Raw genomic sequence first — 72089 nt, 5'->3', positions numbered from 1 at the left:
TTGCACTTTCTCTTCATGGGAGGCTGACAGTGTCCATATGCATGGCTTCAACTTCTGTACTCTTTCTCTGGGTAACGGTTCTTTGTGGCAACCTGGGTCATGTTATGGTCTTCACTTACATGAACTATGGGCTGTTCTTTTAAGGCTTTCATTCATTTTTTTTGTAATATTTTCTTCCCTGAATACTATAACAAGCTGTGTAGCTCTGGCCCAGTGATGACTGCTCACCTCTTCATCACCTGTTTCTCTGCACTGGAGCGCAATCATCTGCAACTTTGATGTGCACATGTGTTATGAGGTGCACATATGTGGTAATTAGTCCTCGAAACCAGCTACTCCTTTATTGAATTTTACTTGGAGGAAGACGGAACCAACCTCTTGCTCAGCTTGCCCCCTTCCCCAGTCTACAAGCCCTGCTAAATGCTGTTAGTTGAAGGATTAGCTGGAGCTCTATATTCTAATCCATGTGGTGCTTGCCATTTTTGTGTCATATTTCTGGCAAGGCCTTTCTGTTTTATGATCTTCATTAGCCCAGAAAGTTACAAGAGCCTCTTATTAATCCTTTCTGCATATCTCTTATTTTCAGAGAACTGCATGTACCAACTGTGATACATAACACACCTTTGCAATGGAAATTCCCCCTGTCACCACATTCAACATTCATTTCCTCACTGTTTCTCACTTTTCAGGTTGTTGGCATAACATGGATGATAAGGAGGCCTGTTCTGGTCAAAGTGTATCTATACAAGGAGAGTCACAGGTCAGGGCTTTTAAGACAGCTCCAGCAACCCAGAAAACCCTTCTGTGTAAGCGGTGTTTCTCCGTGTTACAACATATTTTGCACCTGACTGAGTCAGATATAGCATATTTTAAGCAGAAAGCATTCTGTAGTGACGCACGTGTTGGAGATGTCTGTTTCAGTGCAAACCCTCACCAGCAACAGAGGAATGAATGTGGACAGGGGCCCTGGAAATAAGCTATGGGTAGGGCCTCCTTTGTGAACAGATGCAGCTTCTACTTATCTTCAGTGCCTTCAACCAGCAGGAAGGTTGGAGAAGACTTTAAATACAACTCAGAGTTTCCCCAGCACCAGGCCACTTCCAATCCTGAGGAACTATACTGTGGCAGTGGGATTTCCCAGGAATTTCTTGATGGAAAAAGTCTTCATCAGGGGGGTGAATGTGAAAACGCTGGCAGCAACGACCTGAAAGTTGTTAAAATTCAGGGTGTCTGTTATGGAGAACTTACTTATGAGTGTAACAAATGTAAGAAAGTTTTTAGACAAATCTTTAACCTCATTCAACATAAGAGAGTTCACACTGGAGAAAAGCTATATGAGGGTAGAGAATGTGGGATGTCCTTTAGTCAAAGGAGTCACCTCACTGGACAACTCAGAGTTCACACTGGAGAGCAGCCATATGAGTATACTGAATGTGGGAATTCTTTTAGCCAAAAATCTAACCTTATTAAACACCTGAGAGTTCACAGTTGCGACAAGCCATATGAGTGCTATGATTGTGAGAAGTTCTTCAGTGATAAGTCTTACCTTGAAAAACACCACAGAGTTCATAGTGGAGAAAAGCCATATGAATGTAGAGAATGTGGGATGTCTTTTCAGCAAAGGACTCAACTCACTGTACATCTGAGAGTTCGCACTGGAGAGAACCCATATGAGTGTACTGAATGTGGGAAAACTTTTAGCCAAAAATCTAACCTTATTAAACACCTGAAAGTTCACACTGGAGAGATGTGTTAAATGTGCAGGGACTCTTTTTATTTTTCTCACTTAGAATAACAACACTGAAGGCAACTCTTTGGGGCCTATTTTCCTAAATTTAAACCCCTTTTAATGGAACATACACTCTTTTAGATTCCTCATAAGTTTCGGGTACAAGTGAGGCTTGAAGGCGCTGTATTGCACTTGCTAACATGCCCAGATCTAACACCCGATTGATGTCACAGTGAGCACGTGTGGCTGAAGAGATTTCACCTCTACCACCTGGCTCACCTGAAGAGTGTGCATCAGTCACAAACCCTGTGTGCTCAGGAGAAATGCATTCTGTGTTCTCACTTGTACCTGGGAAAATTCAGATTACTCTGAGCTCTTGACAGGATCTTCATTCCTTTCTCTCTGACTAGAGAATGCATCTGACCCAAGGTTTGTCCAGACTACATATCCTAAGCTAAGGAGTGCTACCACATTCAGGGACATTGTGGGTCTCACATTATGCTTTTATGAATTGTTTTACTTTGTAATTCAACAACCTGAAAATTGCTTAATGTCCTCTGATTCTGGTTAATGATATTTAGTAAAGATACTTTTTCTTTCGTAGCTTTAATTTTTTAAAGAAATTTCACTCTGGATGATTTTTTAAAAAATATATTTTTATTGATTTTATACAGAGAGGAAGGGAGAGAGATAGTTAGAAACATCGATGGGAGAGAAACATCGATCAGCTGCCTCCTGCACATCTCCCACTGGGGATGTGCCCGCCCCAGGTACATGCCCTTGACTGGAATCGAACCTGGGACCCTTCAGTCCACAGGCCGACGATCTATCCACTGAGCCAAACCGGTTTTGGCGACTCTGGATGATTTGATATGAATGTTGTGATCAATCATCACAGATATGGTGTGGTCCCAAACTTTCTGTTCTTTGGAAAGCATATAATAATGTCAGAAAAATCACTCTGTCCAATATTGGCTTATATTATATCTTTGACCAAGGCAATGAAAGAAAGTTTGCATAACTTTATGGTTCTAATTTGCAGCCTGGTGCCTCTAATGTTGGTGAGGTCAGTGGTCCCTCAGAAGAGGAGTCCTTTTTTGTGCTTCTATCATTGTTCTAACATTATCCTCTGAGGAATTTTAGGTTCTAATTCACCAACCTACAAACTGCTTGCTGTCCTCTGTTATGGTTTATAATCTCTTAGTAAAGGAGTTTTTTGCTTTTTTACCTTTAATTTTGTGGGTTATATTCACTGCATGGGATGATTTGAAAGGATATTTGTGATCTGTCACATGCATAGGGGAACAGATATGGTGGGGTCCCAAACATTCTGAGTTTTGGAAGGCACATAATAATGGCAAGAAATCACTCTTTGTCCAATATTGGCATATTTTGTATTGCTAACCAAGTCCTTTAACGAAAATCTGCATGAGTATTTGATTCTAATTTTTTAGCCTGGTGCCTGTATTATTGGTGAGGTCAAAGATCACCCAGAAGAAAAGTTCTTTGTTGTGCTCTGTGAACAATATGAATTATATTCTCTGTTCACAGTATGTCTTAAATACTGCAAAAGAGCCCCGTGCCATGATGTGTGAAATTTCTTAGGCTGGTTTCATTTGTTGTAGCACTGTGAAGTGCAAGTAATACTGGGACAAACACTGTTTTCATAGTGAGTTGAAGAGACAGCAGAATATTGGATGAAAATTGCCTCTTCTGAACATTATCCACAAATGACCCAGTTTTGAAGCTTGTTTGTTCTTTGTGTAGCTGAAGTGATTGGTTGTGAAAAGAATCTCATGGTTTTGGGGATTCCCTTGAGTCCCTTGATGGCAGCGGTTCTCAACCTGTGGTTCGCGACCCCTTTGGGGGTCGAACGACCCTTTCATAGGGGTTGCCTAAATACATCCTGCAGATCAGATATTTACATTATGATTCATAACAGTAGCAAAATTACAGTTATGAAGTAGCAACAAAAATAATTTTATGGTTGGGGGTCACCGCAACATGAGCAACTGTATTAAAGGGTTGCGGCATTAGGAAGGTTGAGACCACTACTCTATGGTGTGCACCTCAAGGTTATCACAACAAGAACTCAAGGCTAGAGGAAGGATCATCGTATGATTAGTCCCACAATTCAGCATTCCTGATCATTCTGATGGCAGTAGTCTTCACTTCTTGACAATATTTGCTGCCACTGAGGCAACAATGATTCTCTCAGGAAATGAGGAGAGAGATGGTGATGTCTGTATAGAGTTTCCATTTAATTTTCTAACAACAGAGGGATATCTGTGTTTTTATTTGGAACCACATTTTAAGGCTTTACTTAGGTATATGTATAACTGACATGCAACAAAAAGCACTTTTCTAATGTGCACTATTTGGTGAGGTTGAACGTATGGATAAAGCTCAGAAACCATCACATGTAAAATATGCTTCTCTGTTACCTGTACCCATGGTGGGGCAAAAGTATGCTTATGGTTGTGAGTATGCAAAACACAGAATTTATTTTCTTATTTTAAATAACTATTTATATAAAAGGCTAATATGCAAAGTGTCCCTTTGGGAGTTTGAACGGGAGACCAGGAGTTTGATCGCTTGCTATGATGGGCACTGACCTCCAGGGGGCGGCGCAGAATGAAGGAAGGCCCTGGCCAGCAGCCAGCAGCTAGGAAAGGAAGGCCCCGATCAGCCCTGATTGCCAGCCAGGCCTAGGGATCCTACCTGGTCAGGAATTTTGTGCACTGGGCCTCTAGTTTTATATATTTTAATTTTTATTTTTATTGATTTTTAGAGAGAAGATGCAGAGGGAGAGAAACATCAATCTTCTGCCTCCTGCATGCCCACTACTGTAGACCCAGGCACACATGTGACCTGATCTGGAATTAAACCAATGACCTTTCAGTGAACGTGATCATGCCCAAAAAAATAAGAAACAGTAGCCATGGAGACTTTATACTTTTATTATTATTTATTAACTGTTGTATTATTTTCAATACTAACAACTATAAACCTACTTTTGCACGCCCTGTATTCACCTCTTGCCCTTTTATAATCTTTCGGATTCTCCAGTTCTCCATATAGCCATTGATGTATCTCCTTTTACAATAGATAAGTTCATATTTTCCATAATTTTAAAGGCACTATAAGGTGTATAATTTTTTTAACAAACACTGACTTCCTTTATGCTACGCAGATATTTTTAGATTCAACAGTAATGTTTATGTAAATAGTTAACTTTAATTTTTATTGCTAATAATGTATTCTGTGGATAACCACTTTATTCATGGATCTGTATATGGTTTCAGTTATTTCCACGTTTGGGGTTTTATAAAAGTTCTTCCTACAGGTGTATGTTTTATTTGTTTAACTGTTGCAGTGTCGGTGAACGTGTTACATTTTAAGATATGCAGATCTGTGATCTAAAATGGTCATTCCCTTTGCCTTCCTACCCACCCACACTAATGAAAATTCCAGGTTTTACATTACCCTGGCAGCACATATGACGGTTATTTTATTAAAATAGTAGGCCAGTAAATGAGTATACTATTAACTTGTTTTTGTTTTGATAACATTTCCCTAAGTATTTTTGATGGTGTGCATTTCTTCTTGCTTTAATTTACACCGTCTTTATCTCCTTTGCTAAAATGTCTGCTCAGGAACTTTTGCCTACTTTTTAATTTAATTTATTATTCTTACCAATAGGAGGACAGTGCAGCATCTAAGACATGTGTTTGAGTTTCTCTCCTTCCTCAATTACTCAAGTGACTTCTTTGCCATATGGAACCATTGGTTTTCAATTTTAGAAAGAAAATTGTTTTTCTCAACTTTTATCCTATGGATAATTTATAAGCACTTGTAACCTACACTAATAAGTTTAATCGGCATTGTTAACATTCTCCACCAGTATAATTTAAGTCCAAGCATTTAGTAATACTTTAAGAGAAGTCTAGGTTTGTAGTATTTGTCAATTTCCCTGGTTAAATACTTTCATCATCACCAGGTTCAAACTGCCAGAACAACAGCATTGGACATGGACATGATAAGATATTACAGTAGTACATCGTTATATTTTATTTTCAACATACTGATAAAGTAGCAGTGAATGAGCTCAAGAAAATCCTATGTAATAAAAGGGTAAACTGCAAATTGACCGAACCATGGAACAACTGGTTGTTATGATGCACACTGACCACCAGGGGACAGAAGCTCAATGCTGCCAACTGGTGGTCAGTGCACTCCCACAGGGAGAACGCTACTCAGCCAGAAGCCAGGCTGAAGGCTGGCAAGTGCAATGATGGTAGCAGGAGCCCCTCCTGCCTCCACAGCAACGCTAAGGATGGCCAAATGTGAAAGAGTGCAGGCCAATATGAAGGACACCCCACCCACCCGGGTGCACAAATGTCCTGCACCTGGCCTCTAGTTTATAATAAAACATCTGAATTATTGGCAAGTGGCAAGTGTTGAACATTTTTAAAAGTTTGATATAATTGTAATTAATTTAAAGCATACATTTTAACAACATATATATTAAAAATGTTTTTATTGATTCAGAGAAGGGAGAGAGAGAGAAACATCAAGGAAGAGAGAGAACCATTGATCAGCTGACTCCTGCATGCCCCACACTGTTTATCAAGCCTTCAATCATGGCTTGTGCCCTGAACAGAATCTAACCATGACTTCTTGGTTAATAGGTTGTACTTATCCACTAAGTAATATTGGCTGGACTAAAACACACTTTTTAACAAGCACTTTTATGTTTCCATATATGCCTGCCTACCTGAAACTAAATCCTCCTCCCCTTTTCAGTGCTTCCTAATTGGTACATGAAATTACTGCTGCAATGACATAATCTACCTTTGTAATAGCTTATTTCTTTTTAAAATATATAGATATATATATATATATTATTGATTTTTTGCAGAGAGGAGAGAGAGGGATAGAGAGTTAGAAACATCGATCAGCTGTCTCCTACACATACCCTACTGGGGATGTGCCCACAACCAAGCTACATGCCCTTGACTGGAATCGAACCTGGGTCCCTTCAGTCTGCAGGCCAATGCTCTATCCACTGAGCCAAACTGGTCAGGGCATAATAGCTTATTTCAAATATCTGCCTATATATATAAAAACCAAGCGACCAGAACTACTGGAATGACCAGAATGACCAGTTGCTGACATGCACTGTGGCCGACCAACTGACCCTATGGGGGCGAGGCCAACCGGCCAACCTCCTGAGGCTCCCCCTCAGCTGTCCTTCGCCCTGATCAGCACTCTGTTCCACACCCACCTGACCGGCCCATCCCCAATCAGGGACAGGGCCAGTGGCCAATCTCCCACATCCCCTCTCCTGGAAGCTTGACCCCACCTGTGCATGATTTCCTGCACCGGGCCTCTAGTCTACACTAATAAAAGAGAAACATGCAAATTGGTGTCACTCTGCTACCCTTCCCATTGGCTAATCAGGGTGATATGCAAATTAACTGCCAGCCAAAATTGCGGCCGGCAGCCAGGCAGCTTGACGCTAACAGGAGGCTTGCTTGCTTCAGTGACGGAGGACTTCAACATTCCCCGCCTGCGGCTGCCAGCCTCTGAGGTTGCAGTTGAAACATTGTTACAAATATAGAAGCTAAACAAAACCCCAGAAACCTGCTTTCAGCCAGCTGGGATCTCAGAGCAGGAGTTGAAACAGTGTTTCGATTATAGAACCCAAACAATCCAGATACCTCCTTTCAGAAGCTGAGGCCTAAGACCTGGAGCCAAGACTAAGAGCTAAAGCTGGCCCAGAATTTAAATAAAAGAAAAAAAGACACGTTGGGAGCTTCAGTCACCTGCCAGCCTGAAAACAGCCCTCAGCCCTTCACCCAGACTGGCCAGGCACTCCAGTGGGGACCCCCACCCTGAAGGGTGTGTGACCAGCTGCAAACAGCCATCATCCCCTCATCCAGGCTGGCCAAGCACCCCAGTGGAAACCCCCACCCTGAAGGGTGTGTGACCAGCTGCAAACAGCCATCATCCCCTCATCCAGGCTGGCCAAGCACCCCAGTGGAAACCCCCACCCTGAAGGGTGTGTGACCAGCTGCAAACAGCCATCATCCCCTCACCCAGGCTGGCCAGGCACCCAAGCAGGACCCCCCACCCTGATCCAGGACATCCTTCAGGGCAAACCAGCCGGCCCCCACCTGTGCACCAGCCCTCTATCCTATATAGTAAAAGGGTAATATGCCTCCCAGTACCAGGATCAGCAGAACCGCGAGGCCTCCCAGCACTGGGATCAGCATGACGGGGGCAGTGCCCAAACCCCCTGATTACACTGCGGCTCTGTGTGTGACAGGGGGCGGGGTCACAACGTCACTATCGGCCCTGCTCTGTTTGTGACAGGGGAAGGCGCCCCAACCCCTTGATCAGCCCTGTCTGTGCCTCATAGGGAGAGATCCCCAACCCCCTGATTGCACTGCAGCTCTGTGTGTGACAGGGTGCAGTGCCCCAACCCCCTGACCGGCCCTGCTCTGTGTGTGACAGGGTGCGGAACCCCAACCCACTGATCGGCCCTGCTCTGTGTGTGACAGGGTGCGGTGCCCCAACCCTCTGATGGGCCCTTCTCTGTGTGTGACAGGGTGCAGCACCCCAACCCTCCCCCCCCCCACGGGCCCTGCTCTGTGTGTGACCGGGTAGAGCCATAACCTCCCCATCGACCCTGCCCTGACTGTGACAGGGTGCGGTGCCCCAACCCCCTGATCAGCCCTGCTCTGTGTGTGACAGGAAGCAGTGCCCCAACTCCCCTATGGGCCCTACACTGTGAGTGACAGGGGGGAGCTCCTCAACCCCCTGATCGGCCCTGCTGTGTGCGTGACAGGGGGTGGCACCGAAAGCTCCCCATCGACCCTGCCTTGACTGTGACAGGGAGCGGTGCCCCAAACCCCCAGTCAGCCCTACCCTGTGCGTGACTGAGGGTGGCATCGCAACCTCCCAATCCGCCTTGCTCTGAGCCCGAAAAGGGTCTGCACCTAGGGATTGGTCCTGCACTCTGCCACCCGGGAACAGGCCTAAGCCAGCAGGTCGTCATCTCCCGAGGGGTCCCAGACTTCGAGAGGGCACAGGATGGGCTGAGGGACACTCCCTCCCCCTGAGTGCACAAATTTTTGTGCACCAGGCCCCTAGTATATATATAAAAGTCTAATATGTAAAATGCCCCCTTGGGAGTTTGACCCTAAGACCAGGAGTTTGATTGCTCACTATGACATGTACTGACCACCAAGGGGAAGCACAGAATAAATGAAGTCCCTGGGAGACAGGCCTAAGACCTGATCAGTGCTGATCATCAGCCAGACCCTACCCATGAATGAATTTCTTGCACCAGACCTCTAGTATTCATATAAAGAAAACAGTTATGAAATTTTAAGAATCCTACCCCAGCCTTCTATCATCATCTGCCATCATGGTAGTTTTAATATCTATCTATTCTCAGATACATTAGTGACTTATTTTATTTAAAACCCCTGGTAAATTTGGCCATGGCCAGAGAGCTCAATTGATTAAATGATCATCTCAATAATGCCAAGGTTGCAGGTTCCATTCCCCCCTCAGGTCCCATGCAAGAATCAAATGATGAGTGTATAAAATTAATGAAACAACAAATGGAAGTTTCCCCATTATTCTCTCTCTCTCTCTAATCAATATATATGTGACGGTTTTTTTGTTTGTTTTTTTTTTGTTTGTTTGTTTGTTTGTTTTTACCAGATGAGTCAACACATGTGAACACCATCACAGACCAGGGACCCTGTGGTGAAGCAGCCAGCAGGGTTCTCATGCGGGCAGAACACACAGTGAAGGAGAGAATAGTAGGGGAGGGTCCCCTGCTGTCAGTGAGGAGGGTGAGGAATGGGCTGAGTTGCACAATCACCCACAGGGAATCATGATACCTGTGCTCCCTGAGACTAAAACCTAAGGGCCTGGAAAAAGCTCTGGGCCTGGACATGCCCCTTGTGGTCTCTGCCCCATTCAGCCAGGAGTTGAGACTGAGGTGTTTTGTATTTGAGTGGTTGAGGAGCCCAGAATTCTCCCAGGTATTCAGGAGCAACCCCTGATACTTGAAGCCCTGAAATCAGTTCACCTACCTTCAACTGGCCCACACACACCCATGGGCCCCACAGGCATTGTTTGAATCTCTGTACTTTTACATTTCTGTGTAATTATCCAGCCAGTCCTGGAGATACCATGGATTCTCCAGATAACGGTGCTATGTTTTTTTTCAATGGCAAGAACATTCTGCAATATAAGCATTTCCAGAAGTTGAGACTTGGTCTCAACATAACACATTGGGTGGAAGGCTGTAATGCAGGTGGTGTCCTCATCCTTAAGTTTGGCCAGTGCAGAGAAGACCGCTACTGCTGAAGTAAGGTGATAGACCCTGGACTCTGAGGGACAATATACTATGGGATGTGAGGTTGAAAGGGCAGAGAGGTTGTTTATTGGGACAGGATTGATGATAGGATTTCCTGCCAGCATATGGAGGAATGTCCATTGTGTGTATCCTGTGGCACTGTCTGGGTGGCCCCAATTGTTTGTTCTCTGTGTGTGTGTGTGTGTGTGTGTGTGTGTGTGTTCCCCTTCAAGGTATTGCCCATGTCTGCTGTGTGGGTCTGTGTGAGCCTGTAGCCTGGACAAAAGCCTGGCACCTGAGTGCCCAGCAGAGGCTGGGGGTGTTCTGTACCTGTGTGTTTCTGTGCTTGTGTTATCTGTAGGTTTCTCTCTGAGTCGGTCCAGGCAATTGGAAAGTGAATAGGAAATCTCCAGAGAGGCGATGTAGAGGACAATATATTCTTCTCCTCCACCCCCCAGGTGAGCCCCTTCTTCACCTTCTCTTACAGGCATCTAGTGTCCCTTGGGAGGTCCCATCTCAGGCTCCAGGGATGGATTAAGCACAGGGTCAGTTCATAAAACCCCAGGCTGTAGCAAGGTGGGGAATTTGGGAAGACTCTGATGACTGACAGGGAATATAGAGTGTGGAATGGAAATGTTTGTGAAGGATTACGTGCATTGGTGGAAGATCTAGATGATCCAGGATCCTTGTGAAGGAATGTGAGGATGGATGTATGTGGGGGAATGTAGGGAAGCACGGGACTTGGTTGGAAATCTGTAAAGAGGATTCTCCAAAAGGCCGGGGGCCTCTTAGGGGGACTTGTTGAAGGTGGCAGCCCCTGCCTTGACTTTTCCAAATAAGTCTGAGCCCCTGGGTATTTTGCTGGAATCTTTCTGTTTAGTCCTTTAGACCCGACCTTGTAGGAGCATGTGTTTTCTCAATGATACATTCCCTGCTGATTGTATCTAGAGGTTAATTTTAGTTCAAACGGTTGTTACAATAAAAGCCTACGGAGGCAGATGAACAGGGCTTCTTGGTGCCTATAGCCAAGCAGTTCTTTAGCCTCGCTTTCACAGAAACGAGTGTCTGAGTAATTTATTTATCTGTCGCTTAGGGTCTGCTGGTCAGCCCTGACAAGTGGTGCTCCAAGGAGGACCAAGGAACACAACAAACACAACAGAACCCTCAAAAACGAAAGTAACTGTGCAGTAAGTCATTGGAGCCCCCTTGGGATTTCTAAGTTCGAGGGAATTCTTTCTCAGCTAAGGTTTCATAATGGGACAAAAGCTGTCCACAGAACAGCAGCAATATATCACAATGTTGAAACAGTTATTAAAAGCAAGTGGTCCCTCTGTTACAGAAGAACAACTAACAGGCTTATTAAAAACTAGAGGCCCAGTGCATGAAATTCGTTCTGGGGGGAGGGTGTCCCTCAGCCCAGCCTGAACCCTCTTGCAATCTGGGACCGCCTTTTAACTGCTTGCCTGCATGCATGCATGCCTGATCTCTCCTAACCACTCTGCCTGCCTGCCTCATCACCCCTAACCACTCACCTGCCTATCTCATCACTCCTAACTACTATGCTTGCCTGCCTGATTGCCCCTAACCACTCTGTTTGCCTGCCTCATCACCCCTAACTCCTTGTCTGCTTGCTTGATCGCCCCTAACTGCCTCTGCCTCAGTCCCCACTGCTGCAGCTTCATCAGGAAGGATGTTTGGAATGACGTCCAAAAGGTTGTTTGGTTGTCCAGTCTAATTAGCATATTACCTTTTTATTATTATAGATTGTTATAATTTATAGTCCTTGGTTCCCCGATGCTGGAACACTAGACCTTAATCACTGGGAACAAGTGGGCAGGAATTTAAAGAGAAATCAAGCCCATAAAAAATGAGTGCCCTTATCATCATTAACTACGTGGGCTCTTTATTGGAGCTGCACTGTGCCCATTTCATATTGAAGATCAAAAGCCTACAGAGCTACAGGAGAATTTACTACTCCCCCCGCTTCCTTGAAGCAGAACCTGTAGAGCTTGTAATACTAAAGCCCTACCGCTGGAGGAAATATTTCCCGATCCTCCACCTCTGGTGTGGGAATGCTCATCAACTAGATCCGTGGTTGGCAAACTGCGGCTCCCGAGCCACATGTGGCTCTTTGGCCCCTTGAGTGTGGCTCTTCCTAAACCTTAGGAGTACCCTAATTAAGTTAATAACAATGTACCTACCTATATAGTTTAAGTTTAAAAAATTTGGCTCTCAAAAGAAATTTCAATCGTTGTTCTGTTGATATTTAGCTCTGTTGACTAATGAGTTTGCCAACCACTGAACTAGATCCTTAGTTATGGGGTCCTGTGTCAGGCAAGCCATGTTAGAAGGAGAGCTTTTGGCTTGCCCAATTATGAAAAATCAACAAGGTAATAGAGTTTATGAGCTGCTCTCTTTTAACACCTTAAAAGAAATAAGGAAAAGTGTTAGAGAAAATGGGGACAACAGTCCATTTACAAAAGAACTCCTTAATGCTGTTTCTGAAAATTATCACAGGACACCTTGAGACTGGCAGATTTGGGCTAAAACAACTCTGGATGCCAGTCAATATCTATTATGGAGAGCAGAATATGATGAGATCTGGGAGCAGCAGGCTAACTAAAATAACTTAGCAGGTGCTGGTCACATTATGGCCCCAATGCTCCAGGGATGGGGACCATATGTTAATGTACAACAGCAAGTAGACCTGCACTCTCAAGTGTTCGCCCAAACCTCTGTGCACAACGGGCTTGGGAGCGCATTCCAGAAGGCGGATCCCAGTGAGGCTCTTTTGTTAATGTACACCAGGGATCCCAGGGATCTTATGTTGATTTTGTAAATCGCCTTAATCCATTTGCCCGCAGATCAGTCATAGCCAGGTTGCAGATATTCTCTTGCTACAACTGGCATATGAGAATGCCAACGTTGATTGTCAAAAGGGTATACAGCCCATCAGGGGAAAGGCCACCACGGGTGGGGGAATGTATCAGAGCTTGTGGCTAGTAGGAACAGAAACCCACCTGAGTCAGATGCTGGCCATAGCCTTTCAAGCTGGGAATAAGGGCAAGAAAGATTCCAAATGTTACCAATGTAGAAAAAAAGTGGGGGCATTTTAAAAAGGATTGGAGGACTAAAATGCCAGCCTCCTGGGCTGAGATATCTTGGACCCATCTGTCTGTGCCTGCTGCCATAAGGGGCAACATTGGGCCAATCAATGTAAATCTAAATTTGACAAATATGGCAATTCATTACCACCACTGCAGGGAAGCTCCCAGTGGGGCCAGTCCCGGGCCTCACAAAAAAACAGGACACAACTGACCGGCCTTTGTGAGGCAGACAGAAAATCCACTGTCTGCTCCCTCTGAGCAGCTACTGCTGCGAGCCCAGGGTTGGACTTACCAAAACAGAACTAATTCTCAAGGAAGGTGATGAGCCTAAAAGGGTCCCTATGAGAATTTGGGGTCCACTGCCACCAGGCACAGTAAGCATCATTTTGGGATTTTATAGCCTTAACTTAAAAGGGGTCACAGTAGTACCTAGTGATTGATAGTGATTACCAGGGATAAATCCAGTTGCATATTTTCTCTGTGCAAATCAAGATCGCACAGTTGTGGTTACTGCCATGCTGGGTCCCAAATGCTTTAGGAAAGGAGAGAAACCAAGGAGGGTTTGGCAGTACTGAAGAGCAAGGGGTTTATTTGAATCACCTAGTAACCAGGGAAAGGCCACTCCTCACTATAGAAACCCAAGAGGAAAAAATTCACCAGATTGATGGATACTGGGACAGACGGCTCTATCCTTAGGCATCTTGATTAGCCCTCCTCATGCCCCACAGTAAAACAAGATCAAAGGATAGTGGCAATAGGGGAAGTTTTCCAGACATTACAAAGTTCACAGCCTGTTATGCTGTAAAGGGCCAGTTGGGCAAATTGGCTACATATAACCCCTAATCTTACAAATTCCAGTGAATTTGTGGAGACGAGATCTCCTTTTGAAGTAGGGGCTAACATTAAAGACACCTTTTTAGAAATGACCACCTTTGTTATATCTCCCCTACCCTTTACTTGGTTAAGCTAAACCCCTATCTGGGTAGAACAGTGGCCCATAAAGGGAGAAAATTACAACAGGCACATCTACTCATGAAAGAACAGTTAGAATTTAGGCACAAAGAACCTTCTAATAGCCCCTTGAATTCTCCTATTTTTGTAATTCCCCAAAATTATAAAAAGTGGAGACTTTTACATGATTTAAGAGCCATTAATTCTAATATTCAACCGATGGGGGCTCTCCAGCCTGGACATCCTTCCTCAGCCATGAACCCACAAGAATGGCCCATTATTATAATAGATTTAAAAGATTGTTCCTATACCATTCCTTTGGCTACCGAGATTGGGAGAAATTTGCATTCACTCTCCCCTCAATTAACAATGAGGAACCTGCTCAGAGATACCACTGGAAAGTCCTCCCACAGGGAATGCCAAATAGCCCAACTATGCGTCAGTATCATGTATATCAGGTGCTTACACCAACTGGGCAACAGTTCCCTTCTGGAAAAATTATCCATTGTGTGGAGGACATTGTACTTGCAGCCCCTGATAGGAACCTGTTATATTGTTTGTACTCTTCAGTACAAAAGGAAACGGCCTTAAGAGGCCTTTTAATAGCCCCTGAAAAGGTACAGATGTGACAAAACCATGGAAATATCTGGGGTATATCTTAACTGAAAGAACCATCAGACCCCAAAATGTTATCTTTGATAATAGGGAAATAAAAACCCTAAATGATTTTCAAAAACTTCTGGGTGATATAAATTGGATAGGACTGGTTTTAAGCATTCCCACAGCAAATTTACAAAACCTGTTTAACATATTAAAAGGGAATCCAGCTTTGAATTCCCCAAGACAGCTCTCTGCTAAAGGGATAGGAGAACTCCGCCTGGTTGAGAATGCTCTCAATACACGATATTTAAATAGAATTTCACCCCAGCATTCTCTTCAATTATTTTCTATTTCCCACAAGACATTCCCCTACAGGAGTTATAGGGAACTAATTCCTGAAATGAGGTTCACTGAATGGTTGTTTTGCTCCCATTCTCCCTCCAAAATATTATCGCCTTATCTAGCTTTAATTTGCTCTTTAATCCTAGATGGGAGGCAGCAATGTGCTAGACTCACAGGACATGATCCTTAAGTCATTCCCTCCCACTAACCAAGACTCAATTTGAGAAAGCAGTTTCCACTTCCATAGATTTACAAATTGTCCTAGCTGACTTCTTAGGGCAGGTAGAGCATTCTCTCTGTGCTAAGACATTTTTTTGTCACACACTAAGTTACTTTATTACACTAAAAATGTACATGCCCTAGCTGGCTTGGCTCAGTGGAAAGAGCGTCAGCCTGCGGACCAATGGGTCCCAGGTTCGATTCTGGCCAAAGGCACATGCCTGGGTTGCGGGCTAGATCCCCAGTAGGGGGTGTGCAGGAGGCAGCCGATCAATGATTCTCTCTCATCATTGATGTTTCTCTCTCTCTCCTCCTCCTCCCTTCCTCTATGAAATCAATAATGAAATATATTTTAAAAATAAATAAATAAAAATTATCATAAATTGTTAACAAAAAAAAAAAGAATTTACATATCCCTATCCCAGGGACACTCACCGTGTTCACTGATGGCTCAGGAAAAACAGGAAAAGCGGCCATTCACTGGCCACCTGATGGTGCCATTAAACAAGGGGTCTTCACATCAACTCAGCGAGCTGAAATTGGGGCACTGGTTTTAGGACTAGAAACATTTCCCTCCCAACCCCTGAACATTGTTAGTGATTCTGCTTACTCTGTTTATATTTTACAAAATTTAGAAACCTCACTTATTAAGCCTACATTAAAGCCATCCCTCTTAGCGCAGTTCCTTTGCCTCCAGGCCTTACTAGATGGTCCATCACATCCTCTTTTTATATCTCATATCAGGTCTCACAGTTGCCTTCCTGGACCATTAGTATAGGCCAATGAACAAGTAGACAATGTAGTAATGACAGCTACCTTAATGGAAGCCCAATCAACCCCATGAATGATTCTATCAAAATTGGAGACAATTACACAAGGAATTTCAGGAACCCAAGAGGATAGCTAAACAAATTATTTTAAAATGTCCTGATAGTCAAATGACAGGCATCTCACCACCCTCCATGGGAATTAATCCTGGGGGCCTACAGGTCAATGACCTTTGGCAAACAGATGTCACTCACATTGCCTCTTTTGGGAAACTCCAGTATGTACATGTAACTATAGACACTTCTGGTAGAATCAGTGCTCATGCTTTTCCCGGCGAATCCACACACTATGATATTAACCATCTGTTACATTTGCCATTTTAGGAATACCAACCGAAATAAAAACTGACAGTGGGCCTGCTTATAGCAGCCATGCCTTTGCCACTTTTTTCAGGAATCTGTCCATCCAGCATTCCACAGGAATCCCTTATAATCCATAGGGCAGGCCATTGTCGAGCTTGCCCATTCCACCTTAAAGAGCATGCTAGTAAAACAAAAAAGGGGGAATATAGGACTCAAGGAACCAGCTATGATGCTATCCAATGCACTCTTTACCCTTAATTTTTTGAATTTGAATAATTGCTTTCTATCCCCCATAAAGTGTCACTTTACTTCTTTAGGACCAGCTCAGAAACCATAGGTCTTGTGGTGAGATGTGGACACTAATAACTGTAAAGGAACCAATGAATTATTCACATGGGGGAGAGGATATGCATGTGTTTCTACCCCCCCACAGGGCCGCTGTGGATTCCAACTCATCGGATTAAACCCTATCATGGCATGGCACGGGACCAATCCTCTCCCAGAAATGAAGAATCTGGGCCTGGGGATTCCACAGCCCCAAATGACACACCTTCAGATGACCCAGACGGCCCCCGGAATAACCTGGGAAATGATAAAGAAGCTGATGGCAGAGGCTGAGCAACTGCTGGAAGATACTCATGCTCCACGCACCGCAGATAACCTTTTCCTTGCTATGACTTCCTTGATTCACCTCAACTCCTGTGCGGTATGGTTTGGCATTCTTGATTGGTTTTGGACACCAGCATCTGCCACCTTATATTGGACCCAAGCTATAGACCCACCTTTATTTAGACCCCTCACTTGGGGGGACCCCCCTTCTCCTGTGTCTAACAACCTAACATCCCTCTTAGGGGGAGTAGACTTGCCACCAATAGGCAGTCTTAAACATGGGACACCTTGGACACCAGTCCCTCAAAATACCTCTTTCCATTCGAGTTTACCACCCTTATGTGTTACCTCCTCCAATTCCTCTCTGTACTGTATGAGGGCTCATAATCAGATTTGGTTACATGTCACTCCTAAACCTGATCAGATTAAAGCCCAGCTAACCTTTCTCTTAGCAGGCAGTCTGGCCTGTGGTAATCTGACTAATGCTACTGGGCCTCCCATACCTCCGTAAAAGTAAAATAAATGGTGGGACCCCTCTGCTGAGGCATTCCATTGGGAAGTTTGTCAAGGAAATCATGCCCACCTAATGGTCCTAGGGGACTAACAGGCTATAGATGAGGGCCCAGTTGGTCACTTGCAAGCCAACCGTATTGACATTCTGGATCACCGTGTGTCTAATACTAGTTACATCAGTTCAGCAGGCATGCCTGAGGTTTGGACTGAGGGAGGGATGAGTTACCCATGACCTCAAGTACTAGGCTTGCCAGGTCAGGAAACTTTATGGAAATTAGGCCATGTTTTCAGCCCTTTGAAATTGTGACACGGTGACTGCCAGAACTCCTCTGGCCACTATAGTATAACTTTTACTAATAATCTTACTGACAATAGCTTGAGTTGTACCACTCACCCCTATGTCTTTGTTATGGGCTCCAATAGACTAATAAACCATCGCTCATCTTTTCTGGTACAGGTTGGAGAAGGAGCTTATTTTGCATCCTGTATTACCACCCAGAATATTACTTCATTGACCATCAGCACTATTATGATACTTAGGAAACAAGCAGAAATCATACTACTTGTTAATCTCACTAGGAAATGGCAAGGCTCAGCAGCTACCAAAGTCTTAGAAAGAGCATTGAGTCAATTATGGCCAAAAAGGTTTTTGGGAATGCTCATTGCAGCCATTATCTCAGCTGTTGTTATTCTTATGACCACCAGCATCACCATGGTGGCCCTTTCTGAGTCTGTGCAGACTACCACATTTGTAGACAATATGGCATATAATGTAACTAGGGAATTCACTATACAACAGCACATAGATAAAAAAAACTAGCTAGACTACAGGCAACAGAGGCAGCCATTGAATACCTGGGGGAAAGGCAGGGCGCTATAGCATACAGGCAAGTGCTTGATTGTGATTGGGAGCACAAGCACATATGTGTTTCCCCTTTAAACTGGAACAGTTGTTACCATCAGTGGATTGATGTTAAAAAGCATCTGTGGGGAGTTTTTCATGAGAACCTTACTGAAGAAATAAACATGTTAAAAGGCAAATTAGAGGGTCCTTACTTGCTATCAACAAACATGAAACACAGATTATTGCTTGAAACATGGTAAAGGAACATTTGGAGTGGAACCACATGGTTTCCTAGAATCAGTTGCCACCTGATCGGACTAACTATTGCTCTCATTGTAATTCTCTTTGTTTTTCTTATAGTCTACAAAATCAGAAGTCAGGCAGTGAACGCACTTTGCGGACCCTGACTGTAGCGGTTAAGCGGAATGAAGTTAACTAGAAGAGGACATTCTGCCAGGAAAAGGCGGGGGCCTGCAAGCAGGCCAAGTCAGAACAAAGTCTTGCAAGCAAGACGTATAGTTCAGTGACAGAACTTTCCTTGAGGTGATAAGTAGTCCATAAGGGCATGAAAAGCGAGGGAGGGTGCACTGCTGCAGGTGGAAAGAGCCTTTGTATAACATAGGAAATTAATACTTAAATGTATAACTTAGCTCTGATGATCTCATAAGCATGCCTGTTAATCATTGTCACTTGCTGTACTCCATTGTTATTTGCTGTACTCCCTGAATAAAAGCCATGAGGGCTTTGGGGGCTTTTGCTACATGCCTGAGCGAGCAGTAGCCCTCTGCTTCTCTAAACTTCATCCTGCACGCCAAGCGCATCTCAGCATCACCGTTCACAAAGAACATCAATATCTGGTGCCTAGAACAGAGACCCAAAGGTGAATGATTGAGGATCAGGCAGGACCGAAAGGGAGATGCCAGCGCAGAATACGAGGAACTTTCGGCAATAGAAGCAGAGTAACGGGGAATAACCCGTCATTGCAGAGTCAAAATATCGCTGTCTTGCGATCATTATTGAAGAGCTCAGGGGTAAAAAATTGTTTAAGCAGTCCAGCACACTGTTATTGGTTTCACCCAGAAGGAAAACAGCAGTTAAATCTTAAGTTGTGGAAACAAGTTGGAAAGTCATTAAGGCAGGCTCATCAACAGGGAAATGCTATAGAGGCTGATGTATGGGCTATTTTTAATTTAGTAACATTAGCTTTACAGCCTTTTCAGTCGTATTCTGAAGATTATGAAAAAATTCCCTTGAGGTCAAGAAGTGCTGCACCAGGAGCTGGGTTCTGCGCCTCTCTCTCCTGAGAAATTACAACCCCCTGAGCCACCGGTTGTGGTCAATGAACCGAGGGAGTCAATAAAGGGACAGAAAACTAGCTGTCAGAATGAATTAGGAGGTTATGAAAGAATAGCCTCAGCCAGCGATTCAGAGCTGGATGATTCATCTTCCACTGAGATGGATGATGACTTTTGCTCTCGCGCTAAGTTAAGGAAAAGAAGGGTGGCGAGAAGGGAAACGGAGATGAAGGAGCTGTTGTGGAGTCTAAAAGAGTTATTACTTACAATAGTAAGGAAAAGAAAGAGAATAAAAGCCCTCAGGAGTTGGCTGCACCACTGCCGAAAAGTGAAAGTAAAGCAGCACTAGCCATTAATCCAGCATTAGCAGCTGAGCCTCCACCCCCCTCCTGAGGACACAAAGAGCAGCTAATGCTCAATACCCTCAAGGGTTATATATATTGTTAATTATAATATTATTATATATAATTATATGTGTTATTAATGTTATATATTAATTAATATAGAATTAATTTATACAGGTTATAAATTAATTCCTTATGATTGGAATGCTATAGCTAAGGCAGTATTAGCCCCAGGGCAATATCTGCAATTTAAATCCTGGTGCTGGGAAGAAGACAGGAGAGTGGCGATGATTAACGCCCAACAAAATCCACCTGGATCTAACTTTGACCAGTTAATAGGAACTGGGACACATAGTAGCTTACTGCAACAGGTGCTGTTAGAGAATACAGTTATTGCACAGATTAAAGCTTGTTTCTTAAAGGCCTGGTCAAAAATGGAGGAGGCCGGCACCCCAGCCCAATCATTTTCTAAGGTTATACAAATGATAATATAATAATAATAATAATAATAATCTTATTAAAATCTTATATAAATAATTAATGATAATGACAGTGCTAATTTTCTAGCTGATGCATTAAAAACTGCAATTCCCATCCTGTTAAATGTTATGGATGTGGGAAAGTGGGACATATGAAAAAGGGATTGTCTGAAGACAAGGGTCCCACAAGGGAAAGCTAAACATGCTCCCGGAGTTATTGATGCAGATTATGAAGGAGGAATCTTAGTTAAAATGTCTGCTTCTAGTATTATAAATATAAAGGCTGGAGAAAAAATGGCACAGTTATTATTACTTCCCTATAAACAAATAGAGCATACAGCACCAGTTAAGCAAACTGGGGGATTTGGCAGCACGGGAAGAAAGGTCTTTTGGCATACAGTCTTAGGAGACCAAAGACCTCAACTTACAGTAATATTCCCGGAGGGAATAAAAATTACCGGCCTGGTAGATTCTGGAGCTGATGTAACTATAGTTTCTACTTTGCACTGGCCTCAATCTTGGCCAGTACACAAGATAAATGCAACCTTTACAGATTTAGGGACCCTCACTGAAATTTTACAAAGCGCTAATAAACTTGAATGTCAGGGGCTTGAAGGATAAAAGGGCAAAATACAGCCATATGTTGCCTCCATTGCACTATCTTTGTGGAGAAGAGATCTTTTACAACAATGGGGGGCTACAATTACTATACCTTCTTTACAGAAATGCCATAGACAAATGAGTTATCAAGCTGGTGATAGCACCAGTGTTCTGGACCAAAATTTATAAAGGGGGCCACTCCAAAGCGCTTCGCCCTGCCTTTAAAACGGAAAACAACTAAACCAGTATGGGTAGAGCAGTAGCCCCTAACAAGAGAGAAGTTAGAAGCACTCCAAATTATTATGAAAGAACAGATACAACTAGGGCATATAGAAACTAGCTCTAGTCCATGGAATTTCCCTATCTTTGTTATAAAGAAAAAAATCGGGTAAAATGTTAACTGATTTAAGACGGATTAATGAGATTATTGAGCCTATGGGACCTTTACAACCTGGAATTCCAAATAGAGCATTAATTCCTAAAAATTGGCATCTAGTGATTATTGATTTGAAAGACTATTTTTATACAATTCCTTTACAACCTCGGGATTGTGACAAATTTGCTTTCACGGTCCCTTCATTAAATGACAGCCAATCTATTCAGAGATATCAATAGTGAGTCCTCCCCCAGGGTATGTTAAATAGTCCTACTATGTGTCAAGCTTATATTCATCAACCTTTACAAATATTAAAGCAGATGTTTGCTACAGGCATTTGTGATCATTATATGGGTGATATCTTATTAGCACATAAAGAAAAACTTGAGGTCGATAATATGTTACAGGATGCCAGAAAATTGTTTAAGGAGTATGGACTCCAAATAGCAGAAGAAAAAATTCAGCAAACAGAGCTCTGGTTATATCTAGGACAGAAAATTTCAGCAAGCATTATTCAACCTCAAAAGGTTCAGATTAGACAGGATTGTCTCAACACCTTAAACGATTTTCAGAAACTGTTAGGGGATATAAATTGGCTTTGGCCATCTATTGTAATCCCTACCTATCAATTAACTAATCTATTCCAAACATTAGAAGGATCTTCAGATCTCAATAGTCCTAGGCAATTGACTCCTGGGGCAGAAATCGAATTACAATTAATTAAACAACAAATTCAATCAGGACAGTTAGATCATATACAATCATTACAGAATCTTAAGGTTTTAATTATTCATACTACACATTCTCCAACGGGAATTCTTATGCAGGATACTAACATAACTGAATGGGTATTTTTACCTAATAAATCGAGTAAAACATTATCTACATATTTACAGAAAATTTGCATTTTAATAAAAAACGCAAGAATCCGTTTGCGACAATTATGTGGACAAGATCCAGATGAAATAATAATACCCTTTAGTAAACAACAACAAGAAATTCATTGGCAATTATCAGATGATTGGCAGAGAGCCTTTAGTAATTTTATGGGAAAAATTCATAATATTTATCCTAAAGACAAAAGAATTCAGATTTTGAAAAGGACTCAATGGATTTTGCCAAAAATAATTTCTCCTGCCCCCCCTATCTAGAGCAGAAACTTATTTTACTTATGCAAACAAACAAGGACTGGCTGGATACAGTAATTTTAAAGAAAATAAAGTAGTGCAATCTCCTTACCAAAAAGTACAAAAGGCAGAATTGTTTGCAGTTGTCATGTTGCTACAAGATAAAGACTTTATGTCTCTTTACATTATCACTGACTCTTAATATATGGAGTTTACTGTACAACACATTGAAATGGCTACTATCTTTAATAATTGGTCCGATTTGCATGAACTATTTCTACAGCTTGAAATGCTCTTGCGCCTCTGGCATGATCCTATCTATATAACACACATTCACGCTCATCCTTTACTAGACCTTTATCTGCTGGGAATGTTAACATTGATCAATTGTTTAGTACAGTAACCTCTGCTCAAAGAGAGCATAATATGCATCATTCCAATGCAAGAGCATTGAAGGAAAAGCATCATATTACTTGGAGACAAGCTAAAAATATGTTAAAAACTTTCCCTCACTGTCAGCCATTCCAAACTGCACACTTACCCATGGGGGTTAATCCCAGAGGAAAAACTGTTAATGCCCTTTGGCAAATGAATGTCACTCAGGTGCCAGAATTTGGCAAGCTTAAATTTGTTCACCATTCTATTGATACTTATTCTCATTTCTCGTAGGCATCAGCGATGTCCTCTGAGAAAGCTGATGCTGTTATAACACATTTCTTAGAAGCCTTTGCTGTAATGGGCAAGCCCCGAGCCATTAAAACTGACAACGGCTTAGCATATTTATCAGGTAAGTGTCAACATTTTTTTCAAAAATTCTATATTAAACATATTACAGGAATTCCTGGAAACAGTACAAGTCAAGCAATTATTGAACGGCAGAACCGAACCCTTAAGGAAATGCTGCAAAAACAAAAAGGGGGAGGAGAGCTGGTAACAGGTCAGACTGCCCGATGAAGATTATTAAGAGCTCTATTTACTTTAAATTTTTAAAATTTGAATAGAGATACAGTGCCAGCTGCTGACGTGCATTGGGGATATAAAAAGGAGGTCCCAGTAGAACGACCTATTATGTATCAAGATGTCACTGCTAATCAATGGTGCCGGATCTACCATAGAGGAAACGGATATAAGATGGAAGTGGTGGACCTAGAGGCTTCTTCATGTAATTGATGGGGCCGTATGCATGGCCAGATTGCGACATCATGGCTTTAATTTTATCTTCTTCAGAAGCATTGGCTTCAGCCAGATTGGCAGTCTTTGTGAGCTGGGCCAGGAAAAGAGATGCAGAAGAGTCATCAGTGACCATTGAAGTGCCCATCACTGGTTCAGTTCGACCTATAGCGTCTGCCTTGCTTGTAGATTTCACAGCTCCAATAGGAATTCTTCTAACAATGACAGATACGTTCTTAGGAATCAGAACATTGTCATCGGTGTATTCTTCCTCGGTCTGCGCGTTGGTGATCTGCAGGTCACACTTGGCAGCTTTCAGCTTCTCTCTCCCCATAATTTGCTTCTTTAGGTCGCCGAGGGAGATGTGCCGCCCATCAAAGGTGGCGATGGCAAAGTTGAGTTTGGAAGCGAATTTATAATGCACACAGGCCATGGTGCCAAAGGACTCCTAAGGAAGGTCGGGTGTGGAGACGTGGACACGCTCAAGATATGTCTAGTTGTCAACTTAAGAGCAGAATATGTCCGTACACAGAACACCCGAAAGACACCGAAGGACCGCAGGCCTCGGGTTCAACACCCCGTTGCCACAGCAGGGGCATGAGAACCACAGTCCAGACCCAGGGGCTCCGCCAAGCGGCACTGCGTCACCACGAAGCCGGAAGCGAGCCTTCACCAGGCTCTGGGCATGGCCTCACCACCCAAGCCCCTCGCGGGGGGGGGGGGGGGGGAGCGTCTGGGGCCCTTGGTGGTCTGTCACCGCAGCCGAGGCTCCCAGACGCTGCCTCACCCGAGTGCTCTGCGCTTCTCTTACCTTCCGCCCTTCGCCTCTAGTCTCAGAAGGGCGAGAACAGGCCAGGAAACTGCGAAGACCAGTTCTTCCTTTCTGTTCCACCCCTTGTGGCTCTCGAGATGGCTGGGTCCAGCGGCAGCAGTTCCAGGTGTTCCCAAAGGTGTGGCTGGAGTCGCCTAAGAAGAAAGGACATGGAGACAGCATTCCGTGGATCAGCAGCCTAGCCAGGTGCTAGCCAGGTGCTTCGGTGGCTTCTCAGTCCTGGGACCGGGTCTTGGCGAGATCTCTCCCCTGAAAGCTCCCTTGGAGAACGAGGACCACAACCGTGACCACAAGCCTAGGGACTGAGAAAAGCTCTGCAAAGAAGACGCTGCTTTCTTTTATAGCCCTAGAGCGTTGTGGGAGGAGCCAAATCAGCCACCCACTTGACCAATCAGCACTCCAGGACGAATGCGTCACCTGGTTGGACGCCAAGTTTAGGGGAGGAGGCTTGCATTGGTGCTTCTGGACCAGCAGAGGGAGGGACAGCTCTTTGGCCCCGGGTGGACACCCTCTGCTCCAGGGCGGGGGAGACTGCTTCTCTGTGGAGGTGAGACAGTGGTCTGACTGCTGCTGTGAGGGTCCTTCTTTTATGCCCCATGGGTGGGCCTCTTCCATGTCTCATATCAGTGTGCTCCGGTGGCCTTCTGCGCTTATCAAGATACACGAGCAGAGGTTACAAGGTACTTATCAGGAGTTAACATGCAGGGAGTTGTTGGTCAGTAGTTACAAGTTATTTGTCATGAGTTAACATGCTGATTGTTACAAGTTACTTATTGGGGTCTCAGACACACACACACACACACACACACACACAAATTTAGTTCCTCTTCGAAGAAAAGTTTAAAATTCACTCTACTAAAAAAATGATATTTGATTATACTATCTTATACTAAATAAACTTATTACTATAACATGCTGTCATAATAGTTCCTAGATGGGACTTTCAATTAGTGCATAGCCCGATGAGACAACATTCAGAAAATACCCAGGAAACATGGAAGATAGAGAAGTTAAACGACATGATCAGTGAGAAATGTGCCAAATGCAAGAACTGAGACACCCCTCGGGGCAAATACAGTGGGGCTTATACTTACAAGTGAACCAAATAACGAGTCTTTTGAGATAGGATCCGTCTCTCAGCTGGCTATTTTCTTTGAGTTGTGAGATAAAATTGGGGATATGAGCCAGCTTCAGATACCCCACCACTGGTTGGCGTAGCCAAGGTCACAGTGAATGCCACAACATCAGCCCAGCATCACGTGTCTCACCCATTCACTTTAATAATTTGACATAAGAGGAATTTGAGTTGCGAGCTCTGTCCCGGAACTACTTAAACTCCTGAGTCAAGGCCCCACTGTATCCAGCTTCCCCATGAGTGCAGGAAGAGATGTGGGGAGGGTGTGCTGTTGGAGAATGAAGGGCCTAAATGACGAAGTAACCACATGCAATGCAGTTAACGGGACTTGGCTTGAGTCTTCAGAAAACCAACAACAAAAGGCATCTTTGAAACAAAGAAATTTGAATGTACAGTGACTATTAGGTGATATTCAGGAATAACGTTTTTTCCATGTGTGATAATGGCTGAGGAAGTACTTCTTTTTTTCCAGATACTCATCAGAGGATACGTGAGAGGAAAACAACGTGTTTGGATGTATGGCGTTGTCCCGGCCCAGTCCTCCCGCACCGCACCGCCCTGCACAGCACTGCAGACACCTCGAAGATGCAGGCTCTCCCGCTGGCCCGGCCCTCAAAAGCGCTGCGCACACACCCCTGAAGAGGCATGGGCGGTACTCGCTGCTGCCCGCCTGCTCTGCCCAACCAGCGCCACCACCTGGAGACTCTCAGCCCCGCCTCCCGCTCATTACCCAAGGTGCACCGTGCTCATTTGCATGTCCCACGGGAACAGGTGAACCCGGCAGCTCAGTCTCATCAGCCTAGCTATCACCGCGACCAACACGCGAGCCTCGGGAGGGGATCCTGTGGCATCAAATTCCCCTCACCGTTCCGAGGCCACCGCCAAAAGACGCGACCCAGTCACCATAAATGCGAAAGCAGTGAGATCGCCTGGCCTTAAGTACTTGGCGGGCGGAAGGCAACAGCGTGATCGCTTAGGCAGCACACATGGAAAAGTTGAGACGCGACATACAGAAGGTTAGCATGGGACATATCCGTGTAAGGCACTCTGTGAAATGAAAGCAATGCTCAGGTCTTTGCAGAGGGGAATTTGTGTTGGCCTTGGAGGTCATGGGAGGCAGAGGCTGAAGTTGATGTGAATAAAATGTGTATGGTTTTGTACATTACCGTGCCCCTTGCTTGTGCTTCCCCGGCAAGTCCAGGCACTGGGCTCTGGCTGCAGGAGGTTGGCTTGCATTAGCAATTCTCGACCAGCAGAGGGCGGGATGGGTTCTTCACCACGCCTGGGCCCAGCCATCTGGGGGACTTCCCCCCACCACCTCACCACCCCCCGCCTCACCCGGTCAGTGAAAAAAACGATCGGAGTAGTGGTATTTCACCTGCGGCCCTAAAGGCCCACATGCCCACTACACGCCCCTGGCGGAGACTCAGGAAATGGGCGCCGTGGGCCTCCCACTTATTCTACACCTCTCATGTCTCTTCACCGTGCCAGACCGCAGTCAAGCTCAACAGGGTCTTCTTTCCCGCTGATTCCTCCAAGCCCAATACCTTGGCTGTGGTTTGGCTGGATAGGAGGTAGGGACAGTGGGAATCTCGTTCATCCATTGATGCGCCTCACTAATTAGATGACGAGCAATTTGGCTACCTTAAGAGAATCATAGTTGCTGCCACCCTTGACCCGCGCTTCATTGAATTTCTTCACTTTGACATTCAGAGCACTGGGCAGAAATCACGTCGTGTCAACACCCGCTGCATGCCTTGGGATGCTTTCTTGGAATTAAACAGTCAGATTCCCCTGGTCCGCACCAGTTTGAAGCTGGCTGCTAGGTGCCAGCCAGGGCAAGGTGCCACGTGGAACCGCGCCCCGGGGCGGTCCTGGCGTGGGTAGACCTGTGCGTGCGGGCTCGCAGCCAGGAGCAGCAATGCAGGCCAGCCCCAATGCAACCACTGGCTCGACCGGCTGCCCGACTGGCTCCCTGAGTGTGGCCGCGATGCCCGCCACATCTGTGGCAATCCATGGGAAGGGCCAGGCTCGTGCCTGGAGTCGCTGTCGCCGCAGCTCCCTCCCCCCAACCTCCACCAGCGAATCCATTCCCCAGGAACCAGTGGGAGACCTCCCCCCTTACTGGGCACCACCGCCTGGGGTGCCGTGCAGCCAAGTCCTCGCTGCCCCACTCCCTGCCCCCGGCCCCGCCCCGAAACCCCCAGCCCACCCACGGAGGATATGGGTATGGCCCTGCTCCAGATTGACACCCTTTACCCGGATTTTCAAGGGCCAGCGGGAGCTCACCGGACGTCGGAATCCCAAAGCTCAAAAATGGTAGGAGCCCCTCTCTCGGGGCGAACCCATTCCTTGGCGCCTTTCGCTTCACAAAGAAAAAGAGAACTCCCCTTGGGGCTCCCACCGGCTTCTTCGGGATCAGTTGCTTTACAGCACTGGACGCCTCGCGGCGCCAGTCTCCGCCACTCGGGATTCAGGGATCTGAAGCCAACTCCCTTTCGATCTGCTGAGGGCAAGGGATGTCATTGCTGGTCCCTTCAGAACGGCGCTCGCCCATCTCTCAGGACCGACTGACCCATGTTCAACTGCTGTTCACATGGAACCCTTCTCCACTTCGGCTTTCCAAGTTCTCCTTTGAGTTTTTGCTACTACCACCAAGATCTGCACCTGCGACTACTCCACCCGGGCCCATGCTCTAGGCATCAAGGCTCACCGCAGTGGCCCTCCTACTAGGACTTGTCATCACGTAATGTGCGCGGGTGTGTGCTGGGCCGGGCAGAGGGGCGCCCGCGCCCTTGGATCCAGTCCCCCTTTGTCTGCGACCGACCTTCAGCTATGGCCGGCTGAGTATGGGCCCGTTGCACCAGCGCCATCTATTTTCAGGGCCAGTTGATTGGGCAGGTGAGTTGTTACACACTCCTTAGCGGATTCCCACTTCTGTGGCCACCATCCTACTGTCTCTATCAACCAACACCTTTTCTGGGGTCTGATGAGCATCAGCATCTGGCACCTGAACCAGGTGTTCGGTTCATCACACAGCGCCAGTTCTGCTTACCAAAAGTGGCCCGCTAGGCACTTGCATTCCACGCCCAGCTCCACACCAGCAAGCCGGGCTTCTGACCCATTGAAAGTTTGAGAATAGGTTGAGATTGTTTCGGCCCCAAGACCTCTAATCATTCGCTTGACCGGGTGGATGAAACTGCATCTTTTGTGTGTCTGCCTGAGCGCCAGCTATACTGAGGGAAATTGCGGAGGGAACCAGCTACTGGATGGTTCCATTAGTCTTTTGCCCCTGTACCCAGGTCGGACGACCGATTTGTAATATTTATTCAGTTTTGTTAAGTGATAAACTATATCAATATTCTGAAATTCATATCTATCTATCTATCTATCTATCTGTCTATCTATCACCTACCTACCTACCTACCTATGATCTATCTATGGATCCACCTATCTATGGAACAACAGCAGGTACCGAAAGGGGCACCAGCACTCCCATCATCTCCTACGTCACACAGCCATAGTACTGAGCAATCTCCAGTGCTGTTTCCCTCTCAGTGAAATGCTGACTACTTTTCCCCAATTTGGCAGCATTCTCACGCTCCAGTTGAGCTTTCCTCTTCATGGTCTCTCGTTCTGGCCTCTGCTCATTTGGGACAGGTGTTGACATTACTGGCCCCAGAACCTCAGGTGTCCTCCATAGAATTGGTTTGCGGGTGAAATGCTGGAGTGGAGAGTGGTTGTGAGGCCTGGGCGGTGCGCAGGGCTGGCTCACAGGAGAGTGAACAGGCTCCCGCTTCCAGGAAACACAAGATGATGTTCTGTAGGACCCAGGCCTAGAAGCAGGAGGCCGAGGGACACTAGGCGGGGCAGGGTTGTTGAAACCTGGTCCGGCTGAGTTGGTCGACATTGGCAGAGCTGAGCTGCCAGGACCTGTCAAAGATACAGGAGTTTTCAGGGCTCGGGGATCTGAACCCGACTCGCTTTAGATCTGTTGAGGGCAACGGAGGCCATTGCCCGTCCCTTCAGAATGGCGCTCGCACATCTCTCAGGACCGACTGACTCATGTTCAACTGCTGTTCACATGGAACCCTTTTACACTTCGGCCTTCAAAGTTTTCGTTTGAACAAGTGCTACTACCACCAAGATCTGCACCTGCCACGGCTCCACCCGGGCCTGTGCCCTAGGCTTCAAGGCTCACCGCAGCGGCCCTCCTAGTCGTCGTGGTGTAGCTTGGCGGGGGTGTGGGCCGGGCGCCGCCGAAGTGCCGCCCGGTTTGCTCCGGTTCCCCTGTCTCTGACCGACCACCAGCGAGGGCTGGGTATGGGCTCGACGCTCCAGCGCCATTCATTTTCAGGGCTAGTTGATTCGGCAGGTGAGTTGTTGCACACAACTTAGCAGATATCCACTTCCGTGGCCACCGTCCTGCTGTCTCTATCAACCAACACCCTTTTGGGGTCTGATGAGCGTCGGCATCGGGCGCCATAACCTGGCGCTCCGTTTATCCGGAAGCGCCAGTTCTGCCTAACAAAAATGACCCACCATGTACTCCTATTCCACACCCGGGCTTCTTTCCCATTTAAAGTTTGAGAATAGGTTGAGATCGTTTTGGCCTCAGGACCTCTAATCATTCGCTTTACCGCATAAAACTGTGTTTGTGAGAACGCCAGCTATTCTGAGGGAAACTTCGGAGGGAGCCACCTACTAGATGGTTCGATTAGTCTTTCAACCCTATACCCAGGTCGGATGACCGATTTGCACATCAGGACCGCTACGGACCTCCACCGGTGTTTCCTGTGGCTTCTCCCTGCCCAGGCATAGTTCACCATCTTTCGGGTCCTAACACGTGCGCTCTTGCTCCACCTCCCCGGAGCGGCGGGCGAGACGGGCCGGTGGTGCGCCCTCGGCGGACTGGAGAGGCCTCGGGATCCCACCTCGGCCCTGGCAGTCCTTCACCTTCATTGAGCCACGGTACCTTTCCTGTGAGCCCCGGACTCGCGCACGTGTTAGACTCCTTGGTCCGTGTTTCAAGACCGGTCAGATGGGTGGCCGACTTTGCCGCCCACCCCATGCACTCGCTTCGGTCCGCGGTTTGGCGCCTTTCAAACCCCCCCCCCTCCCGACTGCGTGACTTCTCCCGGGGTGCACTGGTGACAGTCCTCCCAGGCCCTCCATGCCCCATTCCCGCCCCCCACCCCCGACCCTCGGATGGGCAAGAGGAAAGGAGAGAGACTTGGGAGCGGTTTTGCTCCTTCCAGCGAGTGCGGGTTGAAGATTGTTTGGCACTGGCAGGCAGAGGCGGAGCCACGGACAGACTTTTATGCTGGAATCCACCAATCACACCACCGCAATGGGCAAGCGGCTCTAGCGTGGCTTCTGATTGGCTCAGACCTCACTGCAGCCCAAGGCTTCTGTGGCCAGAGAGCTGACCCCACAGTGGGAGGGGTGAGAGAGACTTTTTTAAATACAATATAGGTGGATTGTGTTGGCTGTTACACGTGGAGGCATGGAGGAGTGCACTTGCCTCTGCAGCTTGGGCTCTTCTCAGCGATGTCGGTGTCCTCAGGAGTGCCAGGGCCCACCTGAGAAGGCAGCGCCCAAAAGCAAGCCGGCCCCAGCAGAAAATCGCGTCGAGGCGGACGCCTCAGCGTTGTGCTGTTCGGGGAGTGGAGGAATCACGAGCCCCATGCCGCCTCCGCACTGCTCGCTGCAGGACCTGCCTGTGGAGATGCTGGTGGACATCTTTGCCTCACTCCCGGGCACCGACCTGGCCAGCCTGGCCCAGGCCTGCACCAAATTCCGGCACATCCTGCACACCGACAGCATCTGGAGACTGCACTGTCGCGAGGAGCTTGGCATTCCGGAAAACTTGCAGAAACCGGAGATGATCGGTGGTATGTCTTATAGAGAAGTCTACACCAAGATGTTCCCATACAGAATCCTTTTGGGTTTGTGGCAGCTAGATTATGGCTATAGAAGACTGCTGAATGTAGTGGTGGATGATGGCTTATGCATTACTGGTTGGATGTACGGGCCTCTCTTAAACACCCATGTGGCTGGCCCAATGCAATTCGAGCCTTCATTTAGAATTCACCTGACGCAGAGGAAATCAGCCACAGTGGAGTACATGGACGACTTCTACAGCTTTTCCCATAGCCGACACATGCAGATTCAGAAGGACAGGTTCAGCAACCGGTGGATCCAGAGAGACCCCCGACAGGATTCACCAACGCGGCTTAGGGGAGGACGGGGGCTGGAGATGTCCCAGGAAGACAGACGGCTGTATGACCGCCTGACCTACCGCCATTTCTACCTGCCCCCCCCCCCCCCTCCAGCCACCCGGACGACCTCCTCAGGCCAGGCCTCTTCCTAGGCAAATCTGATGGCTTCGGTCTAATGATTGCCATGCTCAGCTTCCATGGGAAGTATGCCAGGGTCACGAAGATCACGGGATACTTAATCTGGACGTTAGAGATCCACCTCATGCGCCGCATCCATCTGCCAGATGGCGAGACCTTCCGCAACTTCAACGAGCTCTCCCGCGTGGTCCAGGAGATTGAGGAGCAGGTGATTCGCGAGCAGCAGCAGCAAGAAAACAGAACTGAGGAAAGCGAGGGCCATGGCTGGCAGAGCCCTGCGCAGCCCAGCATTGGGGAGTCCTGGGCTGCACCTTCGGAGGAGCAGCCTGTTCCGTTTGTTCTGCCTGTGGGCGTGGGCTCAAGAGACCAGATCTATCCCCCGCCTCCAACCTGCAGGATGTGTTACTATGGCATGCACATTGTTACCTTACATGGCTCCGCCTACCCCAGGCGCTGCCCTGGAGTCTTCATCCTGTTCGATGAGAACCACTTCGGGTTCATCTGGCTGGAGATGAAATACTTCATCCTGTTAGGCAGAGTCCAGAACACCTTCCAGAATGTGGAAGCACTGTCCCCGCAGGCCTTCCTGGAGATGCTCTCAAGCATTCCCGGACCCCCTGGGAGGAGCAGCTTGCATGCACTTTGAAGATTGGACCTTCTGACCTGGTGACCCACCTTTGTTCGTTTTTTGTTTTTTTTTAATCCGCACCCGAGGATATTTTCCCTTTAATGTTTAGAGAGAGTGGGGCAGAGAGGGGAAAACAGACATAATCCATGTGAGAGAAACACCTCAGTTGTTTGCCTCCTGCCCAAGCCCAAACCAGGGCCAGGCTGGGTAGGGGCCAGAAATTGAGGTAGAAATAAACCTTAGACCAGTGGTCTCAACCGTCCTAATGCTGCGACCCTTTAATACAGCTCCTCATGTTGTGGTGACCCCCAATTTCCTTGTTACAAATTGAACATGAACATGATTTGGGATAGATAGATTGATAGATAGATAGAAATATAAAGATACCGGGATAGCCCTGGACTGTCTGGTGGTGGCCATGCTGCAGAGGCCCCAGCACAGAGTGGTGTTACAGATGTCTATGGACCTGTCCCTGTTCATCAGTCTATGTTGTTCTCTATATTCCACAAATGAGTAAGATCACGTGGTATTCTTTTTTCTCTGACTGGCTAATTTCACTTTGCATAATGCTCTCCAGTTCCACCCATGCTGTTGTAAATGGCAAGAATCCCTTCTCTTTTTTTTAACCGCAGCGTAGTATTTCATTGTGTAGAAGATAAGAAGGCTCTGCTTAGTCTCTTAGATAAGCATGAAAAGCGAGGCTTAGGAGCAATTCTTCTAGAAGACATAGAGGAAGAACTGCCCAATTCCCAGAAAGCTGTGAAGGCTTTACGGGACCAGGTATTCTTTGTAAATCATCCGGAAAAGAAGAAAATTCTTTTCTTCAATGATAAAAGCTGTCAATTTTCTGTGGACAAAGAGTTTCAGAAACTGTGGAGGAGTGTCACTGTGGATTCAATGAGTGAGGAGAAAATTGGAGATGGCAGCGGAGATATTCAGAAGAATATCTGAAGCGACAGGGTATTTCTTCCATGCAGGAATCCAGACCAAAGAAAGTGGCCCCTATCCAGAGAAGGAAAAGGCCTGCCTGCTTCACAAAAAGCGACGATTTAAGACTCATAACGAACACATGGCTGGAGTGCTGAAGGATGACTCTGACATTGCTCCTAGTAAATAGTGAACAGTTTTGTAGTGTGACGAGGTCCCCACACACCAACAGAGGAGGCAAACCAGCTTGAGGAACTGGATTCAGGTCAGCTTCCTCCCCCCACATTCTTGGACTTGGGGGCCTGGAATGACACCTTCCACGTCATTCCAGATTGAAAAAAAAATACTCCTTAAAAAAATAAAAATAGGAGGAGAAGCAAGATGGCGGCGATATAGGCAGACGCGTCCTATGTCTTGTCCCGGAGCAAACGGAGTAAGCAGCTGAAACTAATAACACCCACCCAGAATTGGCAAATTTACTCAGCTGGTGAGACGGTTTGAAGCCGGGAAGGGCAGACCTCCCCTGGAAAGGTTAAAAACCAGGGATCTGGGCAGGAAAGTTTGCCGGACCTGAGCCCAGAGGGTCGGAGGGAGACCGCATGGCAGACAGCCGCGTCTCTTGGGACAGACACAGACCCTGACCGGGGTAAGGAGTTCCGCGGGTTTGCTGGCACCAGGAGATTTGAGATTTGGATTTTGTGATTGCGGAGAACTGAGACTAAAGGGGGCATCCTGAGGAACTGACCGGACCATGCAGTGCCCATAAGAGAGGAGCGTTTCCCAGATCATGCAGTGCTGGTAAGAGAGGAGCATTTCCCAGACCGCAGTTCCAAGCAACAGCAGCCCCCTGATCACCGCAGGCTCCTGATCACCACAGCCTCCTGATCACCACACCCTCTGTCTGTGGAACAGCAGCTGTACGGGAAGCCTCCCCCCACCAGCCAGAAGAGCCAACACAGCTGTGAACAACACCCACCAGAGGAGCTGCTGCCAACTGGAAAGCAGCTGCTACTGCAACCATCTGAGCAGCAACCACAACCCAAGGAGCCCCTGCCACCCAGGGAGCAGCCACTGAACATCTCAACATCTACATATGTCAGCGAGATCAAACATGGGTAGGCAAAGAAACCCCCAAAGGAAAGAAAAGGAGGACTCACCAGAAAAGCAGCTGAGACAGAGATATGCAACATGACGTAAAAAGAATTCAGAATAAGGTTCCTAGAGTACATGCACCAGATGTTCAAGAAGCAAGAAGAAACAGATGAAAAACTCAACTACTTATGCAAGAAGCTAAAAGAAACAGATGAAAAAATCAACAACTTAAGTAAGTCCCAAGAAGACATGAAGAGCGACATAGCTTCAATAAAAAACTCCATTGAAAGTATCAACAGTAGACTGGGAGAAGCGGAGGACCGAATTAGTGAATTAGAAGACAAGGAAGCAAAACACACTCAAACTGTACGGCAAATGGAGAAAAAAATTAAAAGACAGGAGGAGAGCCTAAGGGAGCTTTGGGACAACATGAAACGAAACAACATACAAATAATAGGGGTGCCAGAACAACAGAAAGATGAACATGGACTAGAAAACCTATTCGAAGAAATAATATCAGAAAACTTCCCTGAGGAGGGGAAGAAAAAAGTCACACAAGCCCAGAGTCCCAAACAAGGTGAACCCGAAAAGACCCACACAAAGACACATCATAATTACCATGGCAAATGTTCAGGATAAAGAGAGAATCTTACAGGCTGCAAGAGAGAGACGGAAAGTAACATACAAGGGATCTCCCATTAGATTATCAAATGATTTCTCAACAGAAACACATCAGGCCAGAAAAGAATGGATGGAAATCTACAAAGTGATGCAAAGCAAAGGACTGAATCCAAGAATACTCTATCCAGCAAGGCTATCATTCAAAATTGAAGGGGAAATAAGAAGCTTCACAGACAAAAAAGGGCTAAGGGAGTTTATCACCACCAAGCCAGCCATGCAAGAAATGCTAAAGGGACTGGTGTAAAAAGAAGAAATATCAAGCTCAGAAAGAAAACAGCCACACACACACACAAAAAAAAGAAATGGCTACAAACAAGTACCTTTCAATAATAACTTTAAATGTAAATGGACTAAATGCTCCAACCAAAAGACATCGAGTGGCTGAATGGATAAAAAAACATGACCCATACATCTGCTGTCTACAAGAGACCCACCTCATTAGAAGGGACTCACACAGACTGAAAGTGAAGGGATGGAAAAATATCTTTCACGCAAATGGAAAGGAAAAGAAAGCTGGGGTAGCAATACTTATATCTGACAAAATACATCTCAAAGTGAAGGCCATAACCAGAGATAAGGAAGGCCACTTCATAATATTAAAGGGATCAATACAACAAGAAGATATAACCCTGGTAAACATATATGCACCCAATGCAGGAGCACCCACATACATAAGAAAACTTCTGGAAGATATCAGGAGAGAGATCGACAACAATACAATCATAGTAGGGGACTTTAATACACCACTGACATCACTGGATAAATCCGCTAGACAAAAACTCAGCAAAGAAACAGCAATCCTAAATGACTCACTAGATCAGATGGACTTAATTGACATCTTCAGAACACTTCACCCCACAGCTGCGGAATATACATTCCTCTCAGGTGCTCATGGGACATATTCAAAAATAGACCACATATTGGGTCACAAGCAAAGTCTCCACAAATTCAAGAAGATTGAAATCATAAAAAGCTTCTTTGCAGACCATGATGGCATAATGTTAGAAATAAACTACAATAAAAACAACCCAAAATACTCAAACACTTGGAAGCTGAATAGCATGTTATTAAATATTGATTGGGTTACCGATGACATCAAAGAAGAAATTAAAAACATCCTGGACACTAATGACAATGAAAACACAACAATCCAAAACCTCTGGGACACAATGAAAGCAGTCCTGAGAGGAAAGTTTATAGCTCTACAGGCCTATCTCAAAAAACAAGAAAAAATGGTAGTCAATCATCTAACTCTACAACTCAAAGAATTAGAAAGAGAGCAACAAGAAAACCCCAGAGTGAGCAGAAGGAAGGAGATAATAAAGATTAGAGCAGAAATCAATGAAATAGAGACCAAAAAAACAATACAGAAAATCAATGAAACCAAGAGCTGGTTCTTTGAAAGGATAAACAAGATTGACAAACCCCTAGCCAGGCTCACCAAGAAGCAAAGAGAGAGGTCCCAAATAAACCAAATCAGAAATGATAGAGGCGAAATAACAACAGACCCCACAGAAATACAAATGATTGTTAAACAATACTACGGGCAACTCTACTCCAACAAACTAGACAACCTGGAGGAAATGGACAAATTCCTAGAAAAATACAACATTCCAAAACTCAATCAGGAAGAATCTAAAAACCTCAATAGGCCAATAACTATGGAAGAAATTGAAGCAGTCATCAGAAAGCTTCCAGCAAACAAAAGCCCAGGGCCAGACGGCTTCACAGGGGAGTTCTACCAAACATTCAAGGAAGAACTAAAACCTACCCTTCTCAGACTACTACAAAAAATTCAAGAGGAAGGAACACTTCCAAGCTCATTCTATGAAGCCAGCATCACCCTAATACCAAAACCAGGTAAAGACATCACAATGAAAGAGAATTACAGGCCAATATCCCTCATGAACATAGATGCCAAAATCCTCAACAAAATCTTAGCAAATCGGATCCAGCAGTACATCAGAAGGATCATACACCATGATCAAGTAGGATTTATCCCAGAGATGCAAGGATGGTACAACATCCGTAAATCAATAAATGTGATACATCACATAAACAAATTGAAAGAAAAAAACCACATGGTCATATCAATTGATGCAGAAAAAGCATTCGACAAAATCCAACACCCATTTTTGATAAAAACTCTCAGAAAGGTGGGAATAGAAGGATCATACCTCAACATAATAAAAGCCATATATGACAGGCCCACAGCCAACATCATACTCAATGGACAAAAACTAACACCATTTCCCCTAAGAACAGGAACAAGACAGGGATGCCCACTCTCACCACTCCTGTTCAACATAGTACTGGACGTATTAGCCATTGCAATTAGGCAAGAAGAAGAAATAAAAGGCATCCAAATTGGAAAAGAGGAAGTAAAACTGTCCTTATTTGCAGATGACGTGATATTATACATACAAAACCCTAGAGACTCCATCAAAAAGCTACTAGACTTAATACATGAATTTGGCAATGTAGCAGGATACAAAATTAACCCCAAGAAATCTGAGGCATTTCTATACACCAATAGTGAACTTTCAGAAAGGGAGATCAGAAAAACAATCCCATTTACCATCGCACCAAAAAAATTAAGATACCTAGGAATAAACTTAACTAAAGAGGTTAAAGACCTCTACTCAGAAAACTACAGGATGTTGAAAAAAGAGATAGAGGAAGACATAAACAGATGGAAGAACATACCATGTTCTTGGATTGGTAGAATTAACATCATTAAAATGTCCATACTACCCAAAGCAATCTATACATTCAACGCACTTCCCATTAAAATACCAATGGCCTTCTTCAAAGATCTAGAACGAACTCTCCAAAAATTCATCTGGAATAAAAAAAGACCCCGAATAGCTGCAACGATCCTGAGAAAGAACAAAGTAGGTGGGATCTCAATGCCAGATATCAAGCTGTATTACAAAGCCACTGTTCTCAAAACTGCCTGGTACTGGCACAAGAACAGACATATAGATCAGTGGAATAGAATAGAGAGTCCAGAAATTAGCCCGAACCAATATGCTCAATTAATTTTTGACAAAGGAGGCATGAACATACAATGGAGCCAAGATAGTCTCTTCAATAAATGGTGTTGGGAAAATTGGACAGACATATGCAAGAAAATGAAACTAGACCACCAACTTACACCATACATAAGAATAAACTCAAAATGGATAAAGGACTTAAATGTACGACAGGAAACCATAAAAATTCTAGAAGAATACAAAGGCAACAAAATCTCAGACATATGCCAAAGCAATTTCTTCACTGATACAGCTCCTAGGGCAGTTGAAACTAAAGAGAAAATGAACAAATGGGACTACATCAAAATAAAAAGCTTCTGCACAGCAAAAGAAACCATCAACAAAACAACAAGAAAACCCACCTCGTGGGAAAACATATTTGCCAACGTCATATCTGATAAGGGCTTAATCTCCAAAATTTATAGGGAACTCATACAACTTAACAAAAAGAAGATAAACAATCCAATCAAAAAATGGGCAAAGGATCTAAATAGACACCTTTCAAAAGAGGACATTCAGAAAGCCAAGAGACATATGAAAACATGCTCAAAGTCACTAATCATCCGAGAGATGCAAATCAAAACAACAATGAGGTACCATCTCACACCTGTCAGAATGGCCATCATCAACAAATCAACAAACGACAAGTGCTGGAGAGGATGTGGAGAAAAAGGAACACTTGTGCACTGCTGGTGGGAATGCAGACTGGTGCAGCCACTATGGAAGACAGTATGGAGGTTCCTCAAAAAATTGGAAATGGAACTCCCATTTGACCCTGTGATCCCACTTCTAGGAATATATCCCAAGAAACCAGAAACACCAATCAGAAAGGATATATGCACCCAGATGTTCATAGCAGCACAATTTACCATAGCTAAGATCTGGAAACAGCCTAAGTGCCCATCAGTAGATGAATGGATTAGAAAACTGTGGTACATCTACACGATGGAATCCTATGCTGCTGTTAAAAGGAAGGAACTCTTACCATTTGCAACAGCATGGATGGAACTGGAGAGCATTATGCTAAGTGAAACAAGCCAGTCAATGAAGGAAAAATACCACATGATCTCATTCTTTCATGGATAATTAAGACCATTACAAACTTTTGAACAATAATAAATACAGTGGCAGAGCTGCCTCAAACCGATTGTCGGACTTCAGTGGTAAGGCCAGGGAGGGTTGGGGGACAGGAGGGAGGGGAGTAAGAGATCAACTGAAGGACTTATATGCATCCATATAACCATAACTAATGAACATAAGACACTGGGGGGTAAGGGAGGGCAGGGGCTTGTCAAGGGTGGGGGGGGAAAAAGGACACATATGTAATACCCTTTGTAATGCTTTAAGCAATAAAAAAATAATAATAATAAATAAATAAATAAAAATAATAAAAATTAAAAAACCTCCTCAGAAAACACGTTGATCCGGCCTTTCAACTTTCTGAGGTTTCAGCAAGCCCAGATGGTCAGGCCCGGACTTGGTCTCTGGGCCAGGGCCTGACCATCCATCCATCCAGAGAGTGAGCGGGGTGGGGAGGTGAGGGGTTGGGAGGGTCGACAAGATGGCCCGAACCAGACATAGTCTTTGTGGATTACAGAGATTGGGTTAGCTGGGGCCGTGGCCTGGGCCAAAGATCCCGGCCCTTCCTCTGCTTGTCGAGAAGCGTCAATGCAAGAGCCCCCTCTTGCAGCCTCCTCTGGGGAAGGCAGAGCCAGGTGACTGGACTTCCCCAGTTCTGGCTAGACCCGAGGGGGCTCTGTCTTCGAGAAGGCAGGGGATGAAGGGTGCTCATGGATGCCGATGGACCATTCAAAGCCAGAAGTGTCCGTGCGTGACTGCGGATGTATACGCACAGACGCACGTCCGCGCACACACACACACTCCCAAACGCACACCCACACCCACACACCTAGTCCCCCCCCCACACACCCTCCACACACACCGGAGCACAAGTTCCTCTGACAACATATCTGCTGAGTGATGCGCGCCTAGGAGATTTACTGTGGCTTTTTTCAATGTGGATTGTGCTGGGCCCACCGGAGCCTAAGTAGGTATTGTCCCCTCTTCAACCCAGAAAATGGCGATGCCTCTCCGCAAGGCCTGGAGGTGGAGCCCTGAGGCCTTCTTGTGCACCTGCCCCATCTCCCAAGCTCACCCCAAGCCCGGGAATCTATTCAGCGGGCCAGTGGTGCCCTCTACTGGTCCTGGAGGGTCAATGCAAGCCTCCTCTTCACCCCCACCCCCACCTCCTTCCTCAGCTTTCTCTGGGAAAGACAGAGCCAGGTGTCTGGACCTCCCTGGTGTTTATAAACCCCAGGGCTGGGGGAAGTTCCAGCCCTGGTCGCTGTCTGCAAGAAGGCAGGTGTGTGTGTGTGTGTGTGTGTGTGTGTGTGTGTGTGTGTGTGTGTGTGGTGCAGGAGGGGGGACGGGGCAGGGGCAGAAGAGGGGTGCTCACAGATGTCATTCCACAATGGAAATCCACCAGTTTGCCTGAGTGACCGCGGATACACACACACACACACACACACACACGGAGCACAATGTCGGGCACCGAGATTTCTGCTGAGTGACCCGCCTCTAGGAGATTCATTGTGGCTTTTTGCCGGGTGGCTCAGGCCTGTGGATCATATTTGAGGCTCAGCTGAAATTCTGATCACACCTACAGTACAACTGACCTCCTTGGCTTCAATGGTTTTGAAAAACAGACGTCAAAGGGCACATCTGAAGGACAGCATCCTATTCATCTCTTAGAATCGCCATGTCCTTCTGCCACCAAAGAGGTGGGTTACAAGAACAGAGAGGAATTCCCTGAGAGTCCGTGTGCCAGGAGTCACAAATCAAGGTGCCACCGGGACCCCTTCTCATCTGGGGGCTCTGGGGAGCATCTCGCCTGCCTCCACCAGCTGCTGGTGGCCCCTGGCATCCTGGTCTCAGAGCTAATATACAAAACCATACATATTTTGTTCACCTCAACTTCAGCCTCTGCCTCCCATGACCTCCAAGGCCTGCTTCATTCATTGTGTTTGAGTCTCGGGTCTCTCCCCTCCCATAGCCATCACTCCCTGCTGCCCCCTCCTTTTGAGGAATGAATACCAGGCATCACAACCACGAACAGGAGAATGTGAGTGAGAGAGAGAGGGGGGGGAAACAGTGATGTGAGAGAAACATGGATTGGTTGCCTCCCACATGCACCCTGCCCAGAGTCAGGATAGAACCTGGTATGTGAAACCACGTATGTGCCCTTGACCAGGAATCTCTTGACCCAGAATGGAGCCCTCAGCTTTCCATTGCATGACATGACCTCTCACCTACTGAGCCACACCAGAAAGGCTCCGTTTGTCTTTCAAATGGATCTTCGCATCTATTTATCTTGAATAGATTATGGCCAGTTAAGTGTGCTTGCAATGTTATGGCTTTCTGAGTTTTTTGGAATCCTCTGTTCCTCTTATATTTTCCTGCTCTCTTGTCTTGTATGTTGAGGGCTCTCTGTAGTGCTATGTTTGAATTCCTTTCGTTCATTTCTCCAGTGTCTCCTGTAGACACATACACACGGGGGCAGTAGAAAGCACGAGGTCCGCTAACAAGATATCTGCTGAGTGACGGGCGCCTAGGAGATTTTTTCCTTGTGGATTGTCCTGGGCCCACCGGAGTCCAGGTGTGTGGTTACCAGCATTCTTGACCTAGGACAAATGAACAGCCTCTCCATACATTGGAGGTTGAAAAACCAAGATAAACACACACACACACACACACACACACACACACCAGACCACCCCGAAGGTAAAGCCCTACCTCACACCACACACCATCACTGCTAGATGTGTTCAAGGACAGTTGACAACCTGGATAGCAGAGACAGTGAACAGGGCTTTTATAGGGTTGTATGTCAATTTTCAAATGAAGCACATGGTTAAGATTATTTTTAACTTTTATTAATAAATTCATGAGGCTTGAGGGCATCCATTTGCTATGGATAGAAAGGACAGGCAGATATGTGACAGGCAATGATAAGCACTGAAATAGTCCTTAAAATCCAGAAATTCTACTGATAAAAAAAAATACAAATGGGACCGATGTTTGTAACCATTCATTGCTGAGAAATAGAGTCAATTGCAATGAATGAAGAGAAATGAGCAAAGAAATAATAAAATAACAAAAAATAAAATACCCCCCCCCCCCAAACACACACACACACACACTCTTCACAGGTCCCGGCTCCGAGGAGCCCGCACTAGAGGCGACGGTCAAGCACACCAAGCATCGCAGCCACGTTCAAGAGAACCTTTCCTTGAGATGCTTTTGGTGAATGCCACCTGAAGGGCGTGTCCTGTGGGGGATCTAGCCTGGGGCATGAGCGCCCCCACCCTAAACTTGACTCTCAACCGGTGACAAAGCTTCAGTTCTGGGGCCGGCTGATTGGTGGGTCTCTGGCTCCACCCACCACATTCCCAGGCTATAAAAGGGAGCATGGGTAAGCTGCACCGCCCCTCCCCCCCCCCACACACACACACACGCCGCCCCGACCCCCTCCCCAGCCGAGGGAGATGGGGAAGGGAGAGCGACATGGGGAGGAGAAAGCTGGAGGCCAGGGCGCCAGAGGGGAAGGGCAGCGGGGGTAGGTCCCGGCGTGGGGGGGGAGGGGGGCTGCATCGCCTAGCCCAGCCAAGGTGCGCGCCCAGCCCTGCTTCAGGTCCCAGCAAGACCAACTCAGCCCTTAGGGCCAATCCTTATCCCGAAGTTCCGGATCCTGCTTGCTGACTTCCCTTACCTACATTGTTCCAACATGCCAGAGGCTGTTCACCTTGGAGACCTGCTGAGGATATGGGTACGGCCCGGAGCGAGATTAACACCCTCTCCCCCGATTTTCCAGGGTCAGCGAGAGCTCACTGGACGCCGCCGGAACCGACGCTTTCCAAGGCAAGGGCCCATCTCTTGGGGCGAACCAATTTCAGGACGCCCTGCCCTTCACAAAGAAAAGAGAACTCTCCCCGGGGCGGCGGCCGGCTTCTCTGGGACCGGTTGTGTTACCGCACTGGAAGCTTCTCGGCGCCCGTCTCCGCCACTCCGGACTCGGGGTTCTGAACTCAACTCCCTTTCGATCGGCTGAGGGCAATGGCAGCCATCACCGGTCCCTTTGGAACGATGTTCGCCCATCTCTCAGGACCGACTGACCCATGATCAACTTCTGTTCACATGGAACCCTTTTCCACTTCGGCCTTCTAAGTTCTCCTTTGAATTTTTGCTACTACCACCAAGATCTGCACCTGCAGCTGCTCCACCTGGGCCTGTGCCCTAGGCTTCAAGGCTCACCGAAGGGGGCCCTCCTACTCGGAATGAGTTTTTTTGTTTGTTTGTTTGTTTGTTTTTCCTACGCCCCTTTCTGTTAATTATGGCCAAGGTGAAAACAGCAACCAGTAAAATGTATCCCCAAAATGACTCGGTACAAAACAGGTCTTTTTCAGAAATATTTAATAAAATAAAAGTTAATGAAAAATCTTTAAATGAGTTTTAAATCCTATTTCAAAACAGAAGAATCAACTCCATCATTGGCCACAGGTCCCTGGCCATCCTCCCACACACTGACTTGCTGGTGCTTTATCTGGTGTCCATCATCGCATTGTAATCGTCCAGCAGGGCGTCCATCTCCACGCCATCCATTTGGCCGTCTAAATCCTCAGTGTCCCTCATAGCGTTGTAAGTGTCCAGTAGGGTGTCCAACTCAGGGGTGTCCCTCATCGCACTGTCAGTGTCCAGCTGGGAGTCCAACTCCTCAGTGACCCTCATGGAGCTGTAAGCGACCTTCTGGGCGTCCAACTCCTCGTTGTCCCTCATCCCACTGTAAGCGTCCAGCTGGGCATCCAACTGCTCGGTGCCCCTCAAGGAGTTGTCAGTGTCCTTCTGGGAGTTCAACTACTTGGTGCCCCTCATCACACTGTAAGCGTCCAGCTTGGCGTCCATCTGTTTGGTGTCCCTCATCGAGTTGTAAGCATCCTACTTGGCGTCCAACTGCTTGGTGGCCCGCATCACTTTGTAATTGTCCAGCTGGGCGTTCAACTTATCGGTGCCCCTCTTCGAGTTTTCAGCGTCCTACTGGGCATCCAACTGCTCCGGTGCCCCTCATCGCACTGTAAGCATACTGCTTGGCGTCCAACTGCTCGGTGCCCTCATAGCGCTGTAAGCATCCAGCTGGGAATCCAACTTTTTGGTGTCCCTCATCAGGCTGTAAGCATCCTTCTGAGCGTCCAAATGCTTGGTGCCCCACATCGAGTTGTAAGCGTCCAAATCGGCGTCCAACTCCTCCGCTGAGATCTGTCACTTTCAATTGCGGCCAGTGTGCCTGCCTGTTCGCCCGTTGCCTCCCCAGGCGCCCCTCCGAGTGCTGCCGCTGAAGCCTCCAGATCCTCGGTTTGTAGTCACCCAGCCTCTGTTGACACTCTGTACTGCCCTGGGCTGCGTGTCTATCTGTGAGATGAGGATCTGGATGTTGAGGGGACAGCCATCCAAAGGGACGCCGTTGTACTGTTTCATGGCATCCAGGGCGTCTGCCTTCCGCTCAAAGTGCACGTGGGCTGTTCCCAGGCTGTGGCCAGAGCGGTGGTAATGGACACCGGCCTTCTTCAGAGGCCCGAACTCCGCAAACAGCTGCTGGATGTCCACGTCAGACACTCCGAAGTCCAGGTTGGACAGCAGCAGCTTCCCCCCGGTCATCAGGCCGGCGCCCCTGCCGAAGGCCTTGTGGAAGCGGTCGTGTTGCCACTCCTACGGAAGCTGTGTCGGCCTGCTGTAGGGTGCCGGCTGGTTCCTGCCTCGGCCGAGGGCAGCCTGGTTCCGGAACGGCCCGCCGCCTCTGCGCTCTGGTGCGGAGGCCTGCACTCCACAACCCCGGCCTCCCTGGGAGGTGGCCGGGCCTCGGTCCGGCCTAGGTCCTTGCCCCCGCCCCCGCCGCAGCCACGGCCCCGGCCAGGGCAGGCCCGCTGGCTCCAGTCCAGCCTAATGTCATCCAGTGACATGTGGATTTTGTAGGCCATGGTGGGGCCCGAATCGGCCTCGGATTGAGCCCCTGTGGAGGCACGCAGGTCTTCACTTCCTGCACAACACCAGAGCTGTTCCTGGGCTGGCACCAGATAAGCAAAGCCGGTTAGGGTGGGTCACATATCTTTGTACTAGTGAATGACAAGAGGTAAATAGTCACTTCCCTTTTTTCCAGTGCCCTTGAGGCACAACCAAGAGTCCCAGGGAAGAGACCACAAATTCCCTCATTGTTACTGTTATCATGTTAATTTTTGACCACTCACTATCATTTTACAGCTTACCAACCCCCAGCCTCCTCCCCTTTGCTTTCTCCCACCTCCCTCATCTATCATCACTGGATTTCATGGAAACCCACTGGTCAATAGCAGGAAAGAGTGTAGCAGTGTTTGAAACCACTTACAAGTCTCATCCTTGGATGGTGATTTATAAAAATAGGTCAAAGACATGCTTGTGGACTTCGGGCTTTGCTGTGCTGTGTATCTGTGCAGAGGCCGGCTGATTTTAAACTCCTATGTGATGACTTAAGTTTATCCTTCAGCCCTGGTCTAGCCTCCGGACTTTGTTATCTAGGCCTTGGAAAGGCCTCCTCCCTGCCTTGAAAAGAATAGATTTTTAATTCCTTAAGATTCTGCTTCCCAGCAGTAGCTGACAGTCTGGTTCAAATAAATTCATCACAGAAATTATTTACAGGTTTGAGTGTTTCTCAGGTTAATGGTATGAAACTCCAAGAAAACACACACACACCACACAAACCACACACACACACACACACACACACATACATACAAGTTTTTCAAGTGTACAACTCAACAAAACATCACCTGAATACAGCGCCCAAAGTATAAAGCCTCTTTCTGTCACCATTTTCCTCCCCCACCTCCCCCCCCCCGGTTTCTTTCTATTTGGCTTTCTTTTATGTTCCCCCCTTCCACTACCACCCACCACCCCAAATCTATTTTTTTCAACATAGGGATGGGGCATTTCCAAGGCATACAAACAAGGCAACAAAGCCAGGAAGCCATAGAGGCAATAAACACTAACATGGACCACATCTGCCACTGCCTATGTATATATATATAGTCACAAGAAAGCCCAAAGACAGCAAGCAGGTGGGTGTGGGGAACATTCGTACAATGTCATGTGGTTGTGGATTTTAGCGTGACTCACCTGACAAATGACAAGAAAGTGTTGGGGTGGAGCGGGAGCACACTGTAGTATGTGTGTTTGAAGTGAGGTAAATCTGGATGAGGCCTTGTCCATGAAATGTACAAAATCAATCAATTTGGCCCTGGACCGGTGGCTCAGTTGGCTAGAGCGTCTTCCCTTATGCCACTGTTTGTGGGTTCAATCCCCAATCAGGGCACAGACAGGAAGCAACAGAGCCCTGGCTGGTGTGGCTCAGTTGGTTGAGCATCATCTCGTGCATTGAAAGGTCACCGATTCCTTTCCAGATTGGGGCACATGCCCAGATTTCAGGTTCATTTCCCAGCTGGAGTATGTATTGGAGGCAACTGATAGGTATTTCTCTCTCTCTCTCTCTCTCTCTCTCTCTCTCTCTCTCCTTCCCTCCCTCCCTCCCTCCCTCCCTAAAATCAATAATACACACACACACACACACATATATATATATATATTTGTTGCTGTTAATCCTCACCCGAGGATATTTTTCCATTGATTTTTAGGGAGAGTGGAGGAGACAGGGCAAGACAGAGGGAAACATCGATGTGAGAGAAACACGTCAATTGGTTGCCTCCGACCAGGGCCAGGGCCCAAAGAACCTGCCACCAAGGCCCATGACCTTGGCCTGAATCGGACCCAGGACCCTTTGGTCCACAGGCTGGCCAACGCTCAATGCACTGAATCAAACAGGCTAGGGGAAAATATAAATATACATATATATGCAGTACCCAGCCACGCATTGCTGTGGCTCAGTCTGGTTAAATGGAAAAGAAAGAAAAGAGAAAGCACACGTTTCTAATACGCTTAATTTCACAATGCCTGTGGGTATGCAACATTTTGTGTTGTTCCATTGTCTGTGCAGATATAGAGATTGTCTCGTTTGCCGACTCTAGAACACGCAACATATAATTGTCCATGTGAGAAGCAATCCACGTCTAGATCTAAACCGCACAATTCTAATGATTGGCCCTGAGCTTTGTTGATGGTGATTGCAAACGCCAATAGAATCGGGAATTGCAATCTCTTAAATTGAAATGGCATATCCGATGGAATCACAGGAATTCGAGGAATGAGGACATCTTCACCTTTGAAAGGTCCTGTCAAGATTGTTGCTTCTATGACATTGCTCATTAATTTTTTTACTGCAAGCCGCGTGCCTGTCAAAGCTCGGGCTGGTTGACATTTCACAACATGGTAATTGGCGCGCCGATTTTCAATTGCAGTACATGCGGTGGCATCCCTGGCAGATCGGGTGAATTCAAAAATTCTGTTGGATAATTAACCGCTTCATCTGCTTCCACAAGAGTGTCGACGGACTTGTGTGTGACTGCCTCGCTTTGAATGTTAGACTGAATGATATTGTTAAGTCCATAGACGTCTTTGTTCTTGGCCGTAAGAATAGCTCGTTCACTCAGCCAATCGTGATTCTTACAATTGCTTTGAATATTGGGAAATACTTTTTCAACCAATTCTTCTTTTGACGTCACTAAATTGCAGAAGTTATGATGCAATGCAATTCGTCCTGAGGTCAGATCAACCGGCACCTTTCCGTTCCCAATTCCCAGCAATTGATGTGAGAATATCTCAGCTGATGGATCGTTTTGCAGCTGGACATGCATATTTGTGGTTAATTTTATCTGCAATTTATAATTGTAAACAGAAACATTGAAATGGAATCGTAAAATATTTAGTATAGCGTGTGTTGCTTTTACGTCCAACAGATGGCTCTGTTTTTTAAAAAAAACATGTTTTTACCTGTCACAGGTGTGACATCTATTTAATAATAGGTATATAGGTATATAGAAACACGCGAGTATTCGAATGCAACGTTGTGCCAAAATTTCAAAGCAATTGGTGAAGAACTTTCAGAGATTTAAGATTTTGAACAAACGAACATTTGCATTTTTATTTATATATATTTAAAAGCTACCGACGAATGAATAAACAACTTCTCTTTCTCCCTCCCTCTTCCTCCCCCTTCCTCTCCTCCCTTCCACTCTCTCTTATTTTCCCCACTCTCTCAAAAACAAACAAACAAACAAAAAATCTAGCCCTAGCTGGTTTGGCTCAGTGGATAGAGCCAAAAGGTCCCAGTTTCGATTCCTGTCGAGGGCACATGCCCGGGATTAGGGCTCAATCCCCAGTACGGGGTGTGTAAGAGGCAGCCGATCCATGATCCTCTTTTATCGTGGATGTTTCAATCTCTCCCTCTCCCTTCCTCTCTGAAATCAATAAAAAATATATATTTTAAAGAACACATCAAGCCCTAGCCGGTTTGGCTCAGCGGATAGAGCATCAGCCTGCGGACTGAAGGGTCTTGGGTTCCATTCTGGCCAAGGGCACATGCTCGGGTTGCATGCTCAATCCCCAGAAGGGGACGTGCAAGAGGCAGCCGATCCATGTTCCTCTCTCATCATGGATGTTTCAGTCTCTCTACCTCTCCCTTCCTCTCTAAAATCAACAAAGAAATACATTTAAAAAAAATACATCCGGAATCAGTGTAGGGCAGTGTTTGACAACACTTGGGAATCACTGCTAAAGAGCGATACACTGTAGAACAGTATTTGACACCACTTGGGATTCACTTCTAAAAGGCTGGAAACTTGCCGAAACCGGTTTGGCTCAGTGGATAGAGCGTCGCCCTGCGGACTCAAGGGTCCCAGGTTCGATTCCGGTCAAGGGCATGTACCCGGGTTGCCGGCACATCCCCAGTGGGAGATGTGCAGGAGGCAGTTGATTGATGTTTCTCTCTCATCGATGTTTCTAACTCTCTATCTCTCTCCCTTCCTCTCTGTAAAAATTCAATAAAATATATTTTTTTAAAAAATTTTTTTAAAAGGCTGGAAACTATATGAAAGTGTTTGAAAGCACTTTGAAATCACTGATCAACATCACAAACTGTGCAGAACAGCGTCTGGCAAAACTTGGGAATCACTGCTAAAGTGCAGTCAGTACACTGACAAATGGTAGAAAACGGTGCAAAAGTGTTTGAAAACACTTGGAAGTCACTGGTAGTGTTCTAAGATGCCAGAGAGGAAAATGTCACCGAGGCCAAAATCTTATCTCCACCTTCTTAGGGTTTGTGGAGGAGGCGGCCCTGAACAATTCACCTGACACACCGGAGGGGGGGGGGCAGGGAGACATGAGGGCAACGTTTTCTTTCCCTCAAGTGTCTGATGTGACAAGGGGAGCACTCCTAAGGAGACCGTGGAAGAGCCGCATCCACGCTTTTTCAGACTGGGTTGAAAAGAGAGGGGCGATTGTGGGCAAGCCACTTAGTAGGCGGGGAGGCGAAAGGAGAGATGAGGGAGGCCCGTTCCTACAGATTCCTCTGCCTCTCAGCTGGTTTCCTGCCTAAAGTGCAAAAAACAAGTCCCCGTGTGCGCTCGTCGCCGTCTCTCCCCCCACCCCCACCCCCTCCATCTTTACGTCCAGTTGGAGTCTTTTTTGCCATCTGGCCACTTTGGAATATTGTCTCTGGCTCGCCTGAGCGGCTGCGGGGGCGGCATAGTCACTTCAGGAAGGAAGGGAGAAGATCGGGTTGGTTCCAGGCACCGAATTGTGGCAGAGGCGGGTGGGCGGGGGGGGGGGGGGACGGGGGGACGGACAGGAGTCATTCGCTGAGCGGGCCCCCAACGTATTTCTAAGACAGTGAGTGACTCTGGTAAGGGCATGCGGTAGGAGGAGAGCAGCTGGAGTTCTGTTTGTTGGCTGGGGGCTTGCAGGGGATGGGGAGGGCCTGGGGTCCGTTTGCTCCTTTGTTGATGTCATTTTCTTTCTTCTTTCTTTCTTTCTTTTTCTTTCTTTCTTTCTTTCTTTCTTTCTTTCCTTTTTTTCTTTCTTTCTTTCTTTCTTTCTTTCTTTCTTTCTTTCTTTCTTTCTTTCTTTCTTCTTTCTTTCTCTTTCTCTTTTTTAAAACAAAGGTGAAGAACTCTTCGGGTGGAGGTATTTCTGCAAGGAAGTCTGGCAGGACAGGACATGGGGGTATGCGGGCCAGGCCAGTCCATTGACCAGAAAACGCAAAGGATCTGTAGTGAGTCTGACTAGCGCCCTTCCTTAAGAAACAGGAAGACAGGGGAGTTTCTCTCAGGGTCCCTCCCTCTCCCCTCCCCCCCCCACCCCCGCCACACACACACACACACACACACACACACACACTCACACACACTCACACTCACACACAGTGGCACCCGAGTAGCAAGAGGTTTCCAGAATGAACTGAATTCCAGGGCCTAGCCAGGCAGCCACGCCGCACCAAGGGAAAGACCTTATAAAAACGGCCGCCAGGTGGCGCGCGAACACCAGCGAGAACATCAGTGGGGCGGCTCCGGGGCCGTGGGCCCAGGCCCGGCCTGGGCGGGAGCCCTGCCGCCCGCTGTGTGTGTGTTTGGGGGGAGGAGGGGGGTAGGGGGCAAGGGTGGCCGATCTCCTCCCCGCGCCCACCTCTCCAGTGGGACCGTGTCGGCCAGGGCCCTGGCGGGGCTGCGGGGCGGGGCGGGGCTCCACCACCTGGGGTTTGCCCAGGAAGGCCCCCGCGCGCGCGCGCGCGCGCACACACACACACACACACACACACACACACACGGCCTGGCAGCGGAGGGGGGACTGGAAAAGTTTTTTGGGGGGTGGGGCCTGACAGAGGACCGAGAGGACATACCCAGAACACTTTTTGCGGGCCAGGGACCTTTAAAACCTTAACGGGTGGGGGGTGTGGGGGGGGGTTGGGGGTGGGGGTGGGGGGTGTGGGGGGGGTTGGGGGTGTGGGGGGTGTGGGGGGGTTGGGGGGGGGGGTGTCACGACTCTAAAGGCGGCGAGTATTCAAGGGGCAACCACGGAGGAATCATTTTCTCTGTTTCCTTTCAGTTATTATTTTTTTTTCGGAATTGAATTTATTGGGGGACACATCGGTGAATAAAATGAAATGAAATGCAATAGGATAAAATGAAAGGCCTGGCCTTGTAAACTCAGACACCTCAAGTGACCACCCAGGATGTTCTGAATTAAAAAAAAAAAACTTGTTAAAGTGGAAAGCAGTGTATAGTGAGTGGGCAGTCACACCCTAGGCCCGGTATCTCCCCTGAGGGAGATCACCTTTGAACTTCCTGGCATCTGAGCCTATTGTCTTTCTATGCCTCTAGGTCCTAGAGTCTAGGATCACATGTCTTTGGAGTAGTGAATGTCCCGGTATCTAGTCACTTTCCTTTTCCCAGTGCCCTCAGGGCATAGCCCAGGGTCCCAGGGTAGAGACCACAAATTCCCTCATTGCTACTGTTGTATATTTTTTTTAAAAGCTAATACATAAGAAGCTTTGCATTGTGTGTGCTAGGGTGAGGGACTGGGGACTGCGGCATGGAAGGGTAACGGAATGTGGGAGGAGGAGGGACTGCGGCCTGGAAAAGGTTACCGATTGTGTCAATGTCAGGAACCGTGGCAGAGAAAAATTGCTGGATTGTCTTAGAAAACAATGTGTTATGATTAAATCCAGCCAGGTGTGACTGTTTACCTCCCCTCCCTTCTCATGAACTTTTTGTGAACTTCTAATGAAATGCTTTGTATTTTTTTTAACACTGTTTTGCTATAAAGGATCATACTGCACCCTTGATCTCTGCCACATGCTCCGAATCTCCCAGAGGGGGAGATAGGTGCTGGGGTCCGCTGGCCAGCTTAATAACAGGCTTTTAAATTTAGATTCTGAGTCGGTGGTCTATCTCGTTGAGCCAACCCATAACATTGTGGATGAAAAGGGGCCACATGCTAACCTGACCCACTCGGGAGAGGCCTGGCCTTGCAAACACAGACACCTCAAGTGACCACCCAGGATGTTCTGAATTTAAAAAAAAAAAAACTTGTTAAAGTAGAAAGCAGTGTATAGTGAGTGGGCAGTCACGCCCTAGGCCCTAGGCCCGGTATCTCCCCTGAGAGATATCACCTTTGAACTTACAGGCATCTGAGCCTATTGTCTTTCTATGCCTCTAGGTCCTAGAGTCTAGGATCACATGTCTTTGGAGTAGTGAATGTCCCGGTATCTAGTCACTTTCCTTTTCCCAGTGCCCTCAGGGCACAGCCCAGGGTCCCAGGGTAGAGACCACAAATTCCCTCATTGCTACTGTTGTATATTTTTTTAAAAGCTAGGGAAGAATGAATAAACAAGTGGAAAAACAATTCTCTCTCTCTCTCTCTCTCTCTCTCTCTCTCTCTCTCCCCTCCCTGCCCCCTCCCTCTCCCTTTCACTCTCTCTTTAAACAACAATAACAACAACAACAACAACAAAAGGCCCTAGCCGGTTTGGCTCAGTGGATAGAGCATCAGCCTGTGGACCGCGAAGCGTCCCGGGTTCGATTCCAGTCAAGGGCACATGCCTGGGTTGTGGGCTCGATCCCCAGTGTGGGGTGTGCAGGAGGAAGCTGACCGGTGATTCTCTCTCTCTCTCTCACCATGGATGTTCTAGCACTCTCTCCCTCTCCCTTCCTCTCTGAAATCAATAAAGATATATATTTTTAAAAAAAACACAACCACAAATGTATTATTCCACCTTTATGTAGTAAAAAGTGTGCTTGGACGATGTTTTGTATTTCCTGTTATTAAAACAGTGAACTTAAAAGGGGGGGGGAGGTGGGGAGGACGATAAAAGGGAAGGGTTGACCTTGTTGTAATGTACCCCACGAATCACAGAAGGACGCCTCAAGAAGTCGAATTAAAGAGTCACATTTACTGCAATCCGGGACTATGAGGGGACATTCCCAAATCTCATAGCAATAAGATGGTGGCAAAACCAGACTTATATAGGCAAAAATTTCAAAGGTATTGATTACATCACAGGGTTTGGAATGAGGCACCTGGCTCGCAAAAAAGCAGATTACAGAAGCAGAATTAAGCATGTTAATTACAGTTTCAGGTCTCCGGGTCACTGAATTGACAGAAATACATTATCTAGAGCCATCGAGGCAATTTAGAGTAATTGCACTGTCCTGGTCTTAGGACCACTGAGTCAACTGGAACGCACCACCTGTGGCCACTAAAACAATTTAGGGTAATTGTGCTGTCCTGTTTCCCAGGTACAGAAGAATGTGCTTCGATAACCAGTAAGATCACAATCAATGGGATAGCCATTCAATCAATAATGCATTCAATCGAATGGGATGATTTATACAATTCAGAAAATCAAAATAACCCGTCCATTGTTAAACAAAGCAAATAGGTACCAGACTTCACCTTAGCTGTTTCAAAATGGTGGTTGCCAAGTCACTGGAGCTAAAATGGCGGTTGCCTAAACAACCTTTTTAAAATATATATATATTTTTATTGATTTCAGAGAGGAAGGGAGAGGGGGAGAGAGAGCTAGAAACATCCACGATGAGAGAGAATCATGGCTCGGCTGTCTCTTGCATGCCCCCTTCTGGGGATCGAGCCCACAACCCGGACCCTTCGGTCCACTGCTGGGAAGAAGATTCTCAACATATTGGGATAATGCTCTGTAGAATGGAAGGTGTGTGTGTGTGTGTGTGTGTGTGTGTGTGTGTGTGTGTGTTTTAACCTTGTTGTATACATGACAAGCAAAAGAGGAGATGTAAGTGGGTTACATGAACTCCGTTGGTGATAGATGAGGGAGGCAAGAGAAAGCAAAGCAGGGTGGGGAGGGGAGGGAAACCTCTGGGATTGGATAAAAATCAAAGTAAAATGATAGACACATACTTCTTCATACTTCTCTTACTTAGGTTGGCGTAGGATAGTTAATGGCCAGCAATTTACTCAATAACAATGAGGGGATTTGAAAAGGAAAATTACACCCTAGCTGGTTTGGCTCAGCGGAGATAGAGTGTCGGCCTGCGTGCTAAAGGGTCCTAGGTTCGATTCGGGCCAAGGGCACATGCCCGGGTTGCGGGCTGGATCCCCAGAGCCCCCCCACCCCCCAGTAGGGGGTGTGCAGGAGGCAGTTGATCCATGATTCTCTGTCATCATTGATCTCTCTCTCTCTCTCTCTCTCTCTCTCTCTCTCTTCCTCTTTGAAATCAATGAAAGCACACACACACACAAAAAAAAGCTCTGACCAGTTTGGCTCAGTGGATAGAGTGTCAGCCTGCGGACTCAAGGGTCCCGGGTTTGATTCCAGTCAAGGGCATGTACCTTGGTTGCAGGCACATCCCCAGTGGGGGGTATGCAGGAGGCAGCTGATGGATGTTTCTCTCTCATCGATGTTTCTAACTCTCTATCCCTCTCCCTTCCTGTCTGTAAAAATTCAATAAAATATATATTTTAAAAAATAATAATAATAAATTTTAAAAAAAAAGAAAGATTGACCTTTGTCAGGGAAGGTAGCGGCCTAGGAAGTGACTACTCACCATCACTGTTTGTTAAACTTTTAATTTCTATCCATGGATGGATGGATGGATGGATGTGTCCTCCCTCCCTCCCTCCTCCCCTCCCTCCCTCTCTCCCTCCCTCCCTCCCTCTCTCCTTTCCTCCCTCCCCCCCTCCGCCCACCCGCCCGCTCACCCGCTTTCCACGGGAAATCGTCAGTCTCATATCACACACACACTCACTGGTGATTTCACTCGCTGCCTCCTTGCTCCCCCTTAGAAAGAGGAAGGAAAATGGACAAACCTGAAAGAGCCCCACAGGCGGCAACTGTGAACCAAGTGCACGCACATGTGTGCATGTGTTGCATTGGTCAACAGTGTAAGAAATCCTCCAACCTGTGCAGAATTTCTGTGAGTGTCTTTCAGACAAACTGTCCACAAATGTCACACGCACGCCGGGAAGCACTATCTCAGCGAACGGTTGGAGAGGATGTTCCCAAGAATGGCAATGTCGCCCCCCCCTCCCCCTTATTTTATACACTCCAATCCAAAGAAGAGTGGGTTACATGAAATCCACTGGTGACATTTGAGGAACGTGGGAGAAAGCAAAGTGGGACAACCTCTGGGATTGGATGCAAAGTAAAATGATGGACACAGACTTCTTTTACCTAGGTGGGTGGGTGTAGGATAGCTCATATAGTCAATCATGAACTCGGTCATCGTGATGGGGTTTGTGATATTCACAGAGCCGTGCCTGTGATTCCAGGGCTCCAGAAAAGATGGAAAATCCCCTTGACTTTTCAAAGATGTGTGATTGTGGATGCAAGAAAGAAAGTGACAGACAGGCTCAGTCCAGGTAAAGATGGACCTCTGTGAGGGAAGATGCCGGCCTAGGACAGGATCACCCACCCCAAACTGACGTTAGCCTTGTAAGGCCACCATGCATGGCCTCCCCTGAGCTTCTCAAGTTTAGTACAGTATGTGGTCCTTTTCACCACCACCAGCACCAGCACCAGCACCACCACCACCACCACCACCACCACCACCACCACCACCCCCCCCACACACACACACACACTGAGTCTTCTCATGGGGCAAACCAATCCTGACTCTAAAGTCGTGATCCTGACCCCGGGAGTTGTATTAAAAATCAAGCTAAAGGAGTGTGAATGTAAACTGTAGGCTTATCAAAGGTTCAAAGGAGGTCTGTGTTTACCACCATTGAAAGAAAACAAACCAAGAAAGAGATCAAGGGTGGGTCAAAACATCCTCTCTGGGACTGGGAGGGAGAGAGTTCCTGCATCTGTCCAAGAGGGTCATCTGCAGTGTGAAAAGCCAGGGTTCAGCAACAGGGGATATTTTCTTCCTCTCAGGGATCATGAAAAGCATCCATGACAGTAAGGGGGTGGGTTTGGGGTGGGTGCTGTCATTGAAAAGGCAAGGCGAGCAGGAAGATCTCGATTCCGGTCAAGGGCTCATGCCTGCCCAGGTCACGGGCTCGAGCCCCACTAGGGGGCATGCAGGAGCTGGCCAATCCATAATTCTCTCTCATGGATGATGTTTCTATCTCTCTTCCTCCCTCTCCCTTCCTCTCTGAAATCAACAAAAAATACATCTTTAAAAAAAAAGAAGTATGTGTCTATCATTTTACTTTTTTAAAAAAATATTTTTATTGACTTCAGAGAGGAAGGGAGAGAGAAAGAGAGATAGAAACATCAATGATGAGAGAGAATCGTGGATTGGCCGTCTCCTGCATGTCCCCCACTGGGGATCGAGTCCTCCACCCATGCACATGCCCTTGACCGGAATCAAACCAGGGAAGCTTCAGTCCCGAGGCTGACGCTCGATCCACTGAGCCTACAAGCCAGGGCTATCATTTCACTTTTTATCCAATCCCAGAGGTTTCCTCCCCCCCCCCCCGCGCCCCCGCCACTCCTCACCCCACTCCACCCCACCTTTGCCTCCCTCCCTCCCTCCCTCCCTCCTTCCCTCCCTAATCTATCACCAGTGGATTTTCTGTAACCGGCTTTCATCTCCTCCTTGGATTGTCACGTATACAAAAACAAAGTCACACCCCGGCCGGTTTTGGTCAGTGGGTAGAGCATTGGCCTGGGGGATGAAGGGGTCCTGGGTTCAATTACAGTCCAGGGAGCAGGCCCAGGATGGGGGCTCGATCCCCAGTAGGAGGTGTGCAGGGGGCAGCCGACCTGGTGATTCTCTCTCTCTCTCTCTCTACCTCCCTCCCTCTCCCTTCCTCTCTGAAATCTATGAAGATATATTAAAAAACACACACACACACAATGACAACAGCAACACAAAAGTATTATTCCACCTCCGTGGAGTAAAAAGTATACTTGTACAATGTTTTGTACTTGTATTTCGTGCTATTAAAACACGGACGTTAAAACGGGGGATTTGGAGCGGCAGTGAGAGGATTAAAGGGAGGGATTGACCTTTGCCATTTCAAAATGGCAGCTGCCGCCCTAACTGGTTTGGCTCAGTGGATAGAGCATCAGCTTTCAGACGGAAGAGTCCCGGCTTCAATTCCGGTCAAGGGCATATACCTTGGTTGTGGGCACATCCCCAATAGGGGGTGTGCAGGAGGCAGCTGATTGAGGTTTCTCTCTCTTTGATGTTTCTAATTCTCTATCCCTCTTCCTTCCACTCTGTAAAAAAATCAATAAAATATATATTTTTTAAAATGGTGGCTGCCAAGTCAGTGGAGCCAAAATGGCGGTGGCCTCCTTGCACGCCGCGGCGCCCCCCCCCCCCCCCCACACACACACACACTGGGGATGGAGCCCACACCACAGGCAGGTGCCCTTCTCTGGACTCAAACCCGGGACCCTTCCGTCCACAGGACGACTCTCTAACCTCTGAGACAAATCAGTTAAGGCTAAAACTCCCTACTTTGACAGAAAGGATGACTCCTTTATTCCCACACAACTGTGGACGACGAAAGGGGCCACATGCTAACCTCACGAGCTCAGGGAAGGGCTGCGTGGCGGTCTTGCAGACTGAAAGGCCTAAAGCGACCACAAGTCTAGTCTGAAGGGAGACTGTTACTAAGAGCAGTTGTGGTGGCTGGTCGCGTCAGAGGCCGGAGTCTTCCCTGACAAGGTCAGTGTTTACCTTAACTGAAACTATGGTCCTTTTGCATCTAACACAACATAACTCTGGAATGTCAGGGGAACTTGTAACATCCCGCCGTCCCCGCCCCGCCCCGCCCCGCCTCCACCCCCTTCCCCTCACCCCACCCCACCCCACCCCACCCGCACAAGCAAATGCGCCTGGGGGCTCTGCAGGACAGAGACCATAAATTCCTTCATTGCTATTGTTATCACGTGTATTGTTGCCTGTTAACTATCTATCCTGCACCCACCTCAGGAAAAGTAGGTGAGGCCCTGGCCGGTTTGGCTCAGTGGGTGGAGCCAAAGTCAGCCTGCGGTGGACCTTAGGGTCCCAGGTTCGATTCGGGTCCCGGGCGCATGCCCACCCGGGTCATGGGCTCGAGCCCCACTAGGGGGCGTGCAGGAGGCGGCCAATCCGAGATTCTCTCTCATTGATCAGGTTTCTATCTCTCTCCCATCCTCTCTGAAATCAATAAAAATATATTTTACAAAAAAGAAGTATGTGTCTATCATTTTACTTTTTATCGAATCCCAGAGGTTCCCCACACCCCCACCCCCTTTGCTTTCTCCCACCTCCCTCCCTCCCTCTCTCATCTATCACCAGTGGGTTGTCTGTAACCCAGTTACATCTCCTCCTTGGGTTGTCATGTATAAAACAAAGTGCCGCCCCGGCCTGTTTTGGTCAGTGGGTAGAGCATCGGCCTGGGGACCCGAAGGGTCCGGGGTTCCATTCCAGTCAAGGGCGCAGGCCCGGGTCACGGGTTCGATCCCCAGTAGGGGGTGTGCAGGAGGCAGCTGATGGGTGATTCTCTCTCATGGTAGATGCTCCTATGGCTCTCTCTCCCTCTCCCTTCCTCTCTGAAATCAATGAAGATATATTTTAAAAAGCCACACAAATGTATTATTGCACTTCCATGTAGTGAAAAGCATACTTGTACAATGTTTTGTACTTGCATTTTGTGTTATTAAGACAGTGCTGGGCATGGGGGGGGGAGGGGAGTGCTGGACCGGCCCCGGGTGGAGGGGGTGGGGCGCCAGCGAAGATGCCAAACTTTGGGGGGGGGTGGGGGGGACGGCGCCGGCGGACTGCACGCCGAAGAGCATGCAGTCAGATTTGGCCTTCTTCAGGTTCCCGAGGGATCCGGCCAGATGCCAGAAGTGGGTGGGAAATTGTAGGAGAGCAAACTTAGAAGAAAAACACCTGAACAACTCAATAAACATGATCGATGATGTGCCAAACACTCTGAGACCTCTATGATCTGTAGAACTAGTCCTTCCTTATAGGACAGTTCTTCGAGATAATGTAATACCAACAATAGGTGATCTTACCAGTCATTTGAACAATCCACATAGTAGACATAGAAAACGAATAAAAGAATTGAGCGAAGATGAAATCAGGACATGGAAACAGGAAAAAAAATTGACGAAACTTCTGAACAGGAACAAAACCAAACATAGAGCGATCAACAACAGCCTTGCTCAGAACTCCAATACAGAAGCGGGGGAAGAACAGGATGAAGACACTTTACCTTTAACCCTTGAAGAGAAAGTAAACCAAAGAATACTTTAAAATCTTTATTTGCAGTTTTGATTCTTATGGGAAAACAAAAGATACCTCTAGATCAGCGGTTCTCAACCTGTGGGTCGCGACCCCTTTGGTGGTCGAATGATCTTCTCACAGGGGTCGCCTAAGACCATCAGAAAACACATGTATAATTGTATATTGTTTTTTGTGATTAATCACTATGCTTTCATTATGTTCAATCTGTAACAATGAAATTGGGGTTCACCACAACATGAGGAACTGTATTCAGGGGTCGCGGCATTAGGAAGGTTGAGAACCACTGCTCTAGATGGACATGAAGCTGATGAAATCCCAGAAGGCCTCTTCACTCCCGATAACTTTCAGGCAGGCAGGCAGGCAGGCAGGCAGGCATGCACTGTCGGAGTGCCCGATAAATTCTGGTGAAGAGGTTCTCTCTGAGAAAGCCCTTTGAGACCACAGCAGTCAACGCACCGTTCTGTTCAAAAGTACAAGCAGAAGCAGATGCTAGAGATCCGTGAGAGCCGCATTCAGGGAAGGAACGCTCAGGGGAGTGAGAGACTCTCCCTTCTTTTCCATGGCCCCTGACAGAGGGACGGACGCACGCACGCACGTAGTGGACACAGCAGGGGAAGAGCACCTGCCCGCGTTGGGGAGGTTTGCTGACGAAGCTCGTGACCTGAGAGAGGAACCTGTGGGTTTCCTGCCTTCTGAAGCCGCTGCCGAAACTTTGGCTATGACATTTCCCACGACGAGACCCGAGAAGTGGGGATTATGCATGGAATATTGTCGTGGCCAGGCTTACATTGTGTCCAGTGGCTTTCCTTCCAAAACGAAAGTTGTTGCTTCTAGACTTTTGGAGAAACATCCCTCCCCAAGCTGTCCACACACTCTGCTCTTCCCTGTGCCTGTCACGGGAGCGTCTGTTGCGTTTGGAACAATGGAGGAAGTTTGATCTTTTTCCATCCGTCACCACAACCGCTTTTAGAGCTTGACAGTGTCGTTTCTGTCCTCTTCCAGAACAATGAAGAAAGCGGGAAAGAACTGAAGGAAATTTGCCATTCTCAGAGGGCGGGCAGGCACGATGCTTTTGAAATTGTAGTGGAGCTCCTGCAAGCGCTTGTTTTCTGTGTAGGCGGTATACATGAGGACACACATAGTAGATGGGAAAACTGTACACGGGCCGAGCATTCGCACTCTGCAGTGCAGCAATGGATTTTGATTTCGTGGTTACCATTGTTGTTCTTAAAAACGTTCTACCTTTCACTGGAGCCTCTGGGAAAAATCTCCAGGGTCAGACCTCTGATGTCTTCTCTGCAGCCAGTAGCTCGACTGCAGGCGCTGCATTCGCTACATGAAGGGATGGAAGATATTGAAGTTTATTGTGAATTTTGGTTTGAGGAAGCCACCGATTTGGCAACCACACTTGCTATTCTGATGAAGCTCCCTGGGAAGCTCCGCAGAGCTCAGCAAGGGAACCTGGAGTCTCAGCTGACTTCTGAGAGGTGCTATAAAGAGCCTCTAAGCGTCACAACAGTGGAACACATTGTTCAGGAACTGAAAGAGAGTCTCAGAACAGTTCCTCCAAAGCTCTTCAATGCTGATCTCTGGTCCCCTCTGTCACGGGACGGCTCAAATTCAATACGCCGGAGGAGCACCAGGCTGACATGTACGGCAGCGACTTACCCAATCCCGATGCAGCACTCTCAGCTGAGCTGCATTGTTGGAGAATCAAGTGGAAACCCAGAGGAAAAGATATAGAGCTCCCATCCACCATGGCCCCCTCCACCTGCCAGACATCAAGTTTTTTCCTCATGTTTATACATTGCTAAAGGTCCTACAAATTCTCCCTGTGATGAAGGTTGAGAACGAACGCTATGAAAACGGTCAAAAGCGTCTCAAAGCACACCCGAGGAACACTTTGACAGGGCAAAGGTCAAGTAGCTTAGCTTTGCTTAACATGCATTTCGATGTGAAACACGATTTGGATTTAACGGTGGACACATACATCAAAGTCTACACAACTAAGTCAGAGCTTCCTACAGATAATTCCAAAAGTGTCGGAAATACCCGAGGGACTTTTAAAATGCGTTCTCTCTTATATCTGATATTGAAAAAAAATCTGAGAAATTTGAAAGGAAACAGAGAAAAGCTGTAAGATATAGGTGGGTCACTTAATCACTGGATCTCTTGGGTAGAGTAGCCACTGATCCTCTGCTTAAATGGCCCTGGTGTGAACTCTCATGCTTTGGAGAACGAACTGTTGTTCTTCCAGAGGGCGGCAGGCATCATCGGAAGCGCCACGTTGCACTTCTGCGTGATCTCTGCCGATGGCACTTTGGGCTTGTTTTAGTGAGGTCATTGCAGACATCACATTCATTGTCACAGTTGTTGGGCATTGAGTTATCAGTTCTTTGAAGAAATAAATTTTGAGAAGGTGTGGGAGGAACTGTTGTAATGTACCCCGCGAATCACAGAAGGACGCCTCAAGAAGTCGAATTAAAGAGTCACATTTATTGCAATCCGGGACTATGAGGGGACATTCCCAAATCTCATAGCAATAAGATGGTGGCAAAACCAGACTTATATAGGCAAAAATCACAAAGGTATTGATTACATCCCAGGGTTTGGAATGAGGCACCTGGCTCGCAAAAAAGCAGATTACAGAAGCAGAATTAAGCATGTTAATTACAGTTTCGGGTCTCGGGGTCACTGAATTGACAGAAATACATTATCTAGAGCCTTTGGGTAACCTGGGTTAAACTTAGGCATGTTATCTAAATTACAGTTCTGGGTCTCCGGATCACTGAGTTGATAGAAACACATTATCTAGAGCCATCGAGGCAATTTAGAGTAATTGCACTGTCCGGGTCTTAGGACCACTGAGTCAACTGGAACGCACCACCTGTGGCCACTAAAACAATTTAGGGTAATTGTGCTGTCCTGTTTCCCAGGTACAGAAGAATGTGCTTCGATAACCAGTAAGATCACAATCAATGGGCTAGTCATTCAATCAATAAGGCATTCAAACGAATGGGATGATTTATACAATTCAGAAAATCAAAGTAACCTGTCCATTGTTAAACAAAGCAAAAAGGTACCATACTTCAGAACCTGTTTCATAAAATTGTGCAACGAAGCTCACAACTAACCTCTGACTAGCAGGAGTTTTAAGTGTGCTACAAGAAATCTGTAACCAACAGTGAAATGACCAGCTAGTGAAAGAAACGTGAGCTTGCCAGACAAGGATTTCAGTGTGGATTTTTGTCTTCATTCGATGATCTTAAACAAATGACTGTGAAACAGTGAAGAAAGAACCCGCCATCCTTACACCCACATCTGGGTGTCGCTGTTTACATTCCTTTGTTGAGCCTATATCCTCATAAGCTTTTTAGCAAGAACATGTGGCGCACTTCCGTTTCACGGTCAAGACAGGATCAGAGGCCATGGATCCTGACAACAGATCGGTCTGTTTCATTCCGTCTTTTTCCGTGGTTACATCTACTGCCGCGTCTCGATGTATAAGCGAAACCGAGACAACCTACAAGAATGCGTTTTGTAGTTGGTCTAGGAATACAGAAAACATCGCTGTCATTTTCGGTGAAGAAAGTCAATTTTGTACAGTCTATGTCAACAAAAATAAAATGTAAATTTGTTTAATGGAAAAACAAAACAGCGAAATTAAAACGGGGGGTGAGGGGGGCAGGGGGAGGCGGGTGGAGAGGATAAGAGAGAGGGTGGCTACCAAGCCCCTGGAGCCAAAAGAGAAGCTGCCTAAACTCCCTTCTTTGACAGAAAGGATGACTCCTTTATTCCCACACAACTGTGGACGGATGAAAGGGTCCACATGCTAACCCGACGAGCTCAGGGGAAGGCCTGCCTGGCGGTCTTGCAAACCGAGAGGCCTAAAGCCACCGCAGGGATGGTCTGAAGGGAGACTGTTACTGAGAGCAGTAGTGGTGGGTAGTCCCGTCCTATCTAGGCCGGAGTCTTCCCAGACCAGGTCAGTGTTTACCTTAGCATCTAAGACACAACATACCTATGCCATAAAATGTCAGAGGAACTTGGAACATCCCGCAGTCCCCGCCCCGCGCCCACCCCACCCCCACCCCCGCACCCCCCCCCACCACACACACACAAGCAAATGCGCCTGGGGGCTCTGCAGGACAGACCATAAATTCCTTCATTGTTATTGTTATCACGTATATTGTTGCCTGTTAACTATCTATCCTGCACCCACCTCAGGAAAAGAAGTAGGTGAGGCCCTGGCAGGTTTGGCTCAGTGGGTAGAGCCGAGGTCAGCCTGCAGCGGACCTTAAGGTCCGGGGTTCGATTTTGGGTCCCGGGCGCATGCCCGCCCAGGTCATGGGCTCGAGCCCCACCAGGGGGCGTGCAGGAGGCGGCCGATCCAAGATTCTCTCTCATTGATGAGGTTCCTCTCTCCCTCCCTCTCCCTTCCTCTCTGTAAAACATCAATAAAATAAATAAAAAGAAGTGTGCGTCTATCATTTCACTTTTTATTCAATCCCAGAGGGCCCCCCCCCGCCCAACTTTGGTACCTCCATCGCTCCCTCCCTCCTTCATCTATCACCAGTGGATTTCCTGTAACCCACTTATGTCTCCTCCTTGAATTGGATTGTCACGTATTAAACAAAGTGACGCCCGGCCAGTTTGGGTCAGTGGGTAGAGCATCGGCCTGGGGACCGAAGGGGTCCTGGGTTCGATTACAGTCAAGGGCGCAGGCCCGGTTGTGGGCTCGATCCCCAGGAGCGGGTGTGCAGGAAGCAGCGGACGGGTGATCCTCTGTCATCCTGGACGTTTCTATCACTCTCTCCCTCTCCCTTCCTCTCAGAAATCAATAAAAATGTATTAAATAATAATTTAGAAAAAAGAATGAATAAAACAAAGTGAAAAACAGCCATTCTCCGGAGCATTGTCCAAACCCCTTGCGGTTCTGCTTCCCGGCAAGTGTGGACAGTTTGACTCAAGCCAGTGATGCCAACTTACTTGGTTGTTGGTTTTTGTGGGGTGGGGTTTTTTTGTTTTTGTTTTTGTTTTTTTTAGGAGGGTCACGTGACTGTAGACTTTAGTGAGCCAGAGACTGAACCAAAAGGGGAGAATGATGATTTTTATTTTTTTCAATGTATTTTATTTATTTATTTTTTTTTACAGAGAGGAAGGGAGAGGGATAGAGAGTTAGAAACATCGATGAGAGAGAAACATTGATCAGCTGCCTCCTGCACACTTCCTACTGGGGATGTGCCCAAACCAAGGTACATGCCCTTGACCGGAATCCAACCTGAGACCTTTTAGTCAGCAGGCAGATGCTCTATCCACTGAACCAAACCAGTTAGGGCTCCATAAGCTAGAATATGCGGAACACTTCCGTTTCACTGTCAAGACAGGATCAGAGGCCATGGATCCTGACAACAGATCGGTCTGTTTCATTCTGTCTTTTTCCGTGGATACATCTACTGCCGCGTCTCAATTTATAAGCGAAACCTAGACAACCTACAAGAATGCGTTTTGTAGTTTACCTAGGAAGAATACAGAAAACATAGCTGTTATTTTCGGTGAAGAAAGTTAATTTTGTACAGTTTATGTCAACATAAATGAAATGTGAATTTGTTTAAAAGAGAAACAAAGCAGCGAAATTAAAACGGGGGTGGGGGGGTGCGGGTGGAGAGGATAAGAGGGAGGGGTTGACCTATGCCATTTCAAAATGGCGGCGGCCAAGTCCCTGGAGCCAAAATGGAGGCGGCCTAAGCTCCCTTCTTTGACAGAAAGGATGACTCCTTTATTCCCACACAACTGTGGATGGACAAAAGGGTCCACATGCTAACCCGACGAGCTCAGGGGAAGGCCTGCCTGGCGGTCTTGCAAACCGAGAGGCCTAAAGCCACCGCAGGGATGGTCTGAAGGGAGACTGTCACTAAGAGCACTTGTGGTGGGTAGTCGAGTCCTAGGCCTGAGTCTTCCCTGACCAGGTCAGCGTTTACCTTAACTGAACCTATGGTCCTTTTGCATGTAAGACAACACACCTCTGAAATGTCAGAGGAGCTTGTAACATTAGCCCCCCTACTCTCTCCCCCTCCCCCCCACCTCCGCCCCCCCCCCACACACACACACAAGCAAATGCCCCTGGGTGCCCTACAGGAAAGAGACCATAAATTCCTTCATTGTTATTGTTATTGTAACGCCCAGGACGCAAGCCGCTGTCACAAAGAACCAAGAGACGCTTCTCATGCAAAAGGCAAAGGGTTTATTTAGTTTCCAACATGTTGGGGCTCACAGCTTACTCTGAACGCAGCAGAGCAGTGGCTGTCAGCCCTGACCAAGAGTTTAAGCACAGGTTATATACTCTTCAGCAAACAGGGGAAGTAACCTGGGGTCATTCCATTGGAGATCTGGTGCCATACAACGTACATCTATCAGCTTTCGGTGAGGAGGGAATGTAGTTTGGAATTTTTACTAATGATCTGGCTTTCTAAGTGAGTTAATGCCTGTCTGGTTTCTTATCAGGTTGTTTGTTCTGCAGCCATCTCCCATAACCTCCCTGGCTGCAGCTGTCTCCCATAAAAGTCGTTTATTACATCTCCCCCTTCTGACCTTCCTGATTGCCCTGGTGCCGTTTGTTCCATCTGCCTTTTCTGACCCTCCTGACCTGATTATATTGGCGCCTCTCATTATCACGTGTATTGTTGCCTGTTAACTATCTATCCTGCACCCACCTAAGGAAAAGAAGTAGGTGTAGCCCTGGCAGGTTTGGCTCAGTGGGTAGAGCCGATGTCAGCCTGTGGCAGACCTTAAGGTCCTGGGCTCGATTCAGGGCCAGGGAGCATGCCCACCCTGGTCACGGGCTCGAGCCCCACTCTAGGGCATGCAGGAAGCCGCCGATCCCCGATTCTCCCTCATCAATGATGTTTCTCTCTCCCTCCCTCTCTGCAATCAATAAAAATGTATTTTTTAAAAAAGAAGTATGCATCTCTCATTTTGCTTTATATCCAATCCCAGAGGTGTACCCCCACTCCCCACCCCAGCCCCCCTTTCCTCCCTCCCTCCTTCCCTCCCTCCCTCCCTCCCTCCCTCCCTCCCTCCCTCCCTCATCTATCACCAGTGGATTTCCTGTAACCCACATATGTCTCCTCCTTGGATTGGATTGTCACGTATAAAACAAAGTAACGCCCCAGCTGAAAGGGCCGGCGGGGCACGTGGCCCCGCAGGCATCCGGCAGGGAGGATGACGGGCAGCCATGGCCGAGGCAGCGCCTGACCAGATAGGCGCAGGCCCTCGGATGCCCAGAAGGACCCGGGCCGCCCTCCTCGGCCTCCGAGTCACTTTCAGGCCGAGCAGCGGGCGACCCAAGGGCCAGGCGGGGTGGTGGGCGGCCCACCTCCCGGTGACGCCCAAGGCGGCAGGCCTTGCATGGGAGCCGAGTGGCTGGCTTCCCATCCATTAAGGGACCTCCATTTTGTATGGAACCATGTGCTCAGCGAAGGCTCCTTCCCCCTCGGAAGGAGCCTCTGCTAGCCACACCCACCATTTCTCTGGACTAACCAATGGTAATCAAGGGAAGTGCGCGCCATAGATATGACCACATCCTGTGTAATGGGTCACCAGCTCGCACCTGGCCAATCGGCGGGGGGCACAGCCCCCTCTCCCGCCCCTACTCCAACCCTTTATGAAACCCCTGGTTCGAGCAGACTGCTCTCTCTCCGCTTCCTGCTGCTGTGTCGGCAAGGTGGGGGAGCCGAGCTAGCTCGAATAAAGATTCTTATGCTTTTGCATCGGATTGGCTGGCTCCCTGATGTGGTTTCTTGGGAATCTTGAAATCTGGGCATAACACCAGCCAGTTTTGGTCAGTGGGTAGAGCATCGGCCTGGAGACCGAAGGGTCCTGGGTTCAATTTCAGTCAAAGGCACAGGCCCGGTTGTGGGCTCGATCCCCAGTAGCGGGTGTTTCTATCGCTCTCTCCCTCTCCCTTCCTCTCAGAAATCAATAAAAATGTATTAAATAATAATTTAGAGAAAGAATGAATAAAACACAGTGAAAAACAGCCATTCTCCGGAGCATTGTCCAAACCCCTTGCGGTTCTGCTTCCAGGCAAGTGTGGACAGTTTGGCTCAAGTAAACTCATGAAAGTTCTCTACGGGTTTGCATGTTTTTCCGTGAACATGACGTATACACCTGCTGGTTTCTGAGGGCGAGGCAACAGAGTCTGTCCATGAGGTCCGCTGTGAAAGGGTAGAGGCGTCTGTTTCTGCTGTCAGAAGCCAGGTCACCCTTAGGAAGAGTGTAGAAAACAACAACAACAAAAGACAGAAATTGGATTTACCAAGAGAAAACACACAGAAGCGAACCAGCTGAGGGATGCTCCGAGGACTGTGAGAGGGAATCTCCCCTTCTCCTCAATGATACCTCTTTTGGAAAAATGGCAATGATCCTAAGAGGTGAAGGTACTGAAGCTCTCAGAGACGCCGACCGACCGGCCGGGGCTACTTTACCCGTTCTTAACCCTACCCAACCAAGTCTCCCTCTCCCTGGGAGTCAAGCTTGTGTGCCCACAGCGGTAGGTAGGGGTACCCCACTGACCGACCGATCGACCAACCGACAGACGGCTGTTTTAAAATCAGAACCTGTCCCCTTTCAATGAGGGCATGGGACAGGGGCAACCTATATTTTCCTGCTCAAATCGTCCCCAATTCACCTGATAGGGACTCAGAGGTTTGTCTCTGTCTGTCTGCGTGTCTGTCTTTAAGCCAGTGACGCCAACATATGTTGGTTGTTGGTTTTTGTGGGGTTTTATTAGAAGGGTCGTGTGTATGTAGACTTCAATGAGCCAGAGACTGAACCAACAGGGGAGAATGTGATGGTTTTTATTTTTTAAAATAGACTTTATTTATTTTTTTACAGAGAGGAAGGGAGAGGGATAGAGAGTTGGAAACATCGATGAGAGAGAAACATCCATCAGCTGCCTCCTGCACACTCCCTACTGGGGATGTGCCCGCAACCGAGGTACATGCCCTTGACCGGAATTGAACCTGGGACCCTTGAGTCCGCAGGGTGACGCTCTATCCCAGTGATGGCGAACCTATGACACAACTCATTTTTTTTTGGTTGATTTTTTCTTTGTTAAATGGCATTTAAATATATAAAATGAATATCAGAAATATAAGTCTTTGTTTTACCATGGTTGCAAATATCAAAAAATTTCTATATGTGACAGGGCACCAGAGTTAAGTTAGGGTTTTTCAAAATGATGGCACGCCGATCTCAAAAGGTTCGCCATTGCTGCTCTGTCCACTGAGCCAAACCGGTTAGGGCAAGAATGATGATTTTTAAAAAGGGAACATCCGGAGAGGAATCTCATCTGGAGATGGACTAAACGTATGTCTGTTTGCCAACAGTCCTTTGTCCATGAGGAACTTCCACAACAGAGCCCGAGCGACCCGATTCATGGGGGACCCTCTCCGCTCAGAACGGCCCCAAGCAGCCCCAGAGGCTGGCAGAGATGCCTCTCACTCTCGGCGGCTCGCTACCCATGTGTCTCCGTAGATGGGGAACCGGGCCACGGTCCCTTGAGAGTCCCCTGACCTGAGGGCTGAGAGGAAGGGAGCGCTGGGGTGGGGGATGGAGCAAGCGGGAGGGGAGGAGGTCAGGGCGATTCATTCCAATGGATCTCACTCCAGGGCTTCATTCAAATGCAGAAAGCTCCCCGGTGACCTCAGGGCCTCGGACCTCCCTCGCCTCGGGCTTCTCCGAGTTCCTCCACCCTCAGGCCCGCAGCTCACCAACTTCAGGGAGGGAGGGAGGGAGGGAGGCTGTTTGAGAAACTGGCCCGGCCTGTTCGGGTGGGAAAGAGTGCCCTCTATCGGCCAACCCAGGAACCAGCCCTCACCCGTTTGGGAATCCCGCCAGGGCGGGTGGGGAGCGAGAGGGAGGGGTTTGAGGGGCGTGAGTCCAGGGTCCAAGGCGAAGGTCAACAGTAGATCTCATCGTCTTAGATCCCCTAGGAGGAGAGACATAGGTGGGAGTGCAGCGATGAGGGTCGCGGGAGGCCTGGTGAGGGATGATTTGACTCAATAACCCCGGGTCACCAGATGGGCCAGCACACTCTGCTCCAGTTGCCGGTTTTGATCATCCATCCCTCCACCCCCACCCCCCACCATACACACCGCTCCAAGTGTGCCACTCACGACAGACACCCTTTTATCATTCATCTTTAACTTCCCTGTGGATGGATGGATGGATGGATGGATGGATGTGTGAACATCAAAAAAGATTCAAATCTGTGGAGAATGTCTGTGAGTTCATTTGAGGCAATTTCCAGGAAGCAGATTCTCAACATATTGGGATAACACTCTGTAGAATGGAGGGTGTGTGTGTTTTAACCTTGTTGTATACATGTCAAGCAAAAGAGGAGATGTAAGTGGGTTACGTGAACTCCGTTGGTGATAGATGAGGGAGGCCAGAGAAGGCAAAGCGGGGGGGGGGGGGGGGGGGGGGGGGAGGGGGGAGGGGGGCAGGAAACCTCTGGGATTGATTGGATAAAAATTAAAATAAAATGACAGACACATACTTCTCTTACTTAGGTTGGCGTAGGATAGGTAACAGTCAGCAACGTACTCAATAAAAATGAGGGGATTTAAAAAGGAAAATTACACCCTAGCCGGTTTGGCTCAGGGGAGATAGAGCGTCGGCCTGCAGACTAAAGGGTCCCAGGTTCGATTCAGTTCAAGGGCACATGCACGGGTTGCGGGATGGATCCCCGGCGCTGCCCCCCCCCGCCCCCCGCCCCACCTCCCAGGAGGGGGTGTGCAGGAAGCAGTGGATCCATGATTATCTTTCATCATTGATCTCTCTCTCTCTCTCTCTCTTTCCCCCCATCTTTTAAATCAATAAAAACACTATAAAAAAGAAAGATTGACCTTTGTCAGGGAAGGTAGCAGCCTAGGACGTGACTACTCACCATCACTGTTTGTTTGTTAAACTTTTAATTTCTGTCCATGGATGGATGGATGGATGGATGGATGAGTGGGTGGATGGATGTGTCCTCCCTCCCTCCCTCCCTCCCTCCCTCCCTCCCTCCGCCCACCCGTCCGCTCACCCGCTTTCCACGGGAAATCCTCAGTCTCATGTCACACACTCACTGGTGATTACACTCGCTGCCTCCTTCCTCCCTGTGAAAAAGAGGAAGTTAAATGGACGAACCTGAAAGAGCCCCACAGGTGGCAACTGTGAACCAAGTGCACACACATGTGTGCGTGTGTGGCATTTGTCAACAACGTAAGAAATCCTCCAACCTGTGAAGAATTTCTGAGAGTGTCTTTCAGCCAAACTGTCCAAAAATGTCGCTCTTATGCCGGGAAGCACAATCTCAATGGTGGGAGATGATGTTCCAAAGAATGGCAATGTCGGCCCCCTTATTTTATACACTCCAATCCCAGGAGCAGACCGTACGTGGGTTACATGAAATCCACTGGTGACATTTTAGGGAGGCGGGAGAAAACAAAGCGTGGGACCCCCCCTCCCCCCCACACACACACAGACACACGAGTCCTCTCATTGGGTGAACCAACCGTGACTCTAAAGTCGTGATCCTGACCCCGGGAGTTGTATTAAAAATCAAGCTAAAGGAGTGTGAATGTAAACTGTAGGCTTATGAAGGTTCAAAGGAGGTCTGTGTTTACCACCATTGAAAGAAAACGAACCAAGAAAGAGATCAAGGGTGGGTCAAAAACACCCTCTCTGGGACTGGGAGGGAGAGAGTTCCTGCATCTGTCCAAGAGGGTCATCTGCAGTGTGAAAAGCCAGGGTTCAGCAACAGGGGATATTTTCTTCCTCTCAGGAATCATGAAAAGCATCCACGACAGTAAGGAGGTGGGTATGGGTGGGTGCTGTCATTGAAAAGGCTAGGTGAGCAGGGAGAGCTATGCCATTTACAGTCATACCCTATCCACTTTTCCTTTCACAGCATTTACACAATGACTTAATGTTTAGTTTTGAATGGCATTACTTCTTGAGTCTCCTCCTCATTGTTTCCAAGTCTTTGGTTGATACTCAGGTGTAGGACGAGTGTATGTATGTATTTATGTATGTATGTACACTGTGTGTGAGCCCAAGGATGGACAGAATCTGAGGGAGGTGGCGAGTGGAATAGACTAGAATAGAGTGGAGGAGAGGGGGAGCAAGAGGAAGGGAGAGAGTTGGAGGGAGGCAGGAGGTAAGCTGGGGAAGAGAGAATGCCAAAGGACCTCGTTAGTTAATGACACCGGGCATGGCTCTTATTCTGAGATTTTTGTTTGTTTTCCTTGAATGCCACCTATGCAGAAAACAACCTGTGTGAAGTTCAACTAAGGTCACCCACACAAGAATAAGGACTACCCATTGACTGCAAGGCTCT

The 72089-nt window shown here is 47.4% G+C and overlaps 1 protein-coding gene and 1 pseudogene across 1 annotated transcript; one reads left to right on the top strand and one right to left on the bottom strand.

Annotated features, from left to right (window-relative positions):
- Window positions 1-44822: 44822 nt before the first annotated feature.
- LOC138993400 (THO complex subunit 4-like) lies at window positions 44823-45532 on the bottom strand. Its single transcript, XM_070392676.1, has 2 exons — window positions 45496-45532; window positions 44823-45202 (listed from the first exon to the last, which is right to left on the bottom strand). The coding sequence occupies exons 1-2, from the start codon at window positions 45530-45532 to the stop codon at window positions 44823-44825; spliced, it is 417 nt and encodes a 138-aa protein (XP_070248777.1).
- Window positions 45533-52064: 6532 nt separating this feature from the next.
- Window positions 52065-60538, top strand: LOC138993454 (52 kDa repressor of the inhibitor of the protein kinase pseudogene; annotated as a pseudogene).
- The last annotated feature ends 11551 nt before the right edge of the window (window positions 60539-72089 follow it).

The sequence above is a fragment of the Myotis yumanensis genome, unplaced genomic scaffold (genome assembly GCF_028538775.1).
Source record: "Myotis yumanensis isolate MYYU_CA2020_CCGP unplaced genomic scaffold, mMyoYum1.0.hap1 SCAF_15, whole genome shotgun sequence".
Lineage (NCBI taxonomy): Eukaryota > Metazoa > Chordata > Mammalia > Chiroptera > Vespertilionidae > Myotis > Myotis yumanensis.
Note: the sequence above shows the minus strand (reverse complement) of the source record. Positions and strands in the feature narration are given on the sequence as shown.

What these genes read in the sequence shown, in the direction of transcription:
- LOC138993400 (XM_070392676.1), bottom strand. Translation starts at nt 45,532, where the DNA reads ATGGCCTACAAAATCCACATGTCACTGGATGACATTA. An exon ending in CATGTCACTGGATGACATTA is followed by an intron (nt 45,203 to 45,495) that starts GGCTGGACTGGA and finishes TGATGACCGGGG; the next exon opens with GGAAGCTGCTGCTGTCCAAC.